The sequence below is a fragment of the Sprattus sprattus genome, assembly GCF_963457725.1.
Source record: "Sprattus sprattus genome assembly, chromosome: 10".
Lineage (NCBI taxonomy): Eukaryota > Metazoa > Chordata > Actinopteri > Clupeiformes > Clupeidae > Sprattus > Sprattus sprattus.
In genome coordinates, this window is record NC_137908.1 from 23,662,398 (window position 1) to 23,723,815 (window position 61,418).

At 42.4% G+C, this 61,418-nt stretch overlaps 1 protein-coding gene across 1 annotated transcript; it reads left to right on the top strand.

The window, feature by feature from the left end:
- The first annotated feature begins 22,832 nt into the window (after window positions 1–22,832).
- On the top strand, window positions 22,833–56,017 carry hdac11 (histone deacetylase 11). Its single transcript, XM_080846346.1, has 11 exons — window positions 22,833–22,987; window positions 23,524–23,582; window positions 23,860–24,008; window positions 24,933–25,033; window positions 26,498–26,614; window positions 33,377–33,419; window positions 36,904–36,980; window positions 39,522–39,584; window positions 49,830–49,926; window positions 52,416–52,594; window positions 54,981–56,017. Exons 2-11 carry the CDS (start codon window positions 23,548–23,550, stop codon window positions 55,218–55,220), a joined length of 1,101 nt encoding a protein of 366 aa, XP_080702472.1. The 5' UTR covers window positions 22,833–22,987; window positions 23,524–23,547; the 3' UTR covers window positions 55,221–56,017.
- The last annotated feature ends 5,401 nt before the right edge of the window (window positions 56,018–61,418 follow it).

Below are 61,418 nucleotides of genomic sequence, written 5' to 3' on the forward strand. Positions count from 1 at the left end.
TTTTCCGCGAGGAGCAGCAAACCGCCTATCTTTTCCCCACTTGGGAAATACACTGTCCCTCCACAGAGGCCATACATCAATGCTGTCGCCCGTCTGACAGCCAGTGTGTAAGTGAGCTGACCCCCTACAGCATAAATAAGTGGTGAAGCAGGCAGGTGGAGGGGGGAGCAGCCCAGTGCTCTACAGTGCAGTACAGTGGCCAGAGTTACAGGAAGCACCCGAGGGCTCTACAGTATAGTACATTGGCAGGAGATACAGGAAGCACCCGAGGGCTCTACAGTATAGTCCATTGGCAGGAGATACAGGAAGCACCCGAGGGCTCTACAGTATAATACATTGGCAGGAGATACAGGAGCAGGGAGGTGCAGGGAGGTGCAGCCCAGGGCTCTACAGTACAGTACAGTAGCCAGAGTTACAGGTACAGGGAGGAGCAGCCTAGGGCTCTACAGTACAGTACATTGGCAGGAGATAAAGGAGCAGGGAGGTGCAGGGAGGTGCAGCCCAGGGCTCTACAGTACAGTACAGTAGCCAGAGTTACAGGAGCAGGGAGGTGCAGGGAGGTGCAGCCCAGGGCTCTACAGTACAGAACAGTAGCCAGAGTTACAGGAGCTGCTGCATATGCTGGATGGAGTCTGTTTTGTGGGTTTGTGGGACTTTCATCAATACATCAGTACTGTTTTTTACGACGGGGTATTCTTCTGGACACTTTCAATGCTTCACCACTATATCACACAGTATCCAGCAATTTTTATTTCGTTTTTTTGAATAGATCATCATTATTATATTTCATGTTTTTTGTGTGTGTGTGTGTCCTGAGCAAGGCATCAAAAGCCTCCCAATGTTAGAAATGCAGGTGCCATTTCAGTCCAATTGTCTAGAGCAGGTTGTGAGACCACAGGGGAGAAGTACAAACTCCTCACAAATGGGTAAGAGAGGACGCGAAGAGGGTGTGGATATCAGGTTTGTGTCGGATACACTGCAATTCGATCACATCCCCCTATCCCCATAAACTGTCGTCTTGAGAGAGCGGGATTTCATTCTGGATGTGTGTGTGTGTGTGTGTGTGTGTGTGTGTGTGTGTGTGTGTGTGTGTGTGTGTGTGTGTGTGTGTGTGTGTGTGTGTGTGTGTGTGTGTGTGTGTGTGTGTGTGTGTGTGTGTGTGTGTGTGTGTTTGTGTGTGTGTGGTGTGTGTGTGTGTGTGTGTGTGTGTGTGTGTGTGTGTGTAAGGGTAAGGGTGTTATTTAGTTTATCTCTTTGTGAGGGACAAAGCTGCTTGCGACTCTGAGCAACAACAGATTCCTCCACACCTCTATAACTCTTGGGGCCCTATCTTGCCGATCAGAAACGCAAGTAGGACGGCGCCAAGCGCAAGTAGCTGTGTGGGCGGCTCTATGGCGCAGTTGCTATTTTAACGGCGGAAAAAACACACTTGCGTCCAGCGCAAGTGTCAAAAGGGTTGGTCCAAAGGAGGTTACTCAGCCATAGGTGTGGTTTGGGCGTAATATGCAATAAACCAATCCGAGTGTCATTTCACATTCCCTTTAAGAGCGAGAAGCGCATAGTCCATAGCGGCTTGTTATTTTGATGGCGGAATTACCTGGTGGAAGACCGGAGAAGTTCACAGCCGAGGAGACCGACGTGAGATTTACACCAATTTTTTGGCAAGCCATATATAATTACAAGGAAAATAAAGTATTTACCACTTGAGGAAATCATTGTGATATCCATATCCAAGATATTTTAAAAATAAGCATACATGTAGCCTACACATTGACCCAAATGATTCAGGTTAATTGAAGCTGCGTGACATTTGATGTATTGTATGGCTTTGTAAAAAGCCGGGAGATAGATATATATGGGGATGCGAAAAACCCTCCAAAAGTAAGCAAAGTCAAGCAAGCATGTCAAGATATTGCCGTGATTGTTTCTGCAACGGGGCACCCGAAAACGTTGCCGAAAACGCTATAATGACGTCCGGAGACGTGGGACATCCAAGCTGGAAGGTAACACACGTTCTCGTGCCTTCACGGGAGGTGGATCTGCCTCGACCCAGGATCTGACGGCAGCAGAGGACATCGCCACGTCTACCCTCACGCCTGAGAGCGTGCAGGGATTTGGGGGCATGGAAATCGGCACCCAAGCCAGTGCACCAGCTGACCAAACCCAAGGTACATAAATAAAGTCCACATACACAGAGATGAGTTTACAAGATTTATAACAATACTGGCATTAAATAAATGCAACAAAGCCATACAATAAATCAAATGTCACGCAGCTTCAATTAACCTGAATCATTTGGGTCAATTGTGTACGCTAGATGTATGCCTAGTTTTTAAATGTCTTGGATACGGATATCACAATGATTTCCTCATGTGGTAAATACTTTATTTTCCTTGTAATTATATATGGCTTGCCAAACAATTGGTGTAAATCTCTCGTGAAGACGACAGAAGTAAAGTGTAGCCTACAGGTCCTATACTGTGCGGGCAAGCACATGCGCCCTTAAAATAGCGTTTTGAATAGGCGTTACAGACTTTAGACATTGCGCCTCACATTAGACCAGCTTTTTTTTGGTCAATGGCGCACGGCGCACGGCGTTGTTTTGAAACTGCAAAGTACCACTTGCGCCAGAGAAACGCCTTCTCTGTTCCGCCCCCGCCCATGTCGACGCAAGTTCATTTCGAAGCGCGCCTCTGGAGGGAAAATCGCGCTGTGCGCCGGGTGCAAGATAGGAATGATACATGCGTCGGTGACAATGTCAATTGCGCTGGGTGCAAGATAGGGCCCTTGTGGTTGGGGTTGCTGGGTTGTGACATTACCGTGTTACCACACCTTTCTGTGATATCAGCTGAGCTTGAACTTTGACTTGACACTGGCTTTGGAGCTTCAAAGGGCTTTCATAATTCAGCGCTCTGTTACAAAGTCATCTGTGTGCTCTACTGGCTTGATTCCATCATGTAGCTTTAGGTATGGAAGAAACTGACACATAGTGTCTATGGCATGTACACACATATTACGCGTGCCATTATATGCATGCCTTAACGCACAAAAAGATTGTCTATCCCTGTTTATTCCAATCAAAACAAAATACAGCAAACAAATGCTTGCATCTTCACAACAAATTGTACACCAGCACGTCTGAGGCTGCATACTTGAAGTGGTTTTAAATTACCATATCAAATTATTTATTTTCTGAGATATAATAATATACACACACTGTATCTTATTTTCCCGTGCCTCAACTGGGAGAGCTTGTCTGTCTCATAAATGTGTATCTTCCCTGTGTGGTAAATGACAAAGGATGAAAAAACAACAGTAAATAAATTATAAGATAAATAGGGTTAAAAAAAATGAAAATGTTGTGCATTTAATATTTTTCTTGAAGCAGTTCCTGGGAGTAAAAAACCCACATATTCAGTCACTCGTTTCCATGCACTTTTATACAGCTGTCTTTGTTTTCCTTCCAAGATCCATCATTAAGATAATAGTGTTCCCATCCTTAGAAGACTTTTGCTGTGTTAATCTAAGCTCTCCTCTAAAGAGGCATTTTGATTTCTTCGAAGTGTATCTCAGGGTCCAAAAGTGCTCTCATTCTCTCCCCGCTTAAGTGAACAGATCAGGATGTTCTTCTCTGTGGCATAAGTTAGCAATAGTGGCAGGTCTAATTGGCATATACATTCCTAGCTTTGACACTTGACAATCCAACTGTCTAACACTCCACATCAACAACAACAACAACAACCTGAATCATACATACGATTCTACCCTTAATCCAGCAGACACCAGCACCAGCTGGAAATGAACCATCTCATCTCACCATTGCAGTCTCAGTGTGTTCGCTGCTCTGCCGGTTTCAGCTGGTGCTGTATGTGGTATACATCATTACCCAGACAGATGAGTGTTTGAAAGTGTGTGGCAGAGCAGGACAAGGGCAGGCCAATTACCAGCACAGCTCCGAGTCAGAAGTTTCGACCTTGCAATTCCAGGCTGCTGTTGCTGCTGTAGGTTTTTCTGCGTTTTTAGTTTTTTTTTCTTCCTTGACGCCTTAAAAGTTTGGCCTCTGTCTTATTCCCATTAACCTCCGAGATGTGCGAATCCTTGCTCAAATTGTTTTATTGCCCTGTACCAAGGATTAGTCTCAGCTCATGTTTCTGAACGACGTGCAATGCTGTCGAAGCGCCACTTCTCGCTTCATCTATTTGCCGTGTTAGTGTGTTTGTTGAGACTTCTCGAACGGTGTCAGAGAGGTACAACTTCAGCCCGGAGAGTGCCTGGAACTTTTTTTGAAAGTCAAATTCTCATTGACGGTGCAGGGACTGTCCACAGGACGCCGTGTCGAAGCCGAGAGGGAGCAATCAGAGCAGAAGGAGGGGTAATAGAAAAGACAAGAGATGTGGAGCTGGGAGATTTCAGAGTATTGAATGTGGTCAAAACTAGCCCTCTCTCTCAGACAGAAACAGTCAGGGCTGTGTGATGTAGCCTGAACTCGGTTGTGCACACCAATCATTTCACTCCAGGCACATTAATCAGCTGACCTGTGAGAGTTGACTCTTGTCTGCCTCACCACTAATGGTCGACCCCCTCCTAGGGCCAACAGTAACTGGACAGGCCATGATTGCAGTGGTCTGGATGGGAAACCATTTTACTGTAGAAGAGTATCACAACATCTTGAATGTGGCTGCTTTATGCAGTTTATTCTTGTATAACCAGACCCAAATTCACTTCCTGAATAGGCTCTGGCCTCCATTGGGGATTGTTTCCAGTCATTGCATCTTAAAAAAGATTTCAAGTTAATTCTGAAACCATTTAAACATCCTTTACCCAATCAGCACAGAATGGGATTGCAACATGATATATTGTGCTTTTCACAAACCCGGTTGTCAGTTAGGCAACGATGTCTTTGCCCTCAATGAATAAAATTACACCTTCTTCTTGCTCCAGCTTCAATTCTTCGATGTTTGCAAATGTTGCTACTACTGTTTGTATCACTTTGTCTAGCTCTAGCGCTGCCGCCATTGTTGTAATTACATTTCAACATCATTGCACTAAGTCAATGGTCACTGATTAGTATGCTCCTCAAAATGGCACATCAATTCATCTCGCAAATAGCAGTTCCATATTATCATCCCAGTTGAACTAATCATGGAGCAGCGGGCTAGGTATTGTGTTGCTATTCTATAGAATCAACAAAGTCAACATGTCATGTGAAGACAGAAAATTCCCTCTGGTGGCTTCACTTGTGACTGAGCACATGCTGTCTATTGTTTGAACAGTTATTGGTTGGTAATAATGCTCTATGGCTAACAGCATCTGACCATGTCTTCTTCAGTCAGCTTATAATTTAAATTATACATGAAATAATAGTTTTTAATTGAGTGTATGAGGAATCAACCTATATACATTTTTTTGTACTTCTATTCAGCCACATATCAAGACTATCCCACTCCTCCATCATAGGACTCTGGGGCTTTATAATCCTGCCCGGTTACACGACCACGGGCAAAGATAAGGAAACAGGTCTGTGAAAAACTGATATCATCTGAGCAGGCAAATTCAATACCCTCAATACAGGGTTAGCATATTAACACCATCTCCACACATTTAGAGGCATAACCACCTCTTCTGCCCCCCCACCCCCCCTTCCCTCCCCTCCCTGTGTGGGTAAAACCGGCCGCCCATCATTCTAGGCACACATCATCCAAAGGGCCTTTTAAGGCTCATCAGAGGATGGCACACAACTGGTTATTCCCCAAAGTGAGATCCAATTGGCGACAACTGAGCCGAGTTTATCCCCTCGCACTAAGCCCCGTGCTCTGATCGCGCAGCACGCCTGCAGAAGAGCACCAAACACGGGAGGCTTGAAGGAACATTTCCGGGCTTCATGGGCTGACTAGTGCCTGGCCATTTGAGAAAGAGAAGTGAAGAGGAAGAAAGAGACTGCCACGGAGAGATCAGGGTTGTTTTCTGGTGTCGCTCGGTCCTCGAAAGCTCAAGTCGAGCCCTCAAAGCAAATCTAATTAATCCCATTGTCAGGCAGTGTCTTGGCAGAGCCTTGTCAGGCTCCTCTGGAAGGGTGGAGGGGGAGGGGGGTTGGGGGCGGGGGGTTGCTTGTTAAGATAATCCGCTGATAATAGAGCGGGTCACATGACACATTGTGAAGAGTAGCTCAAACCTTTAAAAGACACACACCCATTCATATCAACCCATACAGGCAGACCACCCCTCCATCCATCCTCCACCACTTACTTTCCCAAACTCTTGCGTTCAGCTGTGAAGTTCAGACTTGTCTTCGGAATGTTCAGCTCTGCCCGACAGCGCACTGTGGCCCGAGGCTGAAGGCAGATCCCAGGAGACAGAGAAGAGACAGGGGTCTGAGTCGGCTGCCGATAGGCATGACTGCTGGACATCAGAACACAGGTCCAAACACTGTCAACTGGTCCACTATGCAGGTCAGGCTGGTTCTGGTCTTTTTTTTCGGCTCTGTTTCTCAGACTTTTCTTTTCTTTTTTCTTTTTCTTTTTCTTTTTCTTTTTCTTTTTCTTTTTCTTTTTCTTTTTCTTTTTCGACCGGCATTGCCTAGCCATCAGGAGGGAGGCTTTGAAGATCTCTATTCCCATTTGATCACTCGACTTGAAGAATGTGAGAGGAGACGCTTCAGTGATGGGAAAGCAAATTAATCAGGACATCATTGGAGACAGGCTGGCAGAGGTGAATCATCCAGGGGTGGGGGAGAGTGACGTGTAGATTTCCACAGCAAAATCTAAATTACTGCCCCCCCCCTTCAATGCAGTGCACTGAAGTGTTCACTTTTCCCCCTGCAGACAGAGGCGAGCAGTATTTACTCATCAAAGCGATGCACGTTCAGGGCTGTTGTCAACTGGCGCATTGTGAAACTCCCTGGGCCGGGGGTACATTTATGAAGAGGCAGGCATTAAGAATTCATGAAAAAGCTCATTGCTAAAACCGAGACAACAGACACGCAAAGAACACGTGTAAATAAAACAGCTCCGGGGCCGGAGTTGCCGTGGTGATGAAGACATACACAGGGCCGTGGAGGAGAGAAGTTGCTTTGCATTCAGTGGGCATCCTCTTCCACACACTCAGGTATTATAAACTTAATGCAGAATGAGAGCTGTAGTAAGACCTCACATTTGTGCACACATTTGAGACGACTATTAGCTGTATGTCAATTTCTGAAATGGCCCTGTCACGGAGTGCCGTCACTACGGTTGAGTGTGCGTTCTGACTGCCATACCAATGAGTCTGGCACTACTGTACGGTTGAGTATGCGCTCTGACCTCCAGACCAATGAGTCTGGCTTTCTGGCACTTTGGTCAAGCTGCATGTTTGGCTCCCCTGTAGACCCGGGTTTTAGGTCAGGTAGGGTGACTGCTCTCTCACTACACTCATTTGACTACAAATTACTTACAAGGAAAACCTAGGGAGCGATCATATTCTCAGTCCACAAGGATCTCTGTGTCAAACTAAGGTGAATAGAAATACTAGTGTAATACAAAAGGGACACAAAGAGTTTCATTCGAAAGAAGAGAACTGAAAGCAAAGTACTGGTGCAGGCTGACTCAATGCTAACTATAATCTTGTGAATATTCAACTCAAGATGAATCTGATATTTAGGGGAATAGAGATATGATATGAAGGTCTAACAGTAGCGCATCCTTGGGCATAAATCATGCCAGATCCATTTGGGCACCTAGTAGTTGAGAATTGACCATAGTAATTTAACATAACCACTGTTTTACTTGTGATGAGTGCTTTATTCATCTTATTCATATTTGGCCATTCTCAGATAATCAAGGGTACAGGAAAAGAACATACTGAGCTCCACAAGACTTGCCTTGTTTTTTTTTCCGTGCCCTCACCCAACAGAGATAAATGCGCGGCCACAATTAATTTATTATTGAAGAGCAACTGCGAGGGAGCCCTTGTGCATTTGCAAATAGGATGGGCTGCTTTAATGGGGTCGATATAAGCTTCTTCGGGGAGCCTCGAGAGAACAAGGAAAATCACACACATCTGCATGTGGAGGGGAAGACTCTCAACCCTCATCTTAATTAAAGGCAACTGCATTGCAATGGACCTGTAACACTAAAAGAGAGAGACATCACCACGGCCTCACTTTGATTGACAACTGGGCCATATTCATTCCTCTCGCTGGAGACATGCTGTAAATTACGATGACGCCCTGAGTTTGTTGTTATGCTTATTTGATGGTTTTAATAAATCAGGTGGGTCAGTTGTTAATCTGACACTTAATGGAGAGGCAATTTAGAAACAGAAAAAGGATAGACGGGCAGATGAAGGCAAAATTACCAGAAGGGGAAAGGACAAGAGTCAGTCTCCCTGACTATGGCCTCAGACCTTTGACACCTTGCAGTATTTTAACTAGCACAAGGTTAGTTTGAAAAGAGATGTTAAGAAAAGTACACACGTGGTGCTACTGATGTCCAATGCAAACGAGTCAACTCCAGTCCCCTTTTGGCTATCCTAGTATCTATCCCCACTAGTTTCCTGCATTCACACACACATACTGTGCGTACGTCACACACGCACACTGTGCATACTTAACACACACATACTGTGCATGCTTCACACACTCCATAACCAAACTCACCAGACTGTTGCCGACCCTGCAACGGCTCTGGTTCTGATTGGGCCCAGGTCTGGCAGGTCTTCAGCTGCATATTGGGTCAGCCCATGATAGTCCTCAGATGAGCTGCCAGCTGCCTGAAAACAAAGTGATTAAATCAATTTGGCTTGGAGATGTACTGTATCATGGGCCCAAGTCAGGCTGTTGGAGGGGGGGGGGGAGGGTGCACCTTCACTGATGCCTCTGTGCTTCACGCTCACGCCCATTAATTCGGTTCACTCATGTGGAGAGAACTCACTGGCGACCATCTCTGCTAAGAAGAGTCTCTTTTAAATTACTTTTCTCTTTTCTTTTTTCCCCCTCCACTTTCAAACTGAAGTTACAATTTAGTCTTGTTAGATTGATTTAGAGCTTTTTAATGCTTCTTTAATGAACAAGTTTGGGATGTTGATGTTGATATGGAGCTCAAACTAGATGTGCTTTGTCCAAAGTCTTTATGATCAACCTGTCATTCAAAAATTATTGTAAGTGAGCTTTGCACAGAACGCTGATGAACTATTTTTCATTCAAAAATGTCACAGTCTACCCTCTAGCCAAACATGGCGTAAAGTTGGAAAGTGTCAGAATGACATCCGCAAAAACATTAAACCTGCAAAAATTAGGGAAAATTAGTCCGACAATAAGTAATCAGTTTGTTCTTTGTGTACCGTAATGGAATGGAAATCATCTTGCTACTGGGCTTAAATAAATCCGTAAAGAAGAAGAAAAAAATGCAGAGCTAAAACAAAAGTCTCACCCCCCACCACCTAAATCTCCCAGCCCCTTCCAGAAGGTCTGGTTCCATTAATCCATGCGCGCAGATCTGGAGAAGAATGTGAATGAGTTATGACTCACCATTCCCATCAGTCATTTCCACAACACAAAAAAGAAACATCTGCCTGTCTTACTGTGAATGAAGACTGCCCCATGAATGAAGATTTCATTCACCCGCAACCCATTGCTCATTCACAACTAATTGTATAATGAAAAGACCCACGATTCACAGCATGCTGGCAGTAATCTGTTTGTAACTTTAAGTAAATATAATAGGTCCAGCCATTGGCATAGACACCATGGTCAACCCATGATTTAGGGTCAATAAAATCTCTCATCACAGTTTTTTTTGGACAACTTAAGCAATTTATTTAACTTATTTTATATCACTTAATTTACCATACCCACTGATGTGCCATAAAGTGAGGCTTGCAGGAGTGAGTGGGAGAAAGTGCAGCTGGTGGTTAAACTTCCACATCTCTATACCATGGCCCAGTTCAGAGTAAACTGAATAGAGAGACTCCTTTATGATTGAGCTTTCATGTCACCACACCACTGTCCAATAATGAATGAAAGTGTTTCAGTGAGTACCTCAGACTACAGGGGTGGCCGTGTCCTTCTGCCTTAGTATTTTCATTGATAAACTCCGTTTGGATCAAATGCCATGTTCTCCAGGCTCTTAAATTGAATTTCGGCGTTTGAGAGTTCCGCTTTAATGGTCTGATGGCTTGGAGTGCATCCAGCCAGGGTATACTGGCCAGCAGCTCACGCAGCTAGGGTCACTTCTGTAGCTCTCTACCAAAGGATGTGAACAGTGGCTGTGAGCCAGAGGGAGAAAGTTTGTGGAGCATACAAGTGACAACTTGGCTTCAAAAACAAAAACTAAAAATCATATCTCCCTGTATTTCTTTTTCATCTCACACTTGGCAAGCTATGACAAAATGGAGCCATTTCCACCTCCAGTGCGTGTTGGCAGCAATTAGAAGCAAGTTATTTTGAATGGGTTGAAAGCTGGATGATTTTTCTCTGTGTTAAATCTGAAACTCATTCATCTAGCAGTCAGCCGGATGTCTGCGCCCTTGAGAATAGATGATGAGCCTCTCAGGGATAGCGTGGAGGAGAAACGGTCAATAAACACAACATCAGTTATGGCTTCAGCTTGGTCAACCACTGCCTATGTATTTCAGAATCAGTAACTCTCATTTCAACTCCAGGTTGTCCTTAGACAGCTTAGCGGGTGGGAAACAAGTCATGTCACTGATGTGTCTCAAACTGGACAATAAAAACTGTACCACTCCATGCTTCATCCCACACTAAAACACATAAACCGGACTATGGTCCATCCAACAGAAAAATGGGGCTAAATGAAAGCTGTGAAGGAGAACCACAGTCTGAGTACAGTGTCAGAATTTACTGAGGAATGGAAGAATGTTTTCCCAGACGTATTATAGTAGCCTTACATTGAGAGACATATTTGTAGGGGCTGCAGATTTTGAGATGCAGAGATTTATATCTGTTGGGTGAAATATCTGGGGACCACATGTTCAGGACAGATCAAGCTGATTTCAGCTGTAGTTTATGGTTACAAACTGGTAAATCGTCTTTTAGATGAACAGAAAAGGAAGATGCATCTTCCAGGGTGAGCTACTGACTAGAACAGTAAACTGTGTAAAATAAAAACCAAAGATTAAACCAGTATCATTCTGAGAATTACAATGAAGCACAACAAACTCTATTTTTACTGAATCTGAAAAAGCTTCACTTTCAAAAAATACTTGCCTTAGTTACTTCAGAGTTATCGAATAAATATCACCTTATTTCAAGCCTTTGAGTTTGTGCTTAATCGTAGTGCAGAAGTCTTACCCAGACCTGGGAAACCGACATGTTCATGTTGATGGATTACAGCCATGTGCCTCTCAGGAGACGTCGATCCATCTTGTGCAGATTGGTTGGTTCTAATAACAAACTGCCAGGCGGACTTAATGTCGTGGTCAGCCAGTGATGTTGAAGTGCTTCTCAGCACGAGGAGAGGAATAGTTGATTACTTCAAAAGGTACCCATGCACAACTCTGCATGGTTACGATTCCGTGCACACACGCACTCCATAATGGTCCACAGAGCTATCGCTAGCTCAACCCATCATTGAGAAAGCAGTGGTCTTACTAATGAATTGATACTTCTAATTGAACTGATGTTTGTAATTAATTAGCTGATGTCTGCTCTCCGGGTGAAACAGTCAAAGGATCATTAATAGTCACCGTTAAACAACTTTAGGGTGCAAAATGATCACAAGTGACGATGTGAAGGCTTGTTTTACACCATATTCAAAACTTGCATTAGAATTTGCAAATGCTTTAATCTTACAGTGGAAAGCTCCATATCACAACATTGGCCAACCCTTTTATTAAATGTAACCTTAAGACATTCCAATAATCAGAGGATATGGGTGACATTCGATCAATGAAATCGTTATTTTAAAACAAAGCAACAAACACATTTGACAAATCCAGCCTCCATCCTTCTACTTCCTTCCCTGGATCAGTAGAGTTTCTTAATTTTTTCCCCAGAAAGAACCGAAAAAGAAAAACAGTTGAAACAGTTCTCAATAACCACCACCAAATGAAATATAGCCTTCAATCCATCACTCTCAATGAGGCCGTACCACAAAATAAACAAAATCAATCTCCAGAGACCTCTGATAAATGGCCAGGCGTAGATGAAAAAATGAGCAAGCTCTGATTTGTGACCCAACAGAGATCATAAATTATGCACAATGAATTCTTACGGCTCACAAAATAAGAAGAGGGGGTGGGGGGGAGATAGAATTAGAAATACGCTGAGGTACCTACTGCTTAAGTGCTTGTTTCAGTCTAAACGGCGTGGTTTATGTCAGCTGAATTCGATTTAAATGGGCTACAAAGTTTTGTTAAACAGTCAAGCAAAGTTTTCATACAAAATGGTGCAGGTCATAATCACTCGTCTTGTCAGAAGGCACAGAGTTAACTAACTGTTATCTCAAAGGGTACAAATACTTCCAAAACTAATGTTTCACAAAAGATGTAGTGGCGGAGGAGTCCCATCTCTGGAATCAGATCAGGGCCATTAACTGTAGTGGACTGCATGAATTAAACTGACAATGAGCATTTGCAGCCATAGCTATATTCAGCTTGATCTGATCAAACATGGCACATCGACCATAGCGACCACCCGAAAGGAATCTCCGTATTAAATGCTCTCTCTCTCTCTCTCTCTCTCTCTCTCTCTCTCTCTCTCTATCTCTCTCTCTCTCTCTCTCTCTCTCACACACACACTCTCTCTCTCTTTCCATGCACTTCTGATTTCCTGTGGTTCTACCTCAGTGACTCTCTTTCTTTCTCTCTCCCTCTCTTCTCCATTTCACTTTATTAGTGCAGCACACTGAGCTAGCACTGGGGCAGCCAGCGGGTCCCATCCATCAGAAAATGGGCTATACATACACACACACACACACACACACACACACACACATACTCACATATTAATACAAGTAGACACACAGACACACACATACTCACATACTCACATATTAATGCACGTAGACACACACGCACACACGCACACACACACATAAACACACATACTCTCTCTCTCTCTCTCTCTCTCTCACACACATACTCACATATTAATACATGTAGAAACACAATCACACTCACACACACTCATGTAGACACACACGAACACACACACACTTTCTCACCCTCACACACACACACACACACACATACACACTCCCTCTCTCAACAACTCGGAATTCATCACATGCTACATGATACTTCCCAGCTTCGTCTTCTGTGTTTGGGCAAAATGTAAACTCATCCATGTGGTGAGGACTCATCAGTGGATTTTGCTTCTATCTGCTGGGTATCAGTGCTAGTTTTTCAACCATTGGTACAGTCAAGGTCCCTGTTAGGCCCTGGTAGGTTCGTCGCCCTATTGATTACAATGTGAAATTGATTGAAAGATGCGCCTCACTGAAGCCGAGATTGTTTTTGTCAAAGGTTTTGAGTTTTCTGAGTCTGAGGTCTGACTTCAAGTGACATTCTAGAGCAATTTTACGAGGTTCTTATGTGAGTGCCAAGTGATTTTGAACGCAGCATTATAGACACTAAATTCCCCACCCCTGCTGCTGGAAACCCACTATGCCATACACACTGGGGCATAATTATGCCAGCTTTGTTTGGTTCAGTGTAAACAAGCTAAGCTGGCATAATGGGGGTCTTCTTAACAGGAATATAACAGAATATCTGTTTAAAAGGGGGCTGGATAAAGTATAAGAGGGGGGGAGAGGGGGGGGGGGGGGGGGGAGAGGAGGGGAAAGAGAGATAAGGGAAGAAAGATGGACAGAGTCAGGGAGACAGAGAGCATTTCAGTATGCATATATTTTCTCGTCATCCTTTCGGCTTCATCATTAACAGAGGAAATATATGGCAGCAGGTGTATTGGGGGTGTCAGTGTGTCTGAGAACCATTTTACATAGACAGTTTAACATACAGATTGAATAAATCTAGGGTTAGGGTTAGGGTTAGACACACACACACACATACACACACACACAAATGCAAAGATAGTAAATATCTGCATTCAAAACATCAATATATTTCCATCCAACCTACTCGTACCCTTTCAATTTCATATTATGCCAAGTAACATGTGATTACAGAGATTACACGCCCGTACACACACATACACCCATACACACATAAGTTACAACACAACGGTGTGTGAGTTTTAGCTTGCAGGCATGCACACACAAACACACACACACACGCACACGCACACGCACACGCACACGCACACGCACACGCACACGCACAGCAGGAGTGTGGCCATAGAGGGCCCACAGCTGTCAGTTGTGCTGGATGTTGGCTCTGTGCTGACAGCTCACATGTCTCCTGCTCCTGCTCGAGTTCCCCCAGGCAGTGACTGACTCTGGGCTGGTTGTGGACCTCGTCTGGTCCGGTTTCATGGTGCTTTCTGGGCCGGTTGTGTGGTGTGTGTCTGGGTTGGTTGTGTGGTGCTGTCTGGGCTGAATCTGCTGTGTCTCCATGCTCTTGTCAGATATCCACAGTGTTGTGCACGTTCACACCTCTCATGAACTAGTTCAAAGTTCAGTTCATACAGGTAAATATGAATCTTTCACGTTCATAGTTCACCATTTAAATTCTGAACTCGTTCATAGTTCAGTTCAGTTCATTTTCATTTTTTTTAATTATTGCTAATTTTCCAGAAGGACATAGTTTGCACAGAAAGGTACGATTTTTACTGTCGGAAACTTTATCAGATACACAGCCCTGTTGTACCATTTAAATAATTAATTATACAGGGAACTAACGGTAAGAATGCAACCACTTAAGCAATGTTATAACACGGGTAGATGGAATTATTACACGGGTAGATGGAATCCACCATTCTGAGAGTTAGTTCCGGGGTGTGCTATATTCAACGGTATAGTAACTGTACAACCTGTTTTCATATACCTGAGCGTTCCATATCAGTGCGCACTCAAAAGGAAATATCTATCCAAGATGGCGGCGTGTTGTGGCTAATGTAGTGGGGAATGTTTCATGTGAATTAAGCTATCTATACGACTTTTTATATGTCTAAATTGACTCGGTTAGTTGTTTCTGTGCTACGCAAATGTTGCAGAGTATTGAAAGTCTTTACTGAAAGTCTCGAATATTATTTGTAGGTGACTTTTAGAGCTTAGACCAAAAACCCATTGAAACACACGTAGCTTTTGTGCTAGGTCTAACAGACGTGAAGTTTCCAATGCTATTTGTCTGTTGCATAGCAACAGCCACACAAAGGGGGACTATTTACTCTTGGCTACTGAAATGCGATACACAACGTTTGTTGTCTACAACTTTTTTTGTGCTGAAAGGCAGCTTACTGTTTACTTTAATTGTACTTAATATTTATAAAGTCGCTGGCAACCGTGTTATAAAAGCAATAAGGTACTCGAGTCAGTACGGTATTGTCAATAATGTACTTGTTCGAGGGTTTGTTCGAGGGTTTGCCGTTCGAGGTTTTGCGCGTTGGGCCTAACAACTCCCTCGAACAAGTACATTATTGACGATACCGTACTGCCTCTCGAACCTTATTGCTTAAATATGCGACTGGCTTAATCTAAGATATACAAGAGCATGTAGGCTACACTAAATGAAAGACCGCTCAAAAGTTAGCAAAGGTAAACCCTGTAACACTCGTATTTGGACAATAGCACAAACGTGCAACGTTCAATTATGTAAAAATATTCTTGAAGTTAACTGCCACTCCATTTAAATAAGCCGTGAAGAGAAATCAAAACACTATCAAATGACCAACGCAATTACCTAATATGGTCATTTACCAAAACATGCTCTGTCTTGGCAACTTAACAAATTATAACTATGGCCTTTTTACAGAAGGTACTGAGGTACTGAGCAATGACAGGTTGCAAGCACTCGATTTAGACAGCGTCTTTCATCAGTAGATGGAAAACATTCCGGAATGTTTAGCTAGACATCAGTTGCAACGGACCCAGATAATATTAACGTGTTCACCGTTCAAATTCATTATTTCTAATTAAGTTGCGTTCAGTTCATCGTTCTCGTAAAAATGAACGTGTTCAAACAGATGAACTCACCCACAGACATACAGAGATCTAATGGTGACAGGAAAAACAATATGTTCTGGTTAGTCCTTTCAATATTTCAGTCCCTGTATGCATCATGTAGTAGTGCAGCAGAACATATCTCAGTCTTTTTATCTTATTTGAATATAAAAATATGGAGATATAACACGTGCGAAACATACAGAGTAAGGCCTGCTTATATCTGAGTCACTGTATGTCAGGATAAAATGCATAACAACAACCATGTTGATAACTGAATTTGTCTGCATGACAGAGTAGTAGCTAACACCACTGGTTTATATCATCTGAACCATTATTGGCCAAATTATCATAAAGTAAAGGACTCTTCTGTTAGCCTGCAGCAAGCCGTCTGGAGATCGATATAGGGATGGACTCTGCATCATAAATTCTCCTCACTATGCTGCTATCTGTAGAGAGGCAAAAAGGTGAGTAAAAAATTAAACCCTTGAAAATCTTGTAGCAGTTTGATACCTAAAAAATGCCTTTGGCAGATGTGGCAAGGGGGGCATTGTTTCACAGGGGTGGCGCGTGCATTTAATTGTTCTCCCACCCCGGGCCGCGTGGTTCCGAGCTTGGCACCCACGAGACGGAGAGAGACAAAGGGGAGTCAACAAAAGCTTACAGGGACAAGTCCTGGCGTCCGTCCAACAGTTTCTGCACCACTCTGTCCCTACAATGACACCATACTGACACCACCAAAGCTGTCTTTCTGTGCACATAAAACTCTCATTGGCCAGACTGCATCACCGTGGGACAGGAAATGTAAAAGAGTAGAATGACATTAATCTCACAGTGAGAAGAGAGGCTAGCTGTCAATCATCTGGATTCAGATCTCTAAGCAATATCAGCTCCTCGCTGCATGTTTATTCTAGACTCAAGTAGCCATCGCAGTCACCAGCTGAGGGATTTGATGGCAAATGGTGGAGGCATTCTAGGTGATATCCCATGATCCTTCCATTAGTGCATCTCAAAACTCAAGATCAGGATTTCGAGAGAATCTCTTTGCACAGTGTCAGCCATTGCTTAGACCAATTTCTGTTGCAGGATTTGTTTTCACAACCCTGACAAAAGAATACCAAAAGTAGCAAATATAACAGATCACTTCACATATAAAGAATAAAGATCATATCCTATTTCCTATCTCCTATTTCTATCCAAAATGTAAATCGCCTTGACCACAAGAATCATTCTATTATTAAACAATGACTGCACTGTCACATAGCTGATAGGGCTCATCAGCTTGGGAATGGCTTCGACCTCATGACTGCCATCAAATGACCCATTCCCAAATAATGAGCATCCATCCAGGCCGCTGACAGTAGGTAATTACTTGTCTGTTCATCGATGGTCTTCTGCGTCTGATTGCGTGGGTTGGCGTCCGTGCGCACACTGGCCAATACAGTTACCGTAAACAGTCAGCTAATTATCCTCCGGGGGGCTGTTAGTGTAAGGCCACCGGAACTCCAAAGCACTCCAGAAATGCCAAGAGCGGGCGGAGAACTAAATGACTGTCCATAAATCCTCTAAAAGCAATTTGTCATTTGAATTCCAGGTGTCCAACCACCTCTAATGTGCTCTTTTTGTACGCGAGGTTCCAATCTATCACCCCGACTCTGATGTGGTGATGTGATGCTTGTCAAAACAGAGAGAGATGGAGAGAGAGAGAGAGTATGTGTGTGAGGTGTGCATAGATGTGTGATTGAGGAGAAAAAAAGAGAGTGAAATGTATGTGTGTGTGGTGTGTGTGTGTGTGTGTGTGAGAGAGAGAGAGAGTCTGTGTGTGTGTGTGTGTGAGAGCGAGAGGGGGAGAGAGAGAGACAGTGTATGTGGGTGTGTGTGTGTGGTGTGTGAGAGAGGGAGAGGGAGAGAGTGTGTATGTGCGTGTGTGTGTGTGGTGTGTTTGAGAGAGGGGGAGAGAGAGAGTGTATGTATTTGTGTGTGGTGTGTGTGTGAGAGAGAGTGTGATAAGTTAGTGGGGCTCACTAGAAGTGAGTGGGTGAAATGATAAGGTGACTGACCTTTTGGAAAGAAGAGTTTTAAGGACCGCTGTGATCTGTGCCAAGATCTTAGAGACAAATCAAGCAAAGGTGGCCAGTAACATCAGTTTGCACTTTGACCTTTGGCGAGGGCATGTGGACTATGATGATATTATGGTTTATTCCCTTCTATCACCTTTTCCTGTCAACTGCAAGTGTGATGGTATCATATACAGCATGAGGACACTCCTTTTTTCCCCTTTTGGACTGCTCGGCTCAACTGCAGTAATCAAATTCAAGTTCAGAGAGAGGAAACCTCATAAGTGACTGCCTGAATAAAAATTCCCAACTCCCCTTGTTACACCACTGGTTGTTATAAGCATGTTTTTCCCTCCCCACCTCGAGTCAAACGTCATCATTTGCTTCAGTGGCAGAGAGGGAATCTCCAATGAGAATCGGGGGATTATTTGGAGCCGAAAATTATCATCACGCATTATTTTTGAATAAATATTTTCAATTGCATTTGCATAGAGTAATTGCTACCTTCTGCTCCCGGCCTGGCAGATGGGTCGCGCCCGTCTCTACGAGCTGATGGTGCTAGTACCATGCACCCAACTTCTGTTCTGTCTGAACTAACTCGCTCACTCGCTAACACGCAAACATTCTCACGCCCAAAAAAACAGCCAGAGGCCAGTTCTGCACCCATATGGTCTGCAATAAAAGGCTTCCTGATGTTACTCTGAAACTTCACAGTACAGAGTCAGCTTTGTCACACGCGATACGAATGCATATCTCAACGACGCTCACACAACCCTGCCGTGACAACATGGCTATCCAGTGGCATACAGCCACTTTGTGCCATTCTGACAGTCTTTGAAATATCTTTGAAGTATTGGTAAAGCTTTTCTAATACCATTCCAGTCATTTTCCTAAACCTTCCTGGTGTTAGTAGAACACGCGCAGCGCTGTGTTCCATTTTCAGAAATGGGAAGAATGACCTAAATGCATAGATAGAATGTCTGAATAAAATATGGAACTGAACTGCTATTGCAAACCCCCCTCCCTAGTTTAATGGTAAAAGGAGAGAAGATGAAAAATAATCTGATCTGGGCCCCAGTGGCAGAAAGACGGCAGCTGTTTAGTGTATTCAGTGCAAGGCAGCATCTCTCTAAACTCCTACCACTCTGACAGTAGTGTTCATAGTTTCTGTCTTTATTTTCCTCAGAGGATAGCGTTCATCTTCCCCCTGACGGATACGTATAGTCCTCCAGTCATACTGTACACAGCACTCCCGTCTTTGAAGTATGAACTGTGTTTACAGTGCGCAATCACGTATAGCAGCCCTGCCCCAACCCTCCATCCCCCAATCCCATAACCCCACCAGCTTTGACGGTTGTTATGGTAACCGATCAGCCAGTTTCCCCCTGTGTCCAGGTGAAGCATCTGCCACTACAAGCCGTGCTGTCTGAAACATGAGAAATGTATAGTCTGGGGAGACACATCCAAGATATTTTCCTGTCATGTAGAGTACCAAGCCAAGTCCCTGTCCTCTCCTCACTAAGGCTTTTCTTTTTCCTACAATGCAACCAGACAAAAGCACATCTGTCATTTTATTGTGGGTTCTTTGACATTCACCTCTGCTGAAATATGATTGGACGCATCATTTGTATGAGTCTGAGCATATCACACTCAGTTGTCCACCTATCTCTGTCAGACTGAGATGGATATCCAATCAGCAGAGAGAAGCTGAAGCATGCAAATCCTCAAACATTCCCAATTTTACCCTTTGACTGATATACTATATTATACTATATTTTACTTCATATTGTCAGGCCTCAGCATGCAATCACTTCTTGACTCTGAAACAATATTCAGAGATGGAGAACATTAGTCATCTGTGGTGACAGTGTGAGAATACCCGTCATCTTTAACGCCACTACAAGTCTATGTAAAACAAGTAGCCAAGGTATATTTGACCATGCATCTACTGTGTGTTGAGGCAAATAAAGAAGTTTAGATTTAGGCACACAATCATCAGATAAGGTACACTGTTTATGTGACGCATATTTGCTATTCTTTTTATGCAAATCTATTATGTATTTGATTTCTTCATTAGTGGAATGAAACACCACACTGTGGTGAAGTGAGAACAGTAAAACGACAAACCTCCATTACATTTCTGATCAAAAAAACTAAACAAAGCAAAAACTCACACTGACTATTATTGTATTGTGACAGACATTTTTTTTTAAATAGACACAGGAAAATTCAAAGGGTATAAAAAAAGCACTGCCGAACAAATCTGCAGGTTTAAATAACTGGCCCACATGTAAAACCATTTCAAGCTGGCTTTAAATAAGCAGCAGTATTCTAAATTTACCCTGAGACGTCATTGTCTTGTCACTGTGTTCCTTCCTGTTTAATACACACTATTTTGTTTGTGTTAGTTGTCACACAACTTCGTTGCTGATGTGTCTTCTCCTCTGACTGTTGCTGTCAGCCTTGAATATTACTTGCGACCAAAAACAATGCAAGATTTTGTGTTTCACATTGTCAAAAAAAAACCACAAAATGTACTGACTGAGCTGCATGTTGTATTGGCGTTGAGGGACTTTATTGTGGAATAAAGTTGCACAACTTGAAACTACAGCTGGATCTGGAAATACATATCACTGCAACTAAAAATGCCTGTTTGACATCCATCTTTGCTGCAGAGTTTATGCTTAATGCATGAACGCTGCAGCGGATAACTGCACATAATCTGTGAATACTGCACAGTCAACGTGTTTCAAGGACCCATTCGCGCCGTAGGTGAACACAGAAATTATGGAGGGAGAGAGAATATGGTAATATCGGCATGACTCAACAAAACAGACTTAGGCTCATGAAAGGGAAGCGGGCGCAGGCCTTCACTTTCTAAACACTTCAGCTGTCTTCCATGCAGCCATCCATCAGCACCCTTGAGGATCTAAAATGCGCCAGAAATTGTCTGCGAGACACGCAGAGTAATGTAAATAGGGTGCATGGTGCAACCTAAAAGGATAATAAATAAATACATAGAGAGTTTATTACCAAATCAGAGACTTCAGATTCCATCAAAGGCTGCAGACGAAACCTGGTCTGATTAAAAGGTTCATCTAGGGACAGAGACAGAATCTGTAATTCTGGGGGAGGGGGGGGAGTGTTGTAGAGAAAAAGTGTAGGAAAAAATAGTCTCCAGAACATCCAAATGAAAATTGACAGCGGAGAGAATGAATGTATGCAAAATTATTCCATTACGGGTGAGAAAAGCTAAGGCCATGCCATAGGCTGCTCTGACTTCAAAGAACCCGAGCCAGGGATCCTCAGCGTGGGGATAGCGCACAAAAGCATAACATGACACGGTTGCAGTGCAGGGGCTTTAAAATAATGTAACCTTTGAAGAATCTGGGCTGGCTGATAATAATAGGTGAAACATACACCATGGCTGTTCTGTTCCTCCGAAAAATAGAATATATTCTCCACAGTGTGTGTGTGTGTGTGTGTGTGTGTGTGTGTGTGTGTGTGTGTGTGTGTGTGTGTGTGTGTGTATTATTCCCTAATCTCCATGGAAGTCAAATGACGACTGTGAATTTGAGGATATGCTGAGACAGACCCAGCTGGCCAATGAAAAGGCAAGTTCTCTCTTACCTCACAAAAGAAACCATGGCTACATCATCATTACGCAAGTGCATCACAGATTGCTATTTTTAGACCCAGACGTTCCTCTGGAGACAGCTGGTTGGAGGAGGGGTTACAAAGCAAAGCCATTTAGATGGAATGCTCGTTACGCCACTTTCCACCGTAATCCCAGGCAAATCCTGATGTGTGCCTCTATGGTGTAACGTGTAGTTTTAAATATTGATGACCTTCATCTAAGCCCTCAATTTAACAGGAAAATTGGTTAAACCAAATGATGACATATTCATGTGTGCACTAACTTTTTTTTGGTATTAGTCGTTTGCTATGTGAGCCTTGATCTGAAACACGTTTCAGGACACCGAAAAGGGTAATGGGAGACCAATCACACAAAACAATTAGCAACACAGTCATTCTGTTTGATGTTATTTTCATACATGTTATTTACTTCGAGCTTTGTAGGTAATTTAAAATTAACGAAACGTGTAATAGCGATAAAAAGAATATTATAAAATTCTAAAAATAATCCGCTAACAAAATGTCAAATAGCCTATGTGTGTGAACATATCATTGCACCTTTCACATGTGTTTATCATAGTCTTCCTGTGCTTCAGTCAAAATGTCAACGCTAATTTCAGGATCTCCGATGCATATTTGAAGTCCTATTACTTTCATTTATCATTCAAATCGGAGTTTAGTGGTAATGCCCAAGTACGGACATGACGACCATGCTGCAAGAAAAGTTTTACACCTCTTCCCAGGTGAGATCCACATTGGGGCTGATGATGTATGCCCAGGGGCCAGATGCATCAAAAGAGTAAAGGTCAACAATAATGTTAAAACAATGGCTAGTTTAGCCTACATACACTATCGAAATGTTACTGAATATTTGACGAATAAATGTGCCGCTGCCCGGTATAGAAAAACATTTAGAAGTAGGCTAATCGACTGCCTGAGAATAGTGTAATTTTTCTTTCGCTTTAATTCATCTGGATTTTAGCTACTGGCAGTGCGTAGCGATAGCCTATGACGTAGCAGAGGGATGTGCTTGCGTTTATAGCGAAACCCACTTGGTCCGAAGAGGACGACATCTATCTGATATATCTTCTCCACAAATACTACCGCTTAACGCAAACATACAGTCACATGCAGTTATGCGTCCAACAGCATGTTTTACTGTTAAGAGGGCGGCTTCACAACCGAGCAAAATAAACAACTAGACTCCTTAGAAATAAGGGGGGAGATAAATATGGCTGACAGGTGAGTCAAGTAATTTCGACATTAACGATACACTGGCATATTCAAGCCTACAGATCACATTTCAGAGGGCATTATTATCGTCGTTATTCTAATAATAACAAACGAATACGCATATCCTGAAATGTTTCGAATAAACACTTCAGATCACGCGTGTTGCAGGCACATTGTAGATATGGGTTGTTGCGTCGCCTCAATTTCTACAGCGCATGCGTACTTCTTCCGACTGTCCATGGGTAGTGAAGTTCTCTTTACCCACGCCCATTCAGCAAATCGAACAGTTTAGCCGAGGAATAAAGCAAGCATTCAGGAAAGTCACAGAGGTAAACATGTAAACGGATTTTATTAACGTAGTTTTCAGAACTCAGAATGAAGTTGCCATATAAGCCTGTAGCTGTGATAGGAGTGTTGTATATACTTAATGAGAAGTTTATTTTCTTCATACATATATATAGCCTATAGCCTAACTACTGAAAACTTTCAATTGCAATATGAAGGTCCTACTGTGAGGCAATGGTCCGTTTTCATTTGTATTATAGATGAAAATTGAACTGCAGTGAAGAATGTCTGAGAAAGAAGACGAGAAAGTGAAAAGGGGGTATGTACACACATCAAGCATTTTCTTCTGGCATGCCCAAAACCACGTCCTAGTATGAATGAGCAAAAAAGACAAATGTCATGCTGCAGTCTTTGTAAATACAGATATTATATGATGAAGATATGATAATTGCCTATGTTGCCAATTACTCTATCAGATAGAGACATTAGTAAATAGTCAAAAAGTCACAAATAAAGGCAAGTAGTGATATATTGATGTTTCAGTTTAAGGTATTCAGCAGATTACTTGTTCTGTGTTCGTAATGTATCTCCTGAAGTGGCCACCATACAGAGCTCTACATCGAGGTCCCCCCAACATGCCTGCCCATCGTTTATTCTCCTGAATATAACATCACCTTCATGGGTCTGGAGAAGCTACATCCCTTTGATGCGGGCAAATGGGGAAAGGTCATTCACTTCTTGAAAGGTATGACTGGTAACAACACACACACACACACACACACACACACACACACACACACACACACACACACACACACACACACACTCACACACACACACAAACACACACACTCTCTCTCACTCTCTCTCTTTTAACCCCCCCCACACACAGACACAGACACAGACACACACAGACACACACAGACACACACACACACACACACACACACACACACACACACACACACACACACACACACACACACACACACACACACACACACACACACACACACACACCGTTGCCACAAAGGGACTTAGCATAATGTAGTAACTGCATAATGTAATATATGGGTAATGTGGGAAAAGGAAAATGGAATCAAACCAGGGCAGTGGCTTCTGAAAAGAGTAGGTGAAGGGATTGGGAGATGTGGGTCTCTGGCTCATAGACTGATGGTGTGTGTGTGTGTGTGTGTGTGTGTGTGTGTGTGTGTGTGTGTGTGTGTGTGTGTGTGTGTGTGTGTGTGTGTGTGTGTGTGTGTGTGGTGAGTGAATGCAGAGTGGCAGAGTGGAGATAATTAGGAGAGGTGAACCCCCCTGCGGGAACCTCGGCTTTGAACTCAAGGTCAAGAACTGTGGAACTCTGGCAAGACTTCACGTAACACTTATCAGCACTCTCTTTCACTCTCTTTCTTTCACACTCTTTTACTTTTATTTTGTATTTCTCTTATGTTTATTTGTTGGTAAACCATCCTGTGCTAACAGCCATAACCTAATTTTTTACATGAAAGACATGAAGTTGTTGCAATGAATTTTGAAGAGTTTTCTGGTGCTCATGTGAATGCTAATGTCCTTTAGACTCCTCTGCCTATGTGTCAGATAAGACACTCACGTTTCTTTCATAGAGCATTTACATTTGTTTTCCCCCACTCCTGTTACTCTCATGCAGAGGACCAGTTTATCACAGACGACAACATAGTGGCTGCCAGAGAGGCCACGGAAGAGGACCTGCTTGTTGTTCACACCAAGCGCTACCTGAGCAAACTGAAGGTACCTGAAGCTGGCCCATGGCTACCACAGTGCCTTAAAGTACAGTGCCTTAAAGTGCAGTGCCTTAAAAAAAGTAGTCTTCTTCTGAGCATCACATCGCACTCCACCTAGTCTAGCTGACTTTGTGTTGCATCTGTTACTCATCACACTGATGGCAAAACGTTACCTTCACAAAAAAAGAGATGTATTTCTTGTTAGGGGTTGTATATGGGAATATATGATTGGGAAGTATTTTATTAACAAGAGCTCATTTAGAGGTAGGGAACTAGTTGATTGATTACTTGAGGAGAACAAAGAAATGATGTCAAGGTCTTTTTTGCATTGTACCTGGTCTCTTTAATAAAAACTTAACAACTGGTGATACCAATCTCTGGCATACAGGTTGTTTTCAAAGTAATGCCTGTGCAATGCTTTCTGCATTTTATTGTTGTGCATTTCTATCAGACAAGCATAAGAGGAACAATAAAATGCACCAGATTGTTTGTGAGAGAATCATCCCGCCTAGAGCATTTCTTGCACATGGCTGCACAGCCAAGTCCCTCGTGCATGCATGGATTATCCCCTGCTGAATTTGTTTTACCATCAGGCAAAGTGAGGACTAAATAATGAATTGGAAGTCAGTTTTGTTTAACGTACATACTCATAGCATCTGTGGCTGCCATCATTGTTGCAAGCTAAATCATTGCATATTTAAGCATACTTTATATTAGACAGCCTTTGTGACACTGTGCATTGTGTATGATGATTACACTATTACACTCTATGCAATGGTACAGTTACACTGTTACAAAGGCTGTGGACTGTAAAGTGTTGCCCATCTGTGTCCTCATCCCATGGTGTTGCATAGAAATAACACACGGCTCATTGCACTGTGGTGTAGACAGCTCCTGCCGGTAGATCCTTGCTCCTTCTCGTTCTCCTTCTCTGTGTCGCTTGGGGGGGCGTAGGGGTGGTTCTCACACTTTGAAATGCATCTGTGGTTTTATTCTCTCCCCTTTCCTGCATGCAGACCCATGTCTTGGAGAGCTCAAGAGAGGTATCGGTTTCACTGTGCCTGAATCAACTCTTTGCTTTTAGTTTTATTGATCTGTTTTTTTTTCTCGAAATTAGAAGAATCTAATTTATAGATAAGTATGAAGAACTCCTAGAATGTTCTTTATTCTCCTTTGACATTTTGCCACCAGTTTACATTTTCATTTAGTGACCGCCTGTGTCAGGAATGCTGCAAAGAACAAAGCATCCATTACTTTTACTTCCTTTTTGTTGTATGATTTATCATGCACTGTATAGTGATTCCTCATTTTAGTGCTATATGCTTTCATTCACTGTTTATGTTTGTATGTAATACATTTTTTCTTCGGGTATAGTGTTTCATGCTGATGGATAATTGGAAGACCGTTGGGGTTGGAAAAGTAAAAATACATGGATGGATGTTTACTTGTGTGTGCTTGTTGTTATTTGCAGTGGTCTTTGGTGGTAGCCACAATTACAGAGATTCCACCTGTCTTGTTTCTACCCAACTTCCTGGTCCAGCGTAAAGTCCTCCGACCTCTGCGCACTCAAACAGGGGGCACCATCATGGTAGGTGTGGTTCTTGTATCAAGAATTACCAGGCAGAATTGTCACAATAGCAGTTAAAAAAAACAACATTATTGGCCTTGCAACCAAATTGTCAAATGTGTGTGTGCGTGCGTGTGTGTGGCCGTGTGTGTGTGTGTATGGGTGAATGTTTGTGTGTGTGTGTGTGCCTCTATGTTTATTTGCATTTGCAGCTCCAGGCTATTATTCTAAAATATAGCATATTCAGTGAGGTGATGAGGATTGCTCTGCTGGCCTGGTCCACTCCTTGGCCTGCTCTGTGTACCATATTAAAGGCCCGCTGGCCGTGTCCACTCCGTGGCCTGCTCTGTGTACCATATTAAAGGCCTGCTGGCCCGGGGATGTTTCACCGACCCCCTCATTGCCCAGTCTTTCTATCACTAAGATCCAGCCCTTTGCTGCAATGCTGCCAACACTCAAACCAACCTAGTTTTGCGAAATGAGGTTAAAGTAACACTATGCAACAATTTGCCACTTTTTGAGGTATGGTTTTTATAGGCAACTAGTTTTGGTACCATCCTCAAATTCATTTTGATAGCATATGGTCACCTGAAGGACAGATAAAAACCTGTTTCTTCCCACTAGCCATCCAGGATATGCCCTATGTAGTTTTGTGTACCGGGCTGGAACACCCTGCAAATATGGAGTCAGTTAGTGTGTTGGCAAGTTTCTATCAGTGTCAGCTGGGCTGTCGGTGGTGTTTGCAAGGTTTTTGCATGCCTTTTAGGTAGTTAGCTTACTTGTTTTAGAACAGAACTCCGTATTGCTGCTTTAAGTTAAGGTAAGTTAAGTTAAGTAATGAGATACGGCAAGTCAGTAAGATCAGTACTTGCATTTGCAGGTAGGCCAAGACTTTTTTTAATGCAAGAAAGAAAAATGATTAATGAGTGTTGTATAAGTGTTGTTCGGTTTGGTTTTTTGGCGTAGCTTTTACAATCCAGCACCCTCTCAAGACTACTACAAACAAGGAGTAGAGCGTGTTTCCTTTGTGTTTTCACTGATAAAATATTGAATTGATACTGGCACATTCATCTGATGCGCTTCCAGCTCCATTCTCTCTGTGACTGCAGTGAATATCCTGAAATAATCCAGCAAGTCTTCTTGGGATCTGATTTAATGTTTTATTCTCAAACAAGTATTTTAGGCAAGGCAGAGTTTTTTTTCTGAGCCTTTGCTGAGGGTCCTCTCTGGCAGAAGGTATAATAATTTGGCCTCCTTAAAAACTTTGAACAGCTGTGATAGAGAGGCACCTAAGGCTTATTCAGGTGGAAACAAATCACAAAGTGCCTCCAATGAAATTATGAAAGCATACTCTTATGACTTTATGATTTTCCGTGTGGGAGTAATGGAGAAACAAACAAGAAAAGAAAAAAGAAAAACATGCTGCATTATATTTTTCTCATTAGCATTCAGTGTATTAGCGGAGTACTGAATGGGCGTGATGCTCTTGTTGCTTGGTGTGTTTGTGTGTTTTTTGTATTGATGCAACTCATTAGTTTGCCGCTGAGGTACAGAGCATAAGCCTGTGTGTGGCTTTGGGAGAAAATCTCGGGATTGGTGTGTACTGGGTGTCTTTGCACTATCAGTGTCCTACACAGCTTTAGACATCACAAGAGCAGAGGGGTTCAAGAAAAAAGGTATAGTGGCTTTGGCAGAAAGACAGAAAGGTGGAATGCCAGGATGATTGATAAAGAGGGACTTTGTCAAAGACAAAGAAAGAAAGTAAGAAAGAAAGACAGACACAATGCCAGGATGAGGGAAAAAGAGGGAGAGAGATAGAGGAAGTGGCTGAGAGTTTGAATGTGAAGCACAGCACAAAGGGAGAGAGGCTGTGTGAGAGAGATTCAGAGAACTACAGACCGTGGGGACATTTGAGGGTTTTTTCACACTTCTGTGTGGGATATCTTTGGGCTTTTACCCCTGCCAGGACACTGGACATGACGTGGGCCAACATCCTGGCAAAATCCCCGGAAGAATCACCCTCAGAACCTACCCCTACAGTCTTCAACACATGGCGTCTTGCTAGCGAGCATTCCAACCAAGTTTTAGAGATCCGGTATAAATCCTAAATGTCAGAAAAGAGGGAGAAGGGGGGGGGGATTCACCGTAGACTCAGAAGCATAGGTCCTTGTGACCTCTGTAAGCTTCCTGCACTACCAACATGCATTCTCTCTTAAACAAGTTAGATGCTGAAATTGTGGCCCTAATTCAAACACGAAGGGAATGAAAACCATCCTCTTGCTTCCACTTAAACATGGCTTAGTGATTTGGACTGAGACAAGGGGGGGGGGGGGGGGGGTTGTTATAAACACTGTCTTTGTTGGTTGATGTATTTACAGTCTCACTCCGTCCTTCTGTTTGCCTTGCAAATTCCAGCAGGTTTTTTTCACCATGGTCTACACACATCTGTGAGCCAATGTGTCCACAGCTGCACAGCTGATTGCTGATTGTTAGTGTCAATCTACCCAGATGCCTCTAAATCTATCCCCAGTGTTTTTCACCATTGCTTTTGCAAGACTTTGAGGCCATTTGAACAGTATGTGACTTGTGCCACCACACAAAAGAACTCAAATCGAATCAACCTTTGTTAGAGTTCAGTGAGCAGTGCTTACAAATCTCTGGCCGTGACTTCCTGTCACAATAGAGTGTATCTTATGCCGATACACGTACTCTCCTTCAGGCGCCTTGAGTGGGTGGAGAGAGCAGTGAAGAGGTAGTCAGAGGACAGTGTTTCCTCACTTCAAGCTAGTTTTGAATAAACAGTTTTATGATGCTTGTGGTAATATTAATTAACTTAGGGTGACATTGTCTCAGCATGGTCTTAACAGACATTCTGTGTCGACTCAGTTATTCTGACGAGCATGGCTGTTATTTATCCAAACAACAAGCCTTCGGGCGACAAAAGAGCTTAAATCAGTTATTAAAAAAAAGGCACAGACATATGTCTGTGGCCCCTTTGAAGATTGTCTCCAGAGAAGGGGCGAAATGAAGTAAGGTGGTCTTAAATGAAGTAAATGGATAGGAAGATAGAAATGCAAGGCAGCAGTGGCAATGTTCGAACAGCTTAGCCAGAGATGAGAACAGAAGCCTCCAATAATCAACGTGAAAATGAGACCCAACAATTTATCAGTGCCAGTAGGGTGTTCGATTCAGATTTGCCAAACAGTTTTAACAATTTTTTTTTCCCGCTTCGGAAGGTCAGAGTTTATCTTGTACCTCTTGTTGGCCAGATACCTACAGTTTAGGGAACATCAACTATAATACTCATCCCAAAAATCTGAAAAATACTCACATTTCTTTATTGAGAAGATCTTTTACGAATTAATTGTCTCCCTCGTTGATGGCAAGTTAGGGTGTAAAGGATGCAAAGCTCTTATCCTCAATAAGGTTTTTAAGGCACCCCATAGTTCCATATGCATTGACCACATCTTTTCCTGTGCACTATTTTGCATGTAATGCTGGTATGGCAGAGGTCACAGCCCGTCTCATACCTTTGCAATGAACGTGTACACTTCCTAGCGAACAAACCATCATGATCAACAACTTTTTTATTCGATTCACTTCAAATAACAAGTAGAAAGAGCAGAAAAAGGCGAATAAATGAGGGAATTTTATTTCACTCATGTATTATTTCTGATAGCTGGTTAGTCTGCTCTCTGTCTCTATCCCTGTATCCCTATATCCAACGAGACTCTGTCTACTATTTTCACACACATTTTTCAGAAACAGATGAAATTAAAATCAGTCACTGAAAACAGTTCAGTAAAGTGTGTCACATTTGGCAGGATCGAGTTTGTTAATAGAAAGAGAGAGAGAGAGACACACACACACACACACACACCACCTATAATTTGTTTGAGTGCTATCAGAAGCGATGGCAGTCCAATCTAGTGGAGTTGAAGTGTGTATGTGTGTGGATGTTGGGGGGGTCAGGGCTATGACAGTCTGTGTCAAGGTTACCCTGACAGGTCATTATGAGACCACGGGGAGGTGTCTCCATCCATCTGAGGGAATAAACTGAAGCACCATAAGTCAGGTAGGAATGTGAGACTTAATTATCACGTGCTGAACTTCAACAGCTGAACCTCTTCCGCATCCATGCAGTTAGAGGAGCCAACTATATGAGCACATGCTATGGTTGCTGAGATAGGTTCCATTATTTATAAGACTACCCCTGACACACACACACACACACACACACAGTTTATGCTTAGATGTGTTTGTCGCTTTTGCTTTGATGGTGATAAAGCATTGATTTCTTCCCAGACAAAAAGTGAATGACGAGCTGGGTTGTGTCTCTTCAGAGCGTCCTTATCCTTCTCCTGGACAAAGCACCTCAATCAGTGAGGCTGTGCATACGTGCTAATGTGTGTTATTACTCTGCTGTCAGCCAAGGAAATTGGCTTTCTCAGGAACATACAGAAGAGAGGTAGAAGTATTCATGTGCGTTTGCACTCGGACACACATACAATTGGCGAATACAATTGGCACGCACACACACAGTGGCATATATCTGTTTTGTTGCCTGGCTTTGAGCACTTTTGAAGAGAGGTGTGGTGGTGGGGGGGGGGGAGGGGGGGGGCTGATGGTCACGGAAATTATGGGTTTTCTCCCAAGCAAACAGCACAATATCCCCTTGCTTGTTCTCAGCTGTCCAGATTGTCCTATTGCAGTTGCATTCACAGCAGGAAATGCATTTGTCTCGGAGCTGTCACTGTAGGCTTAAATATTGCCTCCTGCTGTCATTTGAAAGGTCCTTCATGTTGGCCCCTTTGAAAGATAGATGTTTCAAGGGATTTAGCAAAAGTTGTGAACAGACTGGACTTGGTGGCCTGATTATTTTATAAGTCAACACCTGTAACACACACACACACACACACACAAGCAAACACCTGTAATACTCACACATACAAGCAAACACCTGTATCACAAAACGAGATAAGTAAACACCTGTAGTACACAACAAAACAAGCACACACCCGTAACATAGGCACACAAGCAAACATCTGTAACACAAGCAAACACCTGTAGTTCACAACTAAACAAGCAAACACCTGTAACACACAAGCAAACACCTGTAGTACACAAGCAGATGAGCAGATAAGCAAAAACCTGAAACACACACACACACACAAACACACACACAAATGCAGTACTAAACCAGTGAGTCCATTACTGTGGCCACACCAGCCGGCCACTTGTTCCTTAAGTCGGTGATGACGGACAGCATCCTGATTCCATGGATCTTATGCAGAGACACGTAGCGGTCTCGATGGGGGGAGGCATTATTGGGTGCTGGGGGGGATTGGGTGCTGGGGGGAGGGACGGAGATGGGTCTGGCCGTGCCGTGACTAGATGAAGTGGCTCTGAAGCTCATTATGACAGGCCTGAAGTGGTATGTGGAGAGGCACAGAGGAGGGCGCTGGGAGACAAAAAACGACCCACCTGTGATCATCGTGACACACACAAACAGGTGCGTGCACACTCGCACACACACACACACACACACACGTGCTCAGACACACACGTGCGCACACACATGCACGCACACAGACACACACAATCACACACACACTTGTGCTGGTGTTTTTTTAATCTTGTCTGGTGAGGATGGTTCTGCAGCAAAGTTGAATTATTCATTGGAGACAACCTGTGTGTGACTGAGAATAGTGTTGGTGTTGTATCAGCCTAGCTTCCTCCCACTCCCGCATCTCCCATTCAACACCCAGCATTACCAGTTTACTGATGGACATAATTTCTCTCACCCGTTGGACTGATTCATTCCCCTATTTAACCCACTCGTTGTGAAATTTACTCTTGCCAAGGTCTTCTCTAAGGACTTCAAACTTTAAACACACCAGTTTGTCTTTACCTGGATGATCTGGTCCTTTTTTGCTTCTCTTCAGTTTTTGGACAGTATCTCGGTGCAGTTTCCTAATTTGCATTCAGTTTGTGGTTTGCGGCGCTGTTTTGGAGAAGTGTGTCTTCATGTATACACTGTGTGTGTGTGTGTGTGTGTGTGTGTGTGTGTGTGTGTGTGTGTGTGTGTGTGTGTATGCGTCTGTGTGTGTCTATGTTTATGTCTATGTGTTTAATCCAATCTTTATTAATGACCTTGGCATCAAAACCAGTACAAAAAAAAGCACAGTTCTCCGCCGAAGCCAAATACCTCCAAGTGTTCTCCTCTTTAAGTCACATATTGATTCCTAAATTGGATTCTATCACAGAAGAGAATTATAAGATGAGAAATGATTCCTACCCCTTGGACCAGAGGGAGTTAAACTAGTTGTATGAAAGTGTATGGTTGGAGCTCAGATGCACAATGCTGAATTATGTTCTGTGTGAACATGTAGGCTCCGCTGAGAATCTGCAGAATGCAGAATACAGAAATCATGAAATCAAAAGGAAATCATGCAGAAATCAGATACAGAATAATGTATGCAAAAAGTTACATCACATAGCCAACGCCAATGCAAAATATGTCTTATTATAATAATAATAATTATTATTATTAATAATATATTTCTTCTTCTTCTTCTTCTTCTTCTTCTTCTTCTTCTTCTTCTTCTTCTTCTTCTTCTTCTTCTTCTTCTTCTTCTTCTTCTTCTTCTTCTTCTTCTTCTTCTTCTTCTTATTATTATTATTATTAATAATATTAATAATATAAACGCTGTTAAATGGTTTAATGGTACCCTGATGACACGTAATGCCATTCTTTAAAGCATTCTTTATTCTTCATTTCAGGCAGGAAAGCTGGCCATGGATAGAGGATGGGCTATCAATGTAGGTGAGTTTTGACCACTTCGGTTTTGGACGTCCTCACTGTGCACAGCTAGTTTGCCATGAGATGAATGGATATTATCATCAGTTTTGTCATCCCATATTTATGTATTGTGTCAATAGACGTAAACATCATCTCAGGTAGGACGGCTTGAAATGTTTCATGATTTATTTATCATGTTAGTAGTCTACATTTTCTTGACAACTTGAAAAAGGTATAGAACCTACAGTATAGAATTTAAATTGCCAAACAGCAGACAGGTTATACTAGGAGAAATACATTCATTGGGCTGCAGTCTTGAGAAAAGGAAGATACAATACCTCCATGCCCACTAATGCCCAATGATGGCCACTGATGCCCACTGATGCCATGCAAGGTTTTCACCCAGAGCCCTAAAAGTCCTCACCACCCATTGTTTATCAAACTAAAGTACATTTTTTGAGAGCTTCCATCATTGTTGAGTCCTTGCTGTTAGATTCTTACTAAGTGGGGGTTGGGCTAAAGAGAAGCCTCCATCTTCTCTGAGCAGTTTGAAGCGAGGTCAGCAGATTCACATGTGGCCGATGATGCGTCAATGATGAACTGCTTGGTTATGTCGCATTGAAAAACATGATCTCAACAAACAACGGGCCACTCTTCATCTGGTGGTACTGCATGGATTTCCTTCAGACATTCCTCCCCTTGTGCACGCTCGTGCTGTATGGAGCTGACCGTGGCTAGTGTCTGAATAAACACATTCTTTCGCTAAGCCGTCTTCTACAAGTCTGTTATTCTGAACGAGCTAACTTGAACCAAGCCTGAGAACAGCACATTCTTTCAGTTACTATTACAAGAGTAGGTAGAGTAATGGAACATAAAACTAAGTCAATGGTGGCAATTAGCCACTATGCAGGTATGTAAATACTAGCGCAGAGTATGGGGTAGAATACGTGCATGACAGTGTGGTAGGGGTGGGTAGATTTAGGCTGAAGGTGGAGCGACTACAGCAGCATCTGGAGATAGTCTAGATGTATGAACAGTCAAATGTTAGAAAGCATTACAGTGATAAATATTGCAGAAAAACAATTAATCTGACTCTATAAAATACTAAATTACCTATAGTATTAACCAAACAGTATATACACCAATTGTGAGATCTTAATTTATGTAATAATATGGATCAAGAGGAGTTGTATGAATGGTTAAGGAATGAACCGTTTATTAATACAATACACAGCAAGCTCATATGTTACAAGTGTCAATCAAACTGAATGTAATATACAACCCAAATGAATAAGTACAACTGAATGAATGGGTGAGAGAAATGGTGAAGGAGACACAGACATAATGATAGAATTAGAGTGCAGGGGAAGAGAGGATCTCCACACTCAGACAGGAAAGGAGAAGCAGCAGCAGAAAAAGCGGAGGAAAAAGAGAAAAGAGCGAAGAGGACCCCCAAACACTTTAAAGTGGTTTTGTACTCTGCCCTCAGCCAGTCCCTTAAGGCCACAATCTATCCTTGATGCCTTAAGACAACATTCTCCCTCCACCAACCCTCGTTCTCTGGGTATGCTCAGGCAGAGTTTACAATGGGCTAATCAAATTACACAGCTATAGCAGGTACTTCAGATTAGAAGAAAACCATAATCAGACTACTGCCCACATCACAAGGATCAATTCAAGACCAAACATGTATATGCTTGGAAATCCCAAAACTCTTGAGGTTCTCTCTATGACCAGGCTCTCGGGTGCCTTATAGCAACCAATGAGAAACAAACAGTCCAGGTTTACAAGCTGGGGTGTGACCCCTACCTTTTGACCCCTTGCCAAACACTGGATGATTCAATCCAGAACATGGACATTCTTACAGTTAATTCTGCTTCACGTAGACAAGGAGGGGACAAAGTGAGAGGATAGAGTTTGGCAGCCAGTATGCATGTTTGTAATTAGATAGATAGATGGATACTTTATGTATCCCTGGGGAACTGTAGGACATCGAGTAGCTTATATACAACTCCCAAATAGTAGTGAAACTTACAAAACATAAATACACACAAATAGTAATGAGACAATAAACAAAAATTTAAAACTAAGTTGCAAAAGGCAAGCAAAAGTGAGAGATGACGTCTGTGCAAAGGGCTAATATAATCATTACAAGGATGGACAGTGGGTTGGTATGAGTTAAAGGATATGGTGATGAGGAACAATGGTTACACAGCCATCTGCATTTGCGAGCAAAGACATGCTATAAGATAGAGAACATTTGGTTAGTAAGCATCAACTTGATAAACAGATAAAGAGATACATTTGGGTAAACAGTAACAGTAGGTGATATGGCCACTTTATCAATATTAGCATAATATGATATAGAAGGAGAGGCTACCTGGCAAGCTGAATGGGAATTTTGTTGAATTGTTTGTAAGTTTAGTTTTGATGAGTTATGTTTAGTTATGGTTGCGTGACTTGGTGCATGGGGCTTTTAGTTATACAAGCATAGCAAAGGTGGCAGGATACAACAACAGTACACGTCACATGCTGTACCCGGGATCTGTAAAGGCCCACTTTCACAGAAGAGCATGCGCTGTCTGTAGCCCCCTTCTACTAAACACAACAACATGGCAAACAAGATGAACGAAGAATGTTGCGACAGGTGACAGGTTTTTGATGCAAAATGAATGACTATGGGATGCACTAAAGAGGAATGTCTTTAGTCTAGATTTCAAGATAGAAAGGGTGTCTGCTCAATTTTTTATAGCGTTACATATTTAATAGTGGTTTTATGACGAGTACTATACCATATACCACATATTTATAAACATCGAATCGACATTGCCGGTCATGAGTATTGTTTCTAAGCTTGCTGTGTGTTCTGCTGTGAGCTCTTAGGCTCTTTACTGTATGACGACTCATACAATATATTGCATTTGGACGGTTATGGAGTGTGATTTGTGTCAACGTTTACGTTTGCATGTGTAGGTTTATCGTCTGTACTTGCAGTGTGGACAATTCTGTCTTATTTTATTCTCAAGAAGACATTCCTTTGTGAGACGGCTTTGTGTTAGGATGGGGAGGGGGGAGGGGGTGTCTTTTACAATGACAGAGTCAATGTTAGGTGGCCATTTAATTGTTCATATATATTGATGGTTAAGAGCTTTTATGCTTAAATACAATTTCAGTGTATGTTTTTGCACAGTACAAAACTACTTTTCACAGTATGATTATTTGAAAGGGATTTTCGAGAAAAATACAAACATGACATGCATACTACTTATATATTATTATTTTTATATTACTTAACTTGTCTTTTGAACCATCGTTTAAAGTTGCTTAAATTTCACAGCATTTCAGAACCTCCATATTGTCTGAACATAGCCACGGACTCCTGGGGGTTTAAGCATCTTGTAGCGTAGCATACACACACACACACACACACACACACACACACACACACACACACACACACACACTCAAACTGTAGCATACACACTGAACCAATGATCCTCTGTCACAGGAGGGGGCTTCCACCACTGCTCCAGTGACAAGGGAGGAGGCTTCTGTGCTTATGCAGATATAACCCTAGCCATCAAGGTAAGCAACGTGAGATGCCATCTTCAGAATGTATGTCTTCATTGAGTAACGATCATTCAGTACTAATTATTCAGCATTTGTGTCGGATACTGTAATTGGTTGTGACAATGGGTCGTAGATCACAGCAAAGAGACGTTGAGATTACGACTCTGTGTGACGTCCTGTAATATTACATTGTGAATTTGATCTACTGTTTGTTTGTGTTTTGTTTAAGAATTCTATAATTCTTGAACAAACACAAATTATGATGAATATCAATCATTCATTCCAAAAGACTAATTTGTTTTAAGGATTATTTGTGAAACCTTGTATGTGGAACTCTCTCTCTCAGTTCTCTGACAGCGCAAAAAGCACAGAGGGGACTATTTTAGGTTGATGGTTACCAATAGGTTTATCTATGCACAAAAAAGTCCTCTTCATTACAGTTTTTTACGATCGGCTACACACAATTTTGACTGCTTTGTTTTGCTTTTCAATCGCCTCACACAATAAGCACAACCACACACCCAAAGAGCAAAAACATCAGATCCATTGCAAAATGAAACACTCTTGTAAAATCTATACACTCATTTAACAAAACCATATTTTGTTACCATATGAAACACACACATTGCATATACTGAATTCTGTTTGTACCACTTACACACTTCTGTTATAAACCTAAAACACTTTTAGCAATACTACTTCTCAGTGATTAGAGTAGTGTAAGTGAAGTACACAGAGAAAGTGAAAATACACAATACAGTAAAAACACTACACAAGACCAATGCTGATGAAAATATTATTTACGTAATTCTCAAATCAGTCAACATGTCAAGATGGAGAATCACAACAAAACATGTCCTAGTTTTCATGCTACTTCAGTAGTGTGCATAACACTGTAAGCTCAGCAAATATCAGACAAACGTGAAAACTTCTACTTCCACCTTGACCTCAGTCTCATGGCATGGACTCGGCCTCTTCCTCTTCCTCCTTCTCCTATTTCTTTGGATTCCCCCTCTCTCCCTCACTCTTCATCTTCTTCTTCTGACCCTTCCATTTTGGTTGAAGACAGATTACAGTTACTCATCTGCTGCATATCTATGGTGCTTAAACCTGTTTGTTGTGTCTACAATTAAGCAATCACGTGTGTTTGGGCACTTGATGGCTGTGTTTATTTAACCGGCTCATGTGTGGTAATTTGGCAGTCAGTGTTTTGGAATTGCAAGGAAGTGACCTCTTGATATACGTCTGTGTCTAAAGCATAAAAGTGTGTTTAGTGCTTTGCAAATCACTTGTGTGTATGGTTTCGCAAAAAGTGTGATGTTTAAATGTGCTTATAGTTGTGCAGATCTGAGCCGTTGTTTTGCTCCTTGAGTGAAGGTTTTGATAATTGTGTTACACTTTTGATTTGAGTGTGTATCCGATTGTAAAAAACTGTAAAATAGGTTTATCTATGCACAAAAGTCCTCTTTATTAAATTCATAGAATAAAAGGGTTATTTACCTCTGTCTCTACAACAGAACTGCCAAAGGTTCTACTCAGAGCAATGTTAAGGATTCTCAGTTGAGCCCTTATGGTGTTTTTCCCAGCTCAATATATGGCCATATTATGTACAGTACTTGGGCCATGAATAGGACGTTAAGGGCACTGCGGACCTTGATTGTCTGTGACTGGTGTCCAGACAGGGCTGTGTCTGTGTCTTGTCTGTGGCTGATGGCCAGACAGGGCTGAATCTGAGTCTTGATGTAACACAAATGAAATGCAGAAATACAAAAAGACAGTTGGGTCTGAAGATTCACATTTATCCATGAATACCATTATATCAGAAAAATATTTTTAAGTTCCATAAACCTAGCAGAGAATAAAGATTGACCTTATAATACAAACTTGAGTCTTATCAGTGTCCACAGATGGACTCATGATGGATGTGTACATCTAGGCTGCTGTTTCACACTAGTATTCATCTGAAGACTTCTAAGGCTGCAGTTTTACACTAGTATTCATCTGTGAAGACTTATTTTAACCCAGAGGATCCCTTAGTTCTACTATTCTCTAAAATGGAACTGTCCTGTGAAAAACCGAAGACCCATTCGTTTGTGTTTTCCTCCCGACACGGACATGCGTTGTCCTCGTTCTCACTTTTTAATGGGTCCGTTCCTTCTTTCATCTACTGTACCACATTTGTCTCTAGTCTCTTTCTTCCAGATACATTTAGAAGTGTCTCACTGCCAGTGGTTTTCTTTTTTGTCCTTTTATGTGGTTTTGCGATACGTCAATCTCTGAGGACAAATGGATGTTTTTAATAATTCATGTAAGACAAATTGTTTGGCTGTAAGCTTTGCACAAGTACATCTGAACTGAATCTGATCATCCTGCCACAGCTGCAGGTGGCATGGCACTCTGTGTGTCCTCTGATCTCTCGCTTTCTTCCCCCTTCTTTCTCTCTCTCTCTCTCTCCCTCTCTTTCTGGCTCTCCCCATCACACTCTCCCTCCATCTCACTGAGTCTGTCTCTCTCTCTCTTTCCCTCTCCCCACCTCTTTCTCTGTACTTCCTACAGTTCCTGTTTGAGCGAGTGGAAGGTGTTTGCCGGGCCACCATCATCGATCTGGATGCCCATCAGGTGAACAGCAGTCATTTTCTTCGGTTTCACTCAATCAATCCCCCTGCGAAGCATTAGCACCGCGGACAAGATAATACCACCTGTTTAGCGGTGCAATCAATGCCCTGCCATTCTGGCACCATTTATCCAATGCCTGCCTATGGATAGCTGTGCTGTTTCTGTTCTGCTGTTTGGCTTCCTTGCTTTGATTTTACAGGCTGTTTTTTTTCTGTACACAGTGTTTGTTTGGCCTTGTTTTTGGAGAGCCACGTAGCAAAGCTGCATAGGCACCCACTGTGTTTCCACCCTTTCTTACTATTATGGGAGTGCACCCTTCTGTTATTCTAGTTGTTTTCATAATGATGGTTTTTGGAGCCATTTTGACTCTCTTGTTTTGTGTGATTCCATTGCAGTGAAAACAGGCCAGACACATGCTTTCCAGTGTGCTTGTATATAGCTAGTTGATAGTCTGCTGTTTTTTTTTTTAATGGCTGGTTCTTATTTTCCAATTGTAAATGAATGGGGGGAAGTTATGTGTGTTGGTGGTATAGTGTTGATAGACAGATGACTCGGGTTTGATATCTGCCATTTGTAAGTTAAGATAAAAACTTGACCTCTAGTGATGTATTCAGGATCTGCACTTTGTTTGATCCAGTGAATTGAATGGCGAAGGTATATTTCTCCTGTGGTATACTGAGGATTTGCATCTGAAAGGCTGTAAGTTTCTGTCATGGAATATATTCAAACAACTGCATGCATGAGGAGAATTAAGATTCTTGTTCGACCTAACGTTACTGCAGTGCTGGATTGGTCTGTCTTAATCATCTTGTTACAAAATACCCAAGAGGTTAGGGACCTATCTTGTCAACTAGATGTATGTGGCTACAATATTGGGTTTAATCAAAAACCTTTAAAAGTTTCAGTGGCCACAAATTTTTCCCAAATGTAGCACAAATGATCCTCAGACAGAGATTATTAGACAGATTTTTTTTATTTTCAAAACCATTTGTCTGGTAAAGCCTATCGAATTCAGCAGTTCAGCTGCCAAACAGGAAGTGAGCTCATATCTTGGCTTATAGTTGGTCAATTCATATGAGACTTGCTATGAGTGCATTCTGCCATGGAACCTTGACATAATGACATCAAGGTTACATTGCAGCTATGGCCTGCTGGGCTGCTTGGCCACTCATTGCTGCTTACAGCTATATTTTCTCCTTGATTTCCTTTATATAGTGAATATTTTAATATCTTGATTAGTTCATGAAGTTATTATGTAATTACCAAAGCACTGAATGGTCTTTAATGGTATATTTAATGGTATGTTTCGCAACAGGGGCCCACAGAAGTAATGTAATTAAACAAAGGTTCAAGAAACATGAATACAAAACTATTTTCTTGTGACCCTCCTTTGAGAGTTCATGCATGTCCTGCTGCACGAATAGCTGAAGTTCACTGAATAGAGTTGATGGAGCTTATTATTTGTGCCAATTACAGCACAGAGTTCCTCAACAGTAGAGCCCAGTTTTTGGTAAATAACAGCGAGATGTGGAGGTGAAACTCCCTGAGCATGTTTTACCCTTGCTATAATGGAGAGTTGAAGGCAGGCATCGATACAACAATGTAAAAAAAAAACTTGGCTCACAATCCAAGTATTGACACAAGCACTTGGCTCAATATCTTGTTAGCAGCAGGCGAAGCTCACCAGGGCTTTTATGACTATTTTAAATTCCCCTCACCTTCCCTGACTTTTTCCCACCTCCGGTTTGTGTGTGTGTGTGTTTGTGCGTGTGTGTGTGTGTGTGTGTGTGTGTGTGTGTGTGTGTGTGTGTGTGTGTGTGTGTGTGTGTGTGTGTGTGTGTGTGTGTGTGTGTGTGTGTGTGTGTGTGTGTGTGTTTGTGTGTGTGTGTGTTAATGAGTGAGATCAGAGCTGGGATCAGCCCGACCATGTGCTTCTTCCTCTAGCATATGCGTCACTTGCAAAGTCCTTTCGGCGAAACGCGCCCACTGGATGGGGAAGAGTCAAAGCTTTGAGCAGTGAGACGCTGTAGTCATGTAATAATTTTAAGTCATAACATCGACAGAATAAAGGTCTAATCGCATAATTTGTCTCTTTTGGTTTGATATGATGGTTAAAAAATGGTTTTGATTTTCATGGCAGGTCATTATATTACCCACACTGCAATGCAGGGGTGGCACAGGAATTTTGAAGGGCAGTTGCTCTGCCCTGGAGAAAAGGGGCAACACAATATTTTTTTCGCCGCCGCTGCCACGCCCCCTCCATGTAATCGCACATTTTCAAAATATAATTTTAAACTGTCACTTACCGCGAATGCCACGCCCCCTCCATGTAATCGCACATTTTCAAAATATAATTTTGAACTGTCACTTACCACGAATGCCACGCCCCCCGCCATGCAATCGCAAATTTTCAGAATATCATTTTAAACTGTCACTTACCGCGACTGCCACGCCCCCGCCATGTAAATCGCAAATATTATTATTATAAAATATTTCCTTAGGAGGGGCAACTTATTTCCTTCGGAGGGGCAACTTCGATCGAAGAGGGCAAACGGGCAGTTGCCCAAGCAACCTTAGCACACTTCTGTGTACGTTCCTGCCGCAATGCTTTTGGGGTTTGAAGAGAACAAACCCCTGAATGAAATGGTCATTTTTATGATTCCAACAAAAACAATTACAATTTAAAAAAAAAAACATAGTATCCCCTGGATTGTATCCACAAGTCATTTGGGCCTGATGTTTAACTGTCTGGAACATTGGGAGCAACTTTAAGTTATTGGAGCAGTCTGAAGAAGCATGGCAGAGACTGTACTCACAGACCATACAGCCATGGAGGGTATGGCAGTGGCATCTTGTATTGGCTTTACAATTACAGTCGAACAGAGTTGTTTGTCTGACCAAGAGAGTTTACCTCAGGTGAAGGAGAGCGGGGTCCTGGTGTTTTGTTTAGTTTTTTTGGGAGGCATCGTGGTGTTGTTGAGAGGGTAACTGAGGACAAGCTGTTCTCCTTGGGCTCAACTAAACAAGCCTGCCCAGTCAAGCCATACGGTGCCAGCAAGCAGTGGCATTAACAGTGTCAAGGTCACAGCTGCGGTTCTTAAGGAGCACAATTACTGGTGAAACATACACTATGTTCAGACACAGCAAAAAGCAGTGCTGGCTCTTGGCGTCTTCTACGTTCTTCCATGTAGAGAGCTTTCTACTTTACTGGGGACTTTGGTGAAGCTTATTGCTATGGATACTAATAAATGAACAAACACATACTATGCCTGTAATTTTTAACAGTTATGGAATGGCCGGTATTGCACAAACACACCACTGGTGCGGCCAACGGTTAATTTACTTCCTGTTACGGGTTTGACATGGAACGTAGTAATGTCTATTCTGCTGTTTCTAACGCTACTCCTGCTCCACTGCTGTAGTTTATGCCCTGGGGAAACCCTGAGTGCAGCAGACTCAAAAACGAATCTGAACCGGGGACTGAACCAGATCTGGACCGAGCCTGGTATGGGTTTGATCCCGATCTGGTGCGGATCTGCTGGGGGCATATGTTCTCTCTCATAATGATCATTTGCGCCTCAATCTGAGTCATGCCCATCATACTCATCTCACACGTACGCTCAAACCTACATGAATGACTAAAATCGATGCCAGAAACACAGGGTTCAGTGTTTCATCGTGCGAAAATTAGGTTTCACTCAGGGATACTCTTAAGAGATGGTTTAGGAAAGATGCGTGGAAAATGAAACAACTTAATTGTAAGGATACTCTTCAAAGTCTTCCTAAAAGACTAAGAGACACTGTTATCTTGAAAACCAGCCCTGGTCTGTGAATCTGGCTTTGATCTGATCCGAGCCAGCCAAGAGCGGTTTGAGAGCCAGCTGATGTTGTGGTACTGGGTGGTGCTATGAGGGGTAAACAGAATGATGCTGAAGTGTGTGTAGTGTGTGTGTAGCTGAACGCTCTGATTTGCATCTCTGTGAAACAAACCTACCCTCTGCAGGCCCTGGGAACATTCGTTACCCGGCCAGAAAATCTTTGTGTTTATTCTGCGTGTAATTAGGTTTATACTCTGTGTTAATGAAATTCTGAGTCCTTAAAACAGTTCTTTCTGTCTGTCTGTTTACCGTGCAATTTAATTGTTACGTATTAGTGAGTAAATATTTGTTATTTAATTACTGAGTATAACTCTCCCTAATGCAGTATTTGGAGTGCTGCGTATATTGTTGTTTTTGGATCTCAAAATGTTTCGCCGTCTTTATAATTACTACTCACATCGTTTGTTTGGATAATAATTACTTTATTATTTATTAGAGGGCAAACATTTGTTACTGATAACGCAGTGTGCTTGTACTTAGAATGCATTTCCAGCGTATGCTTTTAGAGGCATTCGGCATTAGTCTGCTTACATGTAAGCATAGGAGTGTGGATGTTTGGAAGATTCACAGAAACAGAGTTGCATCACCTCCGGTCTCTATTTATATTTTTAATTTGTTCCCCGGCGATGAGTCATACCTAGCCCAGTTAGCCTGGCCAATTAACACTGACCAGAAGTTTAGGGTCTTTTCTTTTTCTTTTTCCCCTGCGCATATTTTTTGCTTGCTCTCCCCATTCCTAACTGCCATAAGCATTTTGAAGCCTGGCTTGATTATAATTATGGTCTTTTGCTCATTGACTGAGACGGGAGTTGGTGCAGGGGGACATGGTGAATTTGGTGCGCGTGTGTGTGTGTTTTGGTTGGAGTTTCGGGTGTGTTTTTGGGGGAGTTTCGGCCTGGGGGAGGGGGTGATGGTGGTGGTGATGATGGTTATGGAAGCCAGGAGTGTGTACTGAGGTGCTGTCTCAGCAGAGCTTAAAGAGACCAGAATATTTTGGGAGGGGGACACACACACACACTAATTAGAGGCTGGAACTATGACATGTCCTGGCAGTGAAGCTTGTCTGGTGGGCAGGGCAAGGCAGATGCATTCATGAATGCTAAGTGTGTGCTAATGAACTAAATTAGGTCTTGCAACAAGACCATAAATTGTGTCGCCAGAGCAATGTCACACAAGCAATAAACAGGATTAGATTTTCAGTCAGGTCGGAGTGGCTGAAGCCCCGAGGCGAGGTGTGTTGTTGATACTGAACTCAATTTAAGACTTAAGAGATATACTTATCTAGTTCATATGCTACCCGGGGGCACCCCCCCAAAAAATGCCAATTGTGAATAGGTTCAAGAAGAAGGTGAAGGATCTACATTGAACCTGTTCCACACAGTCCTATGCAATACTTGCCCTAACTCACAACTCTGTCAAAGGACCTACGTCCATCCAGAACCATAACCTCGACAAAATTTTGACCTCACACAAACTCCAGGTCGGGCCCATATCCTATCCGCCACCCTAACCCTCTAGCAGGGGAATCAGTGATAACAGGATTCTAAGAACCTTCTACGAAAAAAAACCCAGATCTGGTTCCCAGGCAGGATCCATTTTCTGTTTTATCTCTACATGACCCTTTTTACGGTTTTATTTCATATTTTTCAGCGTGGATAGGATCAATACTCCACTTTCTTTGGCAGGAAGTTAGAAGTCAAGATTAAGTTCACTTCTATTTCTCAGCTCAGGAGTGGAGGGGAATTCAGACAGGAGCCAGTCCCTGGCTCCCCCCAGCACTTAAGTGTATGCAAATCTAACCATCTGCTTGGAGGTCCTCATCCCCTAACTGGGTTCCCATTTCCCCGATCCAGAACTAAATTTAGACACCTTTCAATTTGTTTAAGCGTCTCTAAATTATTGATGATGGCTGCCAATTAGTTACAGTAGGTGACATTGAACCTCCGCAGGTTGCTAATACTGTTTAATTATTTCTGTCACCACAACCTGCGGTGCAGTGGCTTTGCCTCTTTCTTTATTGCAGTCAATCTGGCTGCATACTTTTATTTTATTCCTATAAAAGACCACAACCCCAAAAACAAACATTTAAATGCGATGTTATGAATACTTTTTTTTTGAGCAAAGTCTTTTTATTGTATTTTAACATACAACAGACAACAGACACATAACAACCCGGAGCCCAGCCCCCACCCACCCAGCCATAAGATTATCCGTCTGGCCAAGAGAGTTACGAATGCTATCACTGTTTTACCCCATTTGCCTATGCCAAGATCTTGTGGTACTACTCCAAAAATGGCAATGATCGGTGATGGGTCAATACGAGTATGTAATGCTCTAGAAAGAAAAGCAAAAATCAACTCCCAAAACTCAATTTAGGGCAGCTCCAGAACATATGTGACAGAGTGCCTGGCTCTGTATAACATCGATCACACTCTGGGTCAATATAAGGTGCAATTCTGGCCAATTTTGCTTATGACCAATGCAAACTGTGAGTGACTTTGAACTGGATAATGGTACGTCGTAGGCAAATAGAGGATGAGTGTATGTTATTGAGAACGGCTTGCCATAGCTCATCTGATATCTCTATGTCCAGTTCTTCCTCCTATTGATGTTTTAATGTTGTCAACGGTTTCAAATTATCCATGCTGAGTAGATAGGTCAACCTACCAACAACCTCCCCAAGGCAAAGGGGCATCTTAAGTATTCTGTCTAAAAGGGAATATGGCGGTATCATTGGAAAAGAAGGAACATTTGCGGAAACAAAACTGCGAAGTTGTAAATATCTAAAGAAATGTGAGTTAGGAATGTCAAAATGCGTTCTCAAGTGTTCAAAAGATGCAAAGGTGCCACCTATATATACATCTTTGACTGTTTTCAGTCCCTTTTCAGTCCATGTCAGTCATGTCAGTCAAACATCTTATTCCCCACTAAAGGGGTATCTATAGACATCTCAGTTATAGAGAAAGCTCGTCTGAACTGTATCCATATCTTGAGGGATTGCCTTACAATTGGATTCATGCAGTATGTTGATATGGGTTCTGGAAGGGGTATTTTAGAACAAGCTAGTGCATGTAAAGATATATTTGAGCAGGATGCACGCTCAAGCTCCAGCCACTTGGGACTTGGGTCTTTAACCTTAGAAAAATGAATCCAGTGCATTATGTTTTTAATGTTAGCATACCAATAATAGTACTGAAAATTGGGTAGGGAAAGCCCACCATGGGGAAGGAGATTCCAGCGATCCAAATCTTTCTTTAAGCAATTTAAGAGTGGGGAGAAATTGGCTTCATATAGATACATATTAAACTCATGGGTTATCCAAATACCGATTAGACGTCGTTGTGCGGTGAGACCTGATAGAAAATCGTAAACAATAACAATCGCCGCCATATTTTCCCAAAATCTTTATTTATTGGTGCCACCAATAAATAAAGCAGGATTCCAGTCAATGGAAAAATGGCCTCTCCCCACCGGCGATTGTTGTTGTGTACGATTTTCTATCAGTTCTCACCACACAACGACGTCTCATCTTTGCTCCTTGAATGTCGATATGTAATGGTATGGAGTTATTGAAACTTGCTACGTGTAAAAAAGACTAGAAATTGAATGTTTATTTTTCGAGTCTCAAGCCTATAAAGTTGCACTGGGTGCCTTTAACCATTTTCTATTTTGTGTACAATTATTAATGGACTCTAGCTGTAATAAAAATAGCAAAGATACATCCTCCAAAAAACAAAACAAAACCCTTAAAGAAAACCCTTGTGCGATTGCTTCCCACCCGGTGAACCCTAAACCCTTTACAGTGGTATCCACACATGTGTGCTTGTATTGGGGAACTCTAGTTCCAACAGGTTGCTCTGCTAATAGTTTTGAAAATAAAATTGAGATATCGCTTCTTTATATCACTTAAGGTAACATGGCATTGTCTATTCAGAAACTGATAGCCAGCGTTCTTGAAAAAAAAAAATATCAAACAGAGATAAAAATCAAAAGCTGAACGTATTTGTTTTTCAATGGCTCCTTTCACTCACCAGAACATCGTCATACAGATATGAAAGAAAGTGTGCCAGACCCAGGCCTGCACTCTGCAAATTCTCAGTCATCATTAGAGGTGGCTCACCCTCGATCGACAACGTTCGACTGGACATATAACAGTGCTTGTTTCGAATCAGTAGTTGTTAAACCTAATTGAATGCAGATCTTGCGTGTGCCACGGTGGGGGGATAATCTGGAAATATTGAAATGGACACTTCTCCATATTTCAAAGCACCACCCGCTTGCCTCGCCCGGCGTAGTACATCCACGCAATCCTGGTGATAGTGTAGCTTAGCGATAATGGCTCGGGGCTTCCCCTTAGCTTTCTCCAGTTGGGGAGTTCGGTGCGACCTGTCTACCATCACATCATTGCCCATGTTAAACACTTCATTAAGCAACTTTGTGACAAAAGATGGCGAACCTGAACCAGCATCTTCCGGCACATTCAATATTCTGATATTCGACCTTCTCATTCTCCCTTTCATATCGAGACACTTATGTTGTAGATCTGAGACTTCTGCTTGAAGTTTGCTAACTGTAGTCTGAAGACACGCTACATCATCTGAACATGTGGTCAGACTGTGCTCCATGTCAGTGACTGTAGTTTTCACAGAGTCCAGGTCAGAGCGAAGCAATGAGATGCTATTAACGACTTCAGTTTTGACAGACTGTATTTCACTTTTAACAGCCTCAAATTCACTTGCAAGGACGTCTTTCAGTTCCGACCTGAGTAATGCAGAGAGTTCTTCCTTCATAGATGCGAGAAGTTCAGTCTTAGCATCAGTCATGCTGGCTTGTATGCTGTCAGCCGTGTTTCTTCCCGTGTAGATGAATTGTCGAAGGTTGTTAGCCATTGTTAGACAGTTTGCTCAAAATAAAATAAAACAGAGTTGCTGGCTATCTAATGTACAACTTCGGATATAATTTTTAGACCTTTTTGGGCAGTATTACGCGCTTATAACAAAGTTTTTAAATACAATTCAACTTCCCAAAACGCAGCTTACTCCATGGCCTGCTCTCTAGCGCCCCATGAATACTTTTTTGGAACCAGTATTTTTTTATATCCACCCTCTAGCACTTAAGTCAAGGGCTTGGCAGAGTGTCCATTGTTGAAGTGACAGCCTGTGAGAGGGAGTGACTGTGTCGGTGACATGTAGATAATGATGACTGATAGATTCTCTGTGACTGCAGGTGTGTGTCAAGCTGAGAGTTGGGATGTCTCTGCTCGAAAATTCCACAGGATGAGTGAGAGTTGATTGGCTGTGTCGCTCTGACAGTCAAACTTCTTTCAACATTTTTACATTGTCAAAAGAGTCAGGGGATGAAAGAAATTATGATGGTATATCAGTTTCTGATGTGAATACAGTACATCCAACTAGTCTTTTAACTCAAATTTAAGCTTAGCTTAAAACATGCCAAAAGCGCATCCAACTTTAGCTTGGGTCACGTATATCTCTGTTAAGGAGAGGACTGGTATTAAGAAAACGCTTTTCTCCAAAGTGATGAACAGACAACCTGCAGCGATTGGGAAATTAACCTGGGTCAACCGCTCACAAAGCACCACTGCGCCCCATATCATCTCTGTGAGCCAATAGTATCAGTTCTCCAACGTCACTCAACATTCTGTTAACATTACAACAGTTATCCTTGTAGATCAGCAGAGCAATAGATATGCTGCAACAGTCACTGGGCTTGATGCCACTTGACTGAACTAAACTGATTCCTACTGGCAGGGATTGGCTGAAATGAAAGAATACCTGAAGAAGGAGAAGGATTTCTGAAGAGCTTGCTGCAACAGTGGTTGACTTTGAGAAGATGAGCTAAGGATGTGCATCAGTATGCATCAATTTTGTGCATATGCGATATTGACCAACTGTAGAGCCACCAATGGGTTCCGTCTGTCACAACACCTCCAACTGTCAGTTGGTTTTCCAGCCCTATGTCTGCCGCCTGCCCTATTTTAGCCCCTTGGTCCTCCTTTTGAGACAAAGGTGTCCTCCTTTTGAGAGTGGTGGCAGTGGTCACTGTAGCCTCTGGTCTCCCTTAGAATACCCCACAGCCGTTATGCATTTTCACCTGAGGATTTGAATCTCCCCTATTAGAACATCACTGGCACATCAGTCTCGTTCACAGACATACACAGTTTTCACATTTACACATTTGGTGTTGCAATTTCAACCAAAAATATTTTCATGCAATTGAACAGTTTAATTTATTAAAAGTGGCGTCCAATCTGACAAATGTCTTAATCCTTACCCAGGGGAAAGAATATGTGTTAGAGTGAGTAACTATGTCTGGACATGTATCAATGTTTTCAACTTTTGGTGCCCTGTAGGGGAATGGACATGAGCGCGACTTCTTGGAAGACAGACGTGTGTACATAATGGATGTCTACAATCGCTACATCTACCCCGGAGATGGATACGCCAAAAGTGAGTGTCACCGCTGATGCTGGGGAGTTACCCGTAACCATCCAACGTCTGTAGGAGGTTCAAGTGAATGTTTGTGATGGAAGGATTGCTGATTAATTTATGATTATATATGAACTAATTTCTGACGCTTCAATATCCCAAGAGACACACATATTACCATAAGGAGTGGGAGGAGGGGACGGAAGGAAGAGAGGGAGAGCAGTGTGTGTTTGTGAAATTTTAGTGAAGACCAATGACCTGGAGGGGGCAGTGTTACGTATCAAGTCACGTTAAGGATTTCTTTTTTTGAGAAAAAGAAGAATTCTGAGAAAATGAGAAATGGATGGTGGCCTAATGAGTTTTATAAAAGTGTCTCTGTCTGGTAGGAGGCATTAACCCACTAGTTTTTTAAAACTGTGAAAAAAATGCAGAGCTTGCTTGGCTCCATCTGTGTTAAAGAAGCAGAATCATATCTTTCTGTCCATACCAGCAGGGGTTGTGACCGGCTGACCAATGCATACAATGGGACAAATATGAGTAATTTAACCAAGCTGTATAATTAAGTCGTCATTCTTTCACATGCATTTGAATAAATTAGTGTAATTACTATGGAAAGCCATAACTCTTCTCGACACTGACAAACTGTCACTTTGACAGATTAAGCACTCTTTTTCCCAGTGAAGTTGAAAAGCATTTACCCCCAATTACTGAATTTTTTCCCACCCTTTTAATTCAATCTATACCATGACTTGATGAAAGGTGAGCATATTAATCCATACATTTGTGCTGTCAATCCTGTACGACCCATGGGAAAACATAATGAAAAGTGCAGTCTGGCTTTCCAAGATAAGTCCCTCGTCGTGGCGTCCTTCTGCTCGCGTTCTGTCTTTACATTTCCTCCCAGAGACATTGCCGTCTGTGACACTGAAATAACTTCAAAGCGGAGAGAAAAGCACCTCATTTGCACGTAGCTCTTTCCTGGAGTCTTCTTCATCTGCAGTTAAAAGTAGTGGAGACACTAATGAGGCTACACACAGGTTTTGTTATTAGCTTGAAAGGGAGCGGGCGGGGGGGCTGCATTGTTGCAGATCGTTTCCTGAATGAACAGGCAAAGGCTCAAACTAATGGAAGGTTGAAGCCGAGACTCTGCTAACAGCAGACTGCTGGCCCCGCAGCTAATTACTGAGGAGAAGGACGAACAGATACACTTTGCAATTGAAATTTGTTGTGAGGGAGACAGTGCAAGACCAACTTTACTGTATATTCTTTATAATAACTTTTTAGTTGTTGTTCCGATTAATGTAATCCCATTCTGCTGTATGCACTGCTGTATAATTAATGACATACTGCTATATGACAACTACCTTCAGCCCTCTACAAATAAGACAAAACTCATTGAGTGTATGTCTGTTGTATAGAACAGTCTGTTTGTCTAGTCATTATGAACCACACTGGCATGTGGCTGTCAACCACCAGTGTTGCAGCAAGCTCTTCAGAAATCCTTCTCCTTCAGCGGTTCTTTCATTTCTGCCAATCCCTGCCAGTAGGAATCAGTTTAGTTCAGTCCAGTGGCATCAAGCCCAGTGACTGGTGCAGCATTTCCCAACCCAACCTGAGTGTGAAAAGTAGGATGAAGTTATCAAGCTTTAGGAATGCCGCTTAACTCTACTATGATCCCAGTATTAACCGACAGCTTCCTATGAACTACATTCCATCTATTTCATAACCTGGGCATCCAGTAGGCAGTCTGTTGGCCTCTGGCGAGAATAGGATTCAAGGATTCAAAGATTCAAGGATTCAAGGATACAGCCGCGGAAAAAATTAAGAGACCACTTCAAAATTACCAGTTTCTCTGGTTTTACTATTTATTGGTATGAGTTAAAGTAAAGTTAACATTTATGTTTTATTCTTTAAAAAACTGACAACATTTCTACCAAATTTCTAATTTCAAATATTGTCATTTAGAGCATTTATTTGCAGAAAAATGACAATTGGTCAAAATAGCAAAATAAATGGAATGTTTTCAGATCTCGAATAATGCAAAGAAAACAAGTTCATATAGATTCTTAAACTACACAATACTAATGCTTTAACTTAGGAAGAGATCAGAAATCAATATCTGGAAAAAACGCATCTTTTTTGTTATTTTGACCAATTGTCATTTTTCTGCAAAAAATGCTCTAAATGACAGTATTTTCATTTGAAATTCAGTAGAAATGTTGTCAGTAGTTTATAGAATGAAACAAAAGTGTTAATTTTACTCAAACACATACCAATAAATAAAGTAAAGTAAAAAAAGAAAAACTGATAATTTTTTAAAAGTGGTCTCTTAATTTTTTCCGCGGCTGTATATCCTATAAGGAATAGTGATGAAATATTAAAGAAGCTCGATGTTTGAGGACTTCCAATGAAGTTATTGCGGTTATCTCGGTTCAACCTGGGTGACTGGTTGGTAGACAGGGCTGAAAAGAGAGACTTAAAAAAGTGTATGTGTGCTGTGTGCTGTACAGGAGCAATAAAGCGCAAGGTGGAGCTGGACTGGGGAACAGAAGACTTGGAGTATCTCCAAAAGGTGGAGCTGCACGTGGAAGGGGCGCTCAATGAGGTTCTCCCAGATATTATCATCTACAACGCTGGCACGGACATCCTGGACGGTGACCCTCTTGGAGGCCTGGCTATTTCGCCGCAGGTATGACATTGCTGTTAGTCAGTCACTTTCCTCACCTCTCGACTTTAGTCAGTACACCCGCCGTGGGATATTGACTTGTCCTTAGAGTGACATAACTCTGTCATAAAAGGCAGTGGCAACATCTTCAAGTTATTATGATAATCAGTCAGTCATGTGTAACATCAGCTTTATCTTATCATTATCAGTTACCCTCATCAGTACATCAAATGTTTAGATGCTATGACATCACAATAGACAGAAGCTGTTATCTAAAATTCTTTGAGCTGTCATGACAGTGGCTGATGATGATGGCATTTCATTGTGATTTCACTTTACACTGTCTGTCATGACGACCTATGACAAGATGTCTGCCCGATAAGTTATGTCATGGGATCTACTATGACATGGGTCTGAAGACAGAGGGTTCAATTATAGTGTTTCCGGCACCCCCACCTGCTTAAGGCATTTTACAACCAAGCTGCCGCTAATCTGATCCAATCATCTTAGCCCTGTAGCCTCAGTGTTTCCCACAGCCTTGCATCAGTGAACCAAAGTCCCTGCTATCTAAAAGTCATGGGTGTTATGGATCTGACTGGTCTTGCTGCAGTGCTGGAAAACACACTCGGCCACAGATACTATCTTTTCCATTACAGTAGGGATGTGCAGTAGCTAACACAGCACAAAATTGTTGTGTCAATGGCCCCCTCTGTTGCTCTTTAAGCAAATCATCCCAGGCTGCAGCCAGTGTTATTGTCTTGTCCTCACCCAGAACCCCTATTCCTGTAAAAGTATTTATTTTTGAAAATGCAATCTGCCAACATGGGCACGATAGGAAACTCATGAGGCTTGGCCAAAGCTGTTTATTACGGTGACAGAATGCTTCACCCCTGAAGGTATAAAAAGCTGCTCTGTTCTCAGGATGAGGTTAGCCTAGATTTTACAGACGGCGCCCATCAGCTCGCCCCAATGGCCTCTCCCATACTGACAAACAGTAAGTCACAGAGGAGACAGTCCCACATAAATATGAGGCCAATCGTTCTGCTGGGACACAGGGAATCTGCTCTATCCTACTGAGGCTGGAGTCAGAAGTCTTAAAGGAGACAGAGGCGTGATGACTGCCTCTCTGTTTACCCGAGAGTCAGATATTGGACCGTTAGAATTACCACTAATAATGGCATTGATCTGGCTGTAATGAAAAATAGATTTCGCCAGGTATGTGAGGCTCAGTTTGACTCCTTGTAAGAGCTGTTTATGATGTATAGCCTCGTGTTCGGGATCTATAGGGATGTAGTGTTGTTTATCCTCCCTACAGCTATGTTTAGTTTCTGCTTTAATCAAACACAGCTGAGTCTGTTGCTGTCAAGCCCTACAGCTGAATTGGGTGCAATTATTGTTTGGATGTAACCAGGGATTCGTACAAATTGAGGAGTGGGCAATTGAATTCTGCTTGTAAAAAAAAACCACATTCAAGTTGTAACAGGTTGCAGGGTGGGCAGTGCAGTAACTGAGGAATCAGGTCACAACTGGCAGTAAAAAGAGGGTTTTTAATAAAGTTTGTCACTCAAAACAGGTACAACTCAGGGGTTTCCATAAACTCAGGCAAAGGATCCTTCAACACAACTTAAAAGTCCAAAACACAAAATGTTCTTGATCCCTCTTCTTGCAGGGTTTTCCTAATAAACATAAACTTAAACTACTTTCCTTGAAGTCGGTTGCCAGTGGGTCTGTCCAGGCGGTTTCCGGCTTGGGGCTATCCTTCCCCCTTCCGGTTGTGGCCTAGTAAGCGCTTCACTAAGCGCTTCCATGCATGCTCCCAACGCACATCAGGTGCGCTCTGCTCTCTCTGGCTCTCTCCCACACAACAGGCACCACCTGCCTTATCTGCTCCTGCAATTAAGCACCTACACCTGGGTGCCTGCTGCATTCTGGGGCCTGTAGTCATTGGACCGGCAGCCATCTTGTGGTGTGGCAGCCAGTCCTCCCGGGAAATGCCACACCCCACTATAAGCTGGCCCACCGTGATGCCACAAAGTGCATACACTGTACCTAACTCCCTGGATGTACTGTAACTAACTTACTGTGATGAATGAATGACGGAATGAATACATGAATGCCCCTGTCCAAATGCTTTTTCAAATGCATAATTATGTTGTACTCATCTCAGATGACAATAAGACTAGATCACTTTCATAACACTTTATTGGGATAGTCCACCTATGCAGACTTTACAGATGGTTTGTTAAAATTCAAGTTCACTCTTTCTAATTGTTCACTAAACATCACCTAAACCAAACCCAATTCCTTACCCTAACTTTACCCACACATTGAGCTCAGATGTTAGCAACCTTTGCCAGAAACGAGACCAGACCTTAAAGCACTGACCCCAGCCTCTGTCCTTTCCCCCTAGGGCATTGTGAAGAGGGATGAGATCGTGTTCCGGGCTGCCCGTCGCCGGGGGCTCCCCATCCTCATGGTTACATCAGGAGGCTACCAGAAGAAGACCGCTCGCATCATCGCCGACTCCATCCTCAACCTGCACCAGCAGGGCCTGATCGAAGGCGGGGCCGCCGAGGGGGCGGAGTCATCGCTCATGCCACTCCTGATGAGCAAGTCGGTGTCGTCGGGGGCAACCTTCAATGCCATTTGAGGCTGTGGACAGCAGGAGCTGCCTGAAGTCCAGCATCCTTACTGGACCCCACAGGCTGAGCTTGTCCCAGGGATGGACTTCAGATTGGTTTTCTCTGCTGGCTGATAAAGGTGAAATAACCAAAGGCATGTTATTTGTTATGAAATAAAATTAAAAAAAAACTGGTTGTAATTAGCATGTGAAAGAATGAAATGTAAACAAAACGTTAGAAAAGGCATACCAACTGGTATTGTAATGTATTTTGTCCTTTATCAGCTATCTGAGATGCTATGAGACTAGTCTCAATCCTTACAGGATGTGTCTTTTGACTTTGCATTCAGGGAGTTTAACAGAGAACCGACTGATTCTCTTACCATCCTCCCACTTCAAGTGGCCAGTTTGAACTCTGTGCAGGGCATGTTTTCTAACCACATTTCTATGACCAGTAAAACACCTCACCCCAGCTGTGGGCAGATTCTCACAGAGGTCAAACTCACAGGAATTACATACTCATTACAGGTAGGGTAGGAATAACTAACAGGAATAACAGGATTTTAGACGGTAGGAATAATAGCTTGTCAGGGACTTTGAGCTAATTACAATAGAGTGGGCAGCTCATGAAGATGAAATGGCTTCTTCTAGTGGAGAGAAGCTTCATGTTTAAATTAATTTAGTGAAGTAAAATGTACTTTAACGTAAAAAGAGTTATAAGCACTAATGTAAGTGCTGTGTGATTGTAGAATGAGAGAAAGTTATTCATGATTTAATTCAATGTGGTCGTGGATAACAGACAGGCCCTAGAACAGAACTGGACCTGATCAGGCCCACACCTATTCCAGAGGCCAGCTAACATCTTTATTTATGCAGTGTGACCCCTGTATCCACCGATTCTGTAACCACGGTTTCAGCCATCCACAGTTTACTGTGGCTTAAAATATGAAATGGAAAAAATCTCAAAACAAACCGTTCATACGTTTTAAATTCTGTGCCGCTCTGCCGCTCCATTCGTGACTCACGCCTTTAAGCTCGTAATTTCACATGTATTTCTGTCTTCGATTCCTCCGTCCTTGTTATCAAAGGGAGGGCCTAGAACATAAACATAAAGAAAGGAAGGAAGGAAGCTTAAAAAGTTGTGTACAAGATATCTTACATTGCTCCATCGTGAAGCAATAATCCCATTTATTCAGGAGAGAGACCAAATTCACATATCTTTTATTATGTTATATTGTCATAATTGGACTAATTGTAATTGTATTAGTTATTGTTGTTGATGTCTTATTGTTGTTGGTGTTCGCTAGTATCCGTGGTTTCAGCTATCCGTGGTAGGTCTTGGAATGTATCCCCCGTGGATACAGGGGCACTGTACTGTAAACAGTTAACAGTTGAAATGGCATAAACAGAAATGCAAAAACAAAAATGTTGGTCTTAAGTTACATGCGCCAGTGAGTATCTAGGAAAGGGAATTTCCAATTTGAGGGAACTGTCTGTTAGACTTGATGGACAATAGCCACATACATCAAACAGACTTACACAGCAGCAGTGCAATTAGAGAATTACACAGCAGAAGTGCAATTTTCAGATTTATGGATTTGCCAACAACAAACAGTAGGTTTACGCACTGAATTCATCACAATACATGTGAAACCAATTATTAGGATCAGTTTTTTTTAACATACTGAGTTTTTTCATTTGTTATTTTAGTGATGATAGATTATATTTGTTTGAATTATTTGTTATGTTTGTAAATGTAGAGAATATTGATCTACATATTTTCATTCGGAAAATCGCTGTGCTTTTTGCTGTATTTTATAAAGGTACACAGACACGTTTTTCTAACACCAGAATCCTAAAGTTAGGCATCTGTTTTGTAGTAGGAAGATTCTAATGTCATTAGGTATTCACAGACCCATTTAAAACACACTCATGTGAATTCAATTGTACAGTGTTATTAACAGCCCATCCAGGTGTGTTGTACTTTAATCCCTAATCTGAATATTTTTATTCCTGTGTGAATCCTGCCTTGACTGAAATTAATCGTTTTAAAGCTAAAGTCGCCTCGATCGGAGAGCCTCTTATGATGTCATTTTACTACTGTGCTGTGAAAGGCAGTAAAGTTTGATCTGTCAAAATGCGACCCCATTCAGAGAATGAGAACAAACAGACCTGCCAGCACCTGATCTGCTTTCAGCCGTTGGAGCTGAACACAGAGCATACGATGACAGCACTTTTTCCATATGATTGGATGGTTAATCGTGCTTAAAAAGGGTACCTTCAATTATAGATGGTGATAGTAATGGATGTGAATCCAATGGCGTGGAGTGGGATCTGGATTGCATACATCCTTTGAGGGTGGCGTTGAGTGGTTGTTATCGGCCTTTGAAGCGGCACCATTAACGGTTTAAAAGCGTAAGGCATTGTTAGGAGGTTTGTTAATGTGGCAGCCCACCACCTGACTTTGGTGAGGGAATCTTTCCTTAATTGTAATAACATGTGCACTAGACAGACTGCATTTGTCTGAAGTATCTCCATATAAACACAACTCTTTAAAACCGGTTCACACACACACACAAACACACACCCACCCACACACACACACACACACACACACACACAAAGTAGTTTTGATCAAGCATCTTTTACAACCCAAGAGGGAAATTACAGGTGTGTGTGTGGGTGCCTCTAGGGACCTGCTCCCCTTTCTCCCTATCTCCCTATCTCCCTCTCTCTCTATCTCCTATCTCTCTGTCTCTCTCTCCCTCTCTCTCTCTCTCTCTCTCTCTCTCTCTCTCTCTATCTCTCCGTCTTGGCAGCCTGACTCATCCTGCCTCTGCTCCTCTATCAGCTCTGACTGCATGTGTTATTTATGAGACGAGTCCATGGGAGCGTTCTGGGTGTAAAATAAGTCAACTGCAAGGGAAACAGAGTGCAAATATCCCCCCCCCCCCCCCCCCCCCCCACCATTAAAAAAAACTTTAACTGCACGTAACGCACACCAAGGATCCTTTCTTTTTGTGTGTAGAAGTCTGTGAGACCTAATGCGTTTTGAAAGGAGATCTTCTTTCTGTGCGGATCTTGAGGCTTGCGTCTGTCCGCCTGTCTGTTGTCATTAGCTGCGTTTGCTCTCTTTTTTTTATCTGCTTGAGGGAACTGACTAATGGCCCTTTAATGAGCTGCTGGTGCTCTCTTTCCCACTCTTCGCCTCTCTTCTTTGAGGGCTCTCAGAAAACACAATGGCACAAAAGCCCCCCCACCCCCCCACCATGACAGGTTCAGTACCATTCACAACAACAGCCTGTAAATCACCAGTGTTGGTGGAAAGAAGGCTAATGAGGCTCTCGTATTGACAGGATGGAGACTGATAGAAACATTAGCCCACTTTTACCAGAGGGTGGATATAGTGTAAAACATGGATAACATTTAGGTGGATAGAAAACTTGAATGCACTTTTTTTGTGTGGATGTGCACAATGTCTGTCCACTATTGATCCTGAGTTGTTATGTTTTTTTCTGTTTCTTTTTTCTATGCGCTGCTGACTAAAAGCACCTTAAGTTTTCATACAGCCTTTTCAAATGTAATGTTTTCTAAAGCTTGCTTGGTCTTTTGCTGCACAATAGGGAGTGCCATATGGTGCTCTTAGTACCTCTATGTGCAAATTGAATAAATAAATCTAAACTAAAATGTCATTGTTGTTGGTGTGTATGACCTACACCAGTGTTGTATTCAAATATGATTTATGATAGATGTTATAATAATAGCTTGCTACCGCTATATGTGTGTTACCACCATGTCACTGTGAAGAAACACAACCAAACATTACTGATGAGGGTGGATTGAATCCAGTGGGGGTTTGAGAGATGATGTCACTCCTTACAGACAGAAGATCTCCCCATGGGCTTCTGCCTGGGCTCTGACTGAAACAACCACTATCAAGTCATCTAAGGCACCATTATGCTCTCTCCTCCCATCTCTCTCTCGCTCTCTCTCTCCTCCCTCCTCTCTCTCTCTCTCTCTCTCTCTCTCGCTCTCGCTCTCTCTCTCTCTCTCTCACTCTCTCTTTCATGGGCTTCTTTCTGGGCTCCTACTGAAACAACCACTGTCAAGTCATATTTGCACCATGGTGATTTGAATAGGTAGTGTAATCAACTTGATCTTGTGTCCGTGTATAGACCCTACCATTGGAGGAATGCAATGATAGCCTCCATGATTAAGACTAACAGACTAAGATGACTGTTATTAGTGTGTTATGATGGACATTGTTCAGGGTCTCAGGGCAGATTACTCACATTGAGCTGACAGTGCCATGTGATGTGTTTAATGTTGAGGCTATCGTGACGGCATGTGGAATATTTATTTTTTGTGGTATAGATGTCTAACATGACAGCTGTCTTGGAAACCGCTGCAAAAGGTGACGTGATACTGCAATTTCATGAAACAATAACTGACACGATGATATAGACATGGTATTTATATAGACATAATAATTATATGATATGCTATGATAAGTCTCATGGGGAGGGTTCATGTCCACTAACCACTGACAGCCGTGAAAGGTATCACTCTTATGAGAGTTCTTTAGAAGTACATTTTAATTGCAAGTCAACGTTGAAGCGACTGGAGTGATACATTATATCACTCTAGTGGTGTTATGAGACTTCTTTAGAAGTACATTTTTAATTGCAGGAGAATGTTGAAGTGAGTGGAGTGATACATGAACTATACGTTAACTTTGAGGCTCAACTGAAACATTAGTGGTTATATGTTTTCACATACACACACACACACAGACACACACACAGACACACACTCACACAAACACACACACACACACACACACACACACACACACACACACACACACACACACACACACACACACACACAAACAGGACACAGAGGACATATAGCTGCAGGTCAAACAGGACTGGTGCTACGTTCACCAGCTGGTGGAGTTTCTGTGTGTACCGTGTCTTGATCACAACGGGGCCGCCCAGGTCTGACGCATCCCAAAGAAACCTGCAGAAGTTTCTTAATGAGTCAGCAGCAAACTAGCATCTGGCCAGCATTGCATCATGCAAGCTGCCTCTATCTCTCTTTGTCTCCCACTCAGCCCCTTTTTCTTTCTCTCTTTGTCTCCCACTCTTTCTCTCTTTCCTTCCACCACTTTCTCTCTCTCTCTTTCTCCCCTAAACCTCTGTCTTTCTCTCCCCATATCCCCCTCTCTCTCTTTCCCTCTCCTCCCACCACTCTCGCTCCCTCCCTCTCTATCTCTTTCTCCCTCTCTCTCTCCCTCCCTCTCTCTCTCACTCTCTCTCTCTCTCACCTCTTTAGAGCGGCTCCCCTGCTGTCATGTTGTTCACACATGCTCATTAACGACCACAGACCTGGCACCCTCTCCAAGGCTTGTTCTCTTTATAGGGCCTGACGTAACATGTAGCGTGTGTCCTGCCCGACCCCTTACCTCACATTAAACCCCACCGGCAGGGTCACACAGGTGGAGGACGCAGACGAGACTTGTCTGGTCCTGGAGGCATGATGCAAGATGAGACGGCCCGATGCTTGGTGGGTGACGAGGCCTACAGAAACCTGAGGTGTCCTGGCAAAACACGCAATGCTGTCTAGGGGTGAAGAAAAAAGACATGGAAATTTCAGGTGAGCGATAAACAACAATCTTGGATAGCGTAGGACACTTTGTGGGGACGTTGCTGAGTTCTGCTTCCTGTGTCCTGTGTCCTTCATATACTGTGTCCTTCATATCCATACAACGAGAAAAAGATAGAGTTCTGAATTCCACAATGTTGTGTTGAAGGTCAAATTTGTGGCGGTGACAAATGATGTGGCGCTGTGGTTCATTCAGATAAGAAAGACGAGATTAATATCATCAGGCATCACAGTATTGTGTAAATTAATTATTCTTTCCACCACAATATGTTCCCCTTGTAGGAATGATGATTGTTGCTGGCCATAAAAGCATATTGTTTATGAAGTGATCTCAAACAATAGCATCAAAAGGATTCAGGCATTAATGTTTGATAGCTCTGATAGCTGAAATAAGCTTTAAATCCCCAGAGATATGCAGAGCGAGAGAAATGCTACGGAGGGAGAGAGAAACATTTTTGATCTCTGAAACACAGGTGTGTTTACAGATGGTGAAAAATAGAGCCCTAATGTTCAACGCTCCATTTCAGCTTCAGCTCCCTTTTGCCCTGTGTTTTCCTGGAC

What these genes read in the sequence shown, in the direction of transcription:
- hdac11 (XM_080846346.1), top strand. Translation starts at nt 23,548, where the DNA reads ATGTCTGAGAAAGAAGACGAGAAAGTGAAAAGGGG. An exon ending in GACGAGAAAGTGAAAAGGGG is followed by an intron (nt 23,583 to 23,859) that starts GTATGTACACAC and finishes TATCTCCTGAAG; the next exon opens with TGGCCACCATACAGAGCTCT. An exon ending in AGGATGGGCTATCAATGTAG is followed by an intron (nt 33,420 to 36,903) that starts GTGAGTTTTGAC and finishes CCTCTGTCACAG; the next exon opens with GAGGGGGCTTCCACCACTGC.